General features: G+C 36.5%; 1 protein-coding gene across 1 annotated transcript; it reads right to left on the reverse strand.

The window, feature by feature from the left end:
* Positions 1-28,863: 28,863 nt before the first annotated feature.
* Positions 28,864-57,618, reverse strand: tnfsf11 (TNF superfamily member 11). The gene is made up of 4 exons (XM_039745285.1): positions 57,303-57,618; positions 52,133-52,219; positions 33,481-33,622; positions 28,864-32,639 (listed from the first exon to the last, which is right to left on the reverse strand). Exons 1-4 carry the CDS (start codon positions 57,498-57,500, stop codon positions 32,206-32,208), a joined length of 861 nt encoding a protein of 286 aa, XP_039601219.1. The 5' UTR covers positions 57,501-57,618; the 3' UTR covers positions 28,864-32,205.
* Positions 57,619-60,948: the final 3,330 nt, after the last annotated feature.

Consider the following 60,948-nt stretch of genomic DNA (forward strand, 5'->3'; position numbering starts at 1 on the left):
CTTTAGTTGTCGAGAGGTTTAGTTCTGAATGTAGAACCTGCCTTTTCCTATGTAGAGTCTCTCTTGGTAGTCTGGCATGTTCTTCATCTATTCTAGTAATTTCGCTTTTTATCTCTGCTACTTTCTTGGCTTTTAATTTATTTCTGTGGGAAAGATATGAGATAATCTGTCCTCTTAAGGCCTTAAGAGTTTCTCCAGAGTATTCCTGCAGAGATCTCGGAGGATGTATTTGTCTCTAGAAAGAATTTGATTTGTTTGGATATAAATTCTGTACAATTCTCGTCTGCTAATAGAAGCAGGTTGAAACGCCATCTGCGGGATGAGTGTATGGGGCTTAGTAATTTTAGCTCCAAGATCACAGGACAACAATTGCATCGTATTTGCAAGATTTAATCATAGGCAAGAAGTTATTGTCTATAAAGAAATAATCAATCCTTGAGCAAAGAAAAATATTAAGTTTAACTTTTGGTGATTATTTGTCCATAGTCTATTCAAAACAAAGCCACTGTTCAGCAGCAGGCTCAAAAATGTAAACATTAAAAAGTGGTGTTTTCAAGATTTGGACTGGATTCCATCCATCCAGGACTTTGGTGATGTCAAGTATCTTTAGTTTTCATTCCTTAGTACTAGGGGGTTTTGCTGAAGTATTAAATGTAACATTTAAAACACAGCATGTGTTCACTGCACTCATTAAACTTGTTTTGCTCAAACAGGCATTCATTCAATTTCTGAGATTAGGCTTTTTCATTACATTAAGGAAGAGTTTAGTATATTGAGATTATTTGTTCTTGTCCAGTGCTTTTGGTTTATTTTCTGATTTTTTTCATTAGCCTTTGGTTTACTACTACTGTGGTTTATTACTTCATTATTCTCAGCTCTTTAATTAGTGCTTTTCTTCTCATTATTTAATTACATATTTCAAGTTTGGGTATTTTCTTTCAAGGCTCCCCTTCCAGTCAAAACTGGTGAAGCAAGGACATCAGTTCTATGAGCTTATAATCAGCTTGGCCACAACTTAAGAAAAGACCCTAGTGCAGGGGTCTGCAAAGTCGGTCCTGGGAGATTGTAGTGGCTGAAGGTTTTTATTTCCACCCAGTTCTTAAAAAGAAGTGTATTCGTGTTGTGGAAGCACTTATTGCTCAAGCGGCACTTTTACCCTTCATGTTAGTTGTCTAGCATGTTAAAATTCCCAGTTTTGTTTATTTTTATTGGGTCCTTATTAGCAGTTTCATGTACATGACAAAGGAACCAGCAGTTCTCGATTTAACTTGTTTTTTTATTTACACCTATGTGTATTCATCATGAATCTGATTTAATGTAATATTTGTAAGGAAACCAAAGAGAAAAAAAGTGAAGGACTGAGAGTTACTTATCCGCTTCAGGCTACAAATCATTTGGAGGAGGTCCTTGGAAAAGAAAAAATAAAAATTACAATACTGTATATTGGTCAATCCTCTTCACTCAAGCTCACCTGTTAGACATTCAACACAAGATGCCCCGCTATTCCACATAGAGGGCACACAGCTAAGCATCAGTATGGGTACAGGCATACAAGAAACTTTCTATACTATCTCCACTAGTGACTATGGGATGGAGAATCAAGAGTGGCACTCTTGTTCATATCCTGACCTCTCTGCCTGCAATGCCCGAGTAATGCATAAAAATGATAATATGCAGTTGTACCACACACTGCAAAAGTACTAACTGCCAATACAAGAAGAAGCTTCCATGTACTGCTGCATTAAAATTCAGGACAACTAGAAACACATGCAGAAATATGAATGAACAGCTGCATCCTTCCCTTGACTGAATTAGTATTGAATTCACTGAGGTGTTTCAGTATTATGCTATTATGTACACTGAATAGTACAACTAGAATATGTGCAGACTTCAGGTGTTTGAGATATAAATTGAAATCAGACAGAAAGCTAAGAGATTGTGCAACCAAATAAGAAATCATTGCATTATGAATAAAAACACTCCTCAAGACATGTTAAAGTGCATTGAAATCAATGCATTTTCACAATGTTTTTTGGCTTATAGGACATACTGCTTAAGTTACGTAAAGAAAGCAAGAATTGTGTTAAAGCAGCCTTTTTTTGTTGCAATTGCTGCAATAAACAGACAATTTTCCATTTTCATCATACAGAGTAAGAATTTGTGTGTGAGGCACAGATGTTGAATAATTAATCACTTCTCATCAAGAACACAATTCTGAACTTGACAAATTGACAAAATGGATTCAGCATACCCAACTCCTTCCCAGAAAAACATTTGTCAACTTTGACTCACATTTGACAACTTTAAAACTATGAAGAAGATTTCACAGAAATGGAACCAGTCTATAATAGAAAATTGACACAGCAAAGATATCAGAAGCACCACCACCACCCCAGTTTCCCAAGTGTTGACAGATATTTGAGCAGTTTTTTTAAATGGCACCAGCTTCATTGGTTGTACAGGTGATGTTTATAGCAACAAATTCTTTCCCCTCATCCCAAGTGCTTCACAGGGACATTTAAATTTAAAATAAAGTAAGAAAGAAAAAAATGAGAAGAGATTGTTAGCTAGATATACTGATAACTCCTTCAAAACATACAGAGTACAGCATGATTTATTACATCAATTCTTAACCATACATTAAGATTGAAACAGACCAAACCCAAAATAAAAAAGTAAAACTTCTTAGTTGTTTGCTCAATAAACCTCTTGAAACATGCATATGCATTAATACAAAGGGAAACATGAATTGTACACTGTTCTCTGTCCATTATAATTAATGGGCTGTGTCCAAGTAGGTCTGAGCTGCTTCAAAGATTTGTACATTAAACATTTACAGTAAAAATTAACAAAATAGAAAATAAACACATTATTAACATTATTTGTTTTGTATATAACCATGTGCTTCTCTAATGATGACCTATTTCTTCTAATGTGCAAAGTAAACAAAACGGCTACTGAAGAAATACAGGGCAATTACTGTAAAAACCAGACAATTATGGTTTACAAAGACGGTTTGTATTGTATAAGATAATACGGGAACACCACCACTATATGACACCAAGATTTATTAAACATGCACTTTAACCATCAGGTTCAAAGCACCCCCATCTTGCATTCATAAGATATCACTAGGACAGGAATATAAAAAATGTGCTTATTCAGTGTCTTGGGAGAAAAGCAGAATAGCTTTCAAAATGAAATACAAAAACATCCTGCACTTGACTTCTCTCACCATCTTGATCTCAACCATTCTAACCTTACCACCTTCCATGAAGATGGAGGGACAACATCTTCAAAGCAAAGCTAATTCCACTCTCAGTGGGCCTTCTGCCTTAGCCAAATGCACTTCTACTAGTAGGTTTCCTAATTCTTAAAGACAATATAGATAGCTTACTGGATTTTCTGGACAAGAGGTTTTTTTTTTTTGTTTTTTTTTTTAAAAAACAGTGTTATTGTCTACTGCAACTGTGGATCCATAGCTCTCCTCTATCTCAGCACTTGATGAGACAAGCAGTGGGTTATTTTAGTGAATTCACCTTACATGCTCAGATTCTAACCCCAGACACCTGATTAGAAAGTTTAGTTCTTCACTAGGGTTTAAATGCAATGAAAATGCACACATCCCAGCCCTACAGTTTTCAAACTTATCATTGAATTTGTTTAATCCAGCTGTAAGAAGGTCACGATGAGCCAAGAATTTTGTTAGGTTTGTTTCATTGTAAGAAATAGGGACATCTCCCCAGGATCAATTATGTTTCGTCATTTTTTGTGTCGCCCTTTACATGCTGAAGGCATAGCCACACAGCCCAAGGGTTTGGTCACATAAAAGTTATTATAATGATTCATCACCAAAAAAAGAAGGCATACAAGCAAGTTACAATATTACAGGGCCCTGGACAAAAATACACCTCAAGGAGCCAGTGGCTCCTAAAGAAAAAATATTTGTTCCTATTTTTTTTTTTTTTTATTATTTCACACCTAAATTAAAACCATGTAAAATATTAATCTTTTTTCATTCTCTTGCCTTTCTAACCTCCATGTATGTGTGCCCAATTATTTTCCTTCTACTGTGCAGTGCATCCTTTGCTTGTGCATTTGTGCCTCATCTTGATGATTTGGGTAACAATGTCATAAGTTTCAAGCTATGTACAATCATTAAGAACAGTGTATTTTACTTAGGCTCAGAGTTTGTGTCACTGAACATTACAATGTTAGTGTCAGAGGGCCACCGAGAGCAACTTGGAGTTCCTTTCCTCTTATCTGAAGTGAGCCAGCGTTTGACACCAGGTTCAGGATCAAACTGCTCAAATGAAGGGTGTTCTGTGCTGGTCCTGACTAAATCCTCCCAAGGATATTTTGAACTTTTTATTCTGCTCTGGGCCATGTTCGTCTGAACTACTGAAATAGGCAGAACAAGCATGATCTCAGCAAGATGTTGAATACAGTGAAAACTGTCCAATAAGACTCGTTAGTAACAAACTGTTGTATTTCTGTGAACTGGCCTTTAATCAGATTTTTTTTAGCAATCTCCATTCCATTTCTACAGTCTTGACATCAACAAGACTTCGATACTGCTTAATTAAAAAGTGTTAATCTCATTTTCTCCAAAAGTGTTTAAATCATCTGGCCATAAATCATGATAGAAGATTGGGAAACGATGCATGACCTCAGACCCATGTGAGCTTCCTTGCTGTATATTATCCCTCATATTTTCAAATCTGCTTTCTTCTTCCTTGACTGTTACCTCCACTGTTTGTTCAACATGTAATTGAAAGTCACCTCTAAAGTTGGCAAGACTTGTGCCTTTGAGGTTGATATTCTGAAAAGTATTGTCTGAAAAAGTACTACTCGCCGACTTTCCCTGTATTTTAGTTTTCAGTCTGAGATCTGTGTATTATCCTGGGGCTCCACATTTTTACTATGAACAAGTACTTGGAGCACAGTGTGCTTCCTCAGTAGTCTGTCTAACATCCCATTGCTTGTGAGAACACAACCGTCAACAGCTGCTACAGCTTGAGGCAAAAATCAAAGAATTCTTCTTACATGTAACACTAATGTATGCAACATGTCATAGTGTTTCATGTTACTTGATGTGACCGGCCATATGAGTCATTACTGAAATTCGGGAAGCCACCAAAAAGTTTGCCAACCCCTTATACAGATTGATTCGATCAATGGCCGTAGGGAAATACTCTAAATGTCACTTCCATCTTCTTTTCTTTATATTGGCACTTTTGGTTCATTTCTGCCTTGGAAATATATGCACTCTCATTTCCACTTTGTAGCAGCTACCAGCTTAGTGCACATGCCATGCGAGTTGTTTTTAAATCACAAAGTAATCTACCTATTTTCTAAGATGAATAATGTAAGTAGTTAGCTTGTGCTGGTAATCAACAAGAGAAAACATGAGGATGAATAGTCATCATCTGTTCCTGCAGAAAAATCAAGAAATTAAACCAACATTGCCAGTACTGATAATGTAGATAAAGTGGAAAACAGTTCCTGGGCCCGATTTTTTGACTGCAACTCAGAAAAATAATTTCTTCCAGAGAAATGAGTGGCCTTACAAGAGAGATACAATGTTAGGTTAACACACACCTTTAAAACACCATTGCCATATCATCAAGTGAATGTGAAAGGATTTTCTCTTGATAGTCCTCCATTAAGATCATCTTTGTTAATACAGACAACAACTGCACTGATGTTCCTGAAAATTGTAGGACCTCCACTTCAAGTCCAACCCAGATAGATATGTGGATCTATGCCTGCTGCGAGGACATGACTCTGCAGTAGATACTAAGAGATCAAGCAGTGATCAAGAGAGGCAGAACGAGACTTAAAAAGACATGTAGAAAGTATGTTCCTGTAAAATGCCGTTCATGTAAAAGTTCATGTGTTAGTACCACCACCTTTTTTCTTAGGAAAAAAAAAGCACTGATTGATAATGTCTATTTTTGGTTACATTTGTGACCATTTAAGTTGCAGTCTGGAGCCCTGTGTTAGCTTTTTCAATTATTTTTGGAGAAAGGGGCTTTAACATATTCACATTCTTTTTCCCTGAAATTTTGTTAATTAACTTGTACTTTCAATTTGTATTTACTCCACTTTATGGCATATTACTTTAGTGAGATTTTACCCTTTTCATTTTTTTAGTATAAAAGTTTTTGGGGTTTTTTTGCTTACTTTGGTAAAAGTTTTTGTAGGCAGCAAACAAAACAAGTCCTTGAGGGTTGTACAACTTAACATGGAATGTTAATTATTGGCTATCTAAGCCAATGATTTCCAAACATTAGGCCCATGGCCCCAGCAAGGCTGACATTATTAAAAAAAAAGAACTATTACAATGTTTACCATTGTCTTTAAAATTGGTTAATTTTGACATTTAGGTAACTGAAATGTTCTTCAATAGTTACATAAAGTAATCACATACCATTGTTATTATACACAAGAGAAGCAGTCTTCAACCTGAGCTGTACACAAACAGCGGTAAGGTGGTATACGAGGAAACTAATAAGCAAAAAAGGGTAAAAACTGTAACTTTTGGTAACATTCATCCTTCCATTAAATAGCTGAACATAGGCTGAAGTTTGAAGCAGGACTGTGCCTAAAGTTTTCAAAACTGGAACCCGGCACTGGCTATAGTTACCCAGTAAAACACAAAGTGACTCAACCTTCAATTGAATTAGAATTTTTGTCCATCTTTATTTTCATCAGAAGTCATACGTACAGTGCAAGTTATGACAGCTTGCAGTATAAAGGTTGAGTCAGTTAGCATTCCCATACTGGCAATATTGGTTTCTTTGCTTGCATTGCAATAACTTTTCCATCCACATGATGGAGTAGGGAGCTATGTGACAAGTGAGACTTACTGTACATCACCTATTTGAGTGCACCTATAAACATATGGATTAATATACAGTATGGAGTATTATATGGAAACAACCTGCTTTGTCTGTTTATTTGCAGGTAGTGTTATAATAAAACATTAACAAAATGGTTGTCAGTTTAAGAAAAAGCACAGGAAGGAAATTTTTCGGAGTCAGGCAATATTAAAATTATATGGAAGCCCAGAGCCTATAAATATTTGGGATTCCTTACTGTACATACATGAAACTCTTACATGGACAAGATAATGGTCCAATGTCTAGGATGCATTTTACCAGACAGAAGGGACACCAATGAAAAGAGTTTGCAAGGCTCTTCCCAGCTTTCTTGAAATTGAGAATTGCTGTATTGTCTCACTGCCTCAGGAAATGGCGTGTACCTTTAGAGAGGTTGAATCTATACAGTCCGTGTGTTGTAAAACAGAAAACTACCATTTTGCTACTGGCCATCTGCTCAAGACATCAAAATATTAATCAACAAAGACACATCACAAATGCAAATTAAAGGCAAAGAACTATTTCAAATATATTTACAAGTTCGAACAAAGAAAATAGTAAAGGTTAATTTAAAAAAAATAAAATAAAACACACCACACAGGACATTCACATACCAACCTTCTGCTAAAAGGTAAACCTGCCAGCAGTCTACCTTGTCCCATTCTTTTTACTGTATGATAGGAGATACAAGGAATGAGTAGTTTATGCAAGTCGCTCAGTTGTCAATATTTGCAGTGCCCTAACAGTCAAAGCACAATAGTGTAGACTCATACTTTACTGAAAAAGTATCAATTCAAATAATTTATGCAGTGATTATACATTAGCCGGTTTAATATTTGAATGCTCTTTATAATTTTAAGATTGCACCTAGATTTTTCTTAACAGTGGTGCATTCCAAATTGTGCTAAACTGTGTGAGGGATGTATGAGTAAAATGAAAAAAAGAGCTTTTTTGGGTTGTAAGGCAAATATGCCGTTGCAATAATAAACTGCGAAAAGGACTTTTTGCTCACTTTTTTCTGTACTTATAACCTGAATCAAACAGTATATATATATAAAAAAAAACTATATAACATGGCCCTCTGTCAAAGAATGTTTTCATAAAGAGTAAAACAGTGTTAACACTTTGTGTAAATATGGGTCAACTCTTAAAACAGTTACTTTCACACTACGAGTTAATTTAACCTTCCGACAGAGGCTAAAATGCGGAACTCTGGTGATTCAGTCATGCTCACTCATTTGTCCATTTCTCTTATAATAAATTCCAAAGTGATAGAGAGATATATATATATATATATATATATATATATATATATATATATATATATATATATATATATATATATATATATATATATATATAGATATATATATAGATATATATATATATAGATATATATATATATATATATATATATATATATATATATATATATATATATATATAAATATTATATATTTTATTTTCAGCACAAACTCAACTACAACCATATGCAAACAATAAGTGGGTGAGGATTGTATTCAGCTTCAAAACTCCTCCCAAAGTACAAAAATTGTAAACAGTGGTTTGCAACATATACAGGCATTTTGTGAAAGCACATGCCACACTACTGTTGAAAAGCTTTTTAGTTAGTGAAGTTTAGGGCTACACAAAATATCTTTTTAGCATCATCTTCCCAGGATGTGCAAACACAATAGTCATAGCACAAGACGTGCAATGTTATTTATTTTTTGCAAAGTCAGATTGCAAGAACAGCTTGTACAAACAAGTGACACAAATGCAAACCATTTAGTGGATTAGATATATGAAGGCATAAAAAGCAAGCCACATACAGATACTTATATCAGGGTGTGTGGTCAAGTAAAGGAAATTAAAAGAATAAAAAAAAAAACCTTAGGTCATGCTACAACCTTTTTGCTCCTGGATAGAACTGTTCTCATTTCCCAACTTATCAACAAGACAAGTTTGTGTGATGTCACGCACATGCACATGGTAAAAGGCTAAAAGGACCAAAAGATAGTAATTCCACGCAAATTATATGCCATAATTTACTATGATTGTGGGTTTTTTTGGATACATGGAGCTAGGTAATGAGTGTCATGCAGGTTGTGCATGAACAGAGAGCCAGCCACCATTCACAAAAGTTTCTAAATAAAAAAAAAGCAGGCCCCGCTAGTTGTCGATTACAATGGACCTGAAAATGAGCAATGAACAAGAGAAAAAAAATACCAGAATGGAAGGTTTGGTTGCAAAAGGAAAGGCATTGTTAGTCATAAGGAATTATTTTGGCTACAGAAATGATGTAGACCAAAAACAGGTACTTTTTCAATAATGCCTTACAATTGTTTGATCATTTAAATCAGCGCCATAAAACCCTGTATCACGAGTACAAAGCCAGATCTGAATGCTGTCCAAAGCAAAACATTGGACACATTTGCCAGTGTTACACCATATAATAGGGGTTCCAAATAGCAGAGAGAAATCATTGATGCAATAACATTTCACCTCACAAAAGACATATTAACAATTAGCACAATTAACAAAGAGGTTTTTAAAAAGATGATCTAGTCGCTTGACAAGAGATATGTAATCATTTTTTCTCATGTTGCCATCTCTGAGCTGTATGAAAAATGCAAGATTCAAGGCACACGTTCATTCAGGGTTATCAAAAGTGGAATATTTTTTCAACAACGGATTTGTGGTCCTGCCAAACAACGGAGCCCTACATTAAGTCTGACTGTGCACTTTATTAATGAGGACTTCCAACTAAAAAGTCACTGTTTGCAAACAGCATTTTTTGTGCAGGATTATACAACGGAGAACATCGCAACAGGTTTGAGAGAAGCATTGGCTGCTTGGGGTATAACGGACAACACAGCGAACATGGTGAAAGATGCATCGCTTAATATGTGGGCCAGGCTGCAGCTCACATTTGGGAAGTTTGCTATATTTACTAAGCTGTTTTACTAAACAACTTGTTCTAAAATTAAACATAATAAAATTGTTGTATTGGGTTCATACAACCATTGTTTATGTATCTGCAGTAGTAGAAATGTAATACTGCACATATCTTAGCCATGCAAATGTGTGTGTGTGTGTGTATATATATATATATATATATATATATATATATATATATATATATTTCAAACATATGTAATATTTTTCCTCAATCCTTTTTTTTGTTCAAGATTGAGTTTGTTTAGTAGAAAGTTTATATCGGGTGATTACATTATGCACTGTTTATGTGCCTTTTATTACTTATGTTCTTAGATAATTTTAGTTTATATTGCTTGATTAGAGATCTTGCAATGAGTCAGGGATTTAATGCTAGTGAGTTTTGCACATTTTGCACATTTCTTTCCATGTTTGATCTTGTTTACTTAGAAGCATGTTTATTTTTTAAAATTATTTAATTTTACTTATTTATGCAAGCTGTCATTGTGGGTAGCAAATATTTCTACTGCCCGCAGCCTTAAAAACCTATATAAACTATCATCAACCACTTGTTCTGACCCTGGGATATCCCACAACTTAGTTTTGTTTCTCTACTTATTCAGATAGTACAATGATGGTTTTAACCCACAGATACGATTAATTAATAGTCTTAATTCAGGCTTTTCCCTTTAAGATGCTAAAATTTGCATTGGGTGTTAAGGTGCCAAGAATTGCATTGGGTGTTACGAGGATGGATAGTATTAGGAACAAGTAGATTAGAGAGTCTCAGCTCAGGTTGGACAGTTTGGAAAAAGTCAGAGAGGCAAGATTGCATTGGTTTGGACATGTGCAGAGGAGAGATGCTGGGTATATTAGGAAAAGGATGCTAAAGGATAGAGCTGACAGGCAAGAGGAAAAGAGGAAGGCCTAAGAGAAGGTTTATAGATGGACACAGTATGCTTTGGGCATGGTGCATGTTACAAACAGGTTAGCAATATTTGAGCATCCAATTTCTTCTGCCCATAAGAAAATAAAAATAAGTTGTTTTCTTTCTAGTTTTCCTCCAAGTCCAAAAAGACTTAAATATAAGTACACCAAGAGATGAAAGCACAAAATTCAAGCCCCATCCAAAAGAAACATAGTGAAACAAACTAAGGCTTTTAAAGAAAATGAAAAACCTATGAAAAAAACAAAAAATCAAAGTTGCACTGTCTAAAAAAACCTAAAGATTTCTGGCTAGAACTATACAAAATATTCTCAGTGTATCATTTGCTGTAGTTTATGCAAAAACTTTAAAGAAGGTTGCTTTGTATCAATATACTAAATAGGCACGGAGGGTTGATACTATACATCATGTGACTTTTTACGTGATGGTTAACCAGCCTAGCAAAAACCTACATAGTCACCTCCTTGAGAAAACATCACAAACTGATGATAAAGTAGCAAATAAAAGGCAGCATAAGAATAAACCAAACAATACATTTATTAATTAACTCAAACAAAAATATACAGAAGCCAAAATTAAACTTCTAGCAAGGAAACAATGAGAAATTAGGACACTGATTAGCTTTTGTGCTTAAACACTATATTTGTGGTCCAGCACACACACACAAATGTGATTTTTAAGGAAAGCCACCCGAACTTAGCATCTGGGAATTCAGGAGTAAAACCTTGAAAAAAATTTTAGGAACCTTTAACTAAAAGAGAAACCTGAACGTAAACTAAAAGAAAACACAAGGGCTACAGATAAAACATCTTGAACAGAAGAATGGAAATCACCATTACACAGTATTCAAACTGGATAAAAAATAAAAAAAACACGCAAGGCAGCTCACACTTAGAGACAAGAAATACAACCTGTTGCACAGATGAGCTAAGAATGAATCAACTGTTGCCTACTACTTAGTTGTTAATTATTGTAACACCCCTAAAATGGGAAGATTATGAATAAAATCACACTTTCAAACAGTTTCTTTCTTTAACAATGACTCTCAAATTCAGAATACATTTTAAAAAAATGATACTTTCAGGACTACAGTTTGAAGTGTTGAATCTAGTGGACACTGCCTCATAAATTTCCTTAATTTGTGAGGATTTTTGCATGTCTCACACATCTATGAAACAGCAACCTTTAAAATCTTTTATGCTAGCTCATTCTATTAATGGACAAAGTTTGGACATTTTGCGAAGTCTGAAGCTTGCCATTTGCGTTGGAAAAGAACTTTTACAGCATGACTTCCGTGTAGTACGAGGCAGCCACCAGCCACTTATTATAAGTTGGAACTTTCTACAAAGGCATCATGTTGTTGTGGACCTTGCAGAGGGTAAATTGCCACTGTGGAACTGGGAAGTTTAATTTTGTCAAAAACAGGAAGTTGTTACTTGCTGCAATGTTTCAGTACTCAATACAGTGGTAAAATTATGACTGCCAGTGTGAGCACACCCACATTACCTTCTTCTGTTCCTGACAACTACTTTGGTGTGTTGGAATCCCAGACTAATTGAGATTTTGTTGCAGCTTGCACTCAGTCAGGTACGGAATGGACTTACTATTGTACGAGTGCTTAACCCCTCGAATGAAGGCTTGGAATTACATGCAGGTCAACATATACAGGAATTCTTATCTGTGCCTGCTACAGAACCCTTACCACAGATGGCTTCCTGTTGCAATATTTTGCTTGCTCCTTAAATACAGCAGCAGGTTAACAAACTATTAGAGAAGAATTTTATTGAAGAAAGTTTCAGTCCTTGGACTACACCAGTGGTACTAGTGTGGAAAAAAGATGGGTCATGGCGTTTCTGCCTTGACTGCACACACACACACACACACACACACACACACACACAATTAAGGACTCCCATCCTTTACCCAGAGTTGATTATGCTTTATTGCCTTAGTAGGTTCAGCATGATTCTCCACCCAGGGAATACAGAAATGTTATTGGCAGGTAAAAAAGTGGAGGAATTTGACCAAGACAAAACTGCATTTACAACACGATGTGGGCTCTCTCATATGAAAGAGATGCCCATGGGAATGACCAGTGCTCCTGCAACATTTCAGAGGTTGATGGAGATGGTGCTGCATGGTCTTCCATGAGGGACCTACTTAGTGTACTTGGAGGAGGTTTTATTATTCAATCGTACCTTTGACAACCACCTGAAACACTTGGAGGAGATCCTATCTCAATTCTACAAGAGTAGACTTAGGTTAAACCCTTCCAAATGCAATTTTGCTAGAGATCAAGTTGCATTTTTGGGCCATGCTATATACCGACAGGGCATTGAGCCTGACCCAAGAAACAGAGTGTAAGAGAATGGCCTACTCCTGGTTCACAGACTGAGGTACATGCATTTCTTGGGCTCTGTTCCTTTTATAAGAAGTTTATACAAAAACTTTGCACACCACGCAGCACCTCTCCATGCTCTTACTGAAAAACATGCCGTGTTCACATGGACACCTACCTGTGAGGAAGCTTTTTGTTATTTGAAGAATACTTTGTCTAATCCTCCTGTTATTGCATTCCCAGATTTTTCAGAACCTTTTCTGTTTTACACAGGCACGTCTGGGACTGCACTTGGTGCGCTGCTGGTACAGGTCAGTAATAAGCGAGAGCCCGTTTTGGACTATGCCAGCCATGTGTTAACAAAAACTGAGAAAAAAAGTGGTCTGCATATGACAGAGAGAAAAAGGGCATTGTATGGGCTGTACGACAGTTCCATCACTACCTTTACAAACTGCCATTTATCATCAGAACGGACCAGGAACCTCCACTTGGCTTGAGGCAAATACCCAATGATAGGGATAGAACAGGCCAACATGCTCAATGGGCTCTTGAACTTGACATTTTTGACTGGTGTTTCACACTTGCGCATAGGAGGCAGGTAAAGGGCCTGAATGAGAGTAATTCCATGCCAGACCAGGGGGTGGAGGAGTGCACAGACGCTTCGTTTCACTTTTCTGCAGGCCAGTTATGGGAAATTCTGCCTGGCTCTGATAAAGTCACTGTCCATTTCTGGCCCGGATGAAGTCACTTCCAGGACCCGCGCCTTGATGATGTAATTTCCTTGGTTTGCCTTTAAAACTGCCATTTTGACCATCTATAATCAGTTTTGTTCTGGACTCCAGTCTGTACAATAATTCATCGTATTTTGCAGACCGGAAATATACAGTTGGCTGCCCCAAACCTTTTTTCTGGCTTGTGTCAAGTTTGTGACATTGGTGTAGTCAGCAGGATTATGGACTTCCTAAAGAATCAGTACCCGAACCTAACATATGTAACTGTGGGCGAGTTTCCGAATGGGGAGTGTGTCCCGTGGTTTGGAAAGACCCGGTGCAGGCTCCGCTCCCTGTACACTTAACCGGGCAAACTGAGCAAAACGGGGAGTGTGCGGAAGGCGTTCACAAGATTGGGCTGGTCCAGATAGGGGAGGCAAAATGGGCTGATTATGCTCTCTCGTAGGAGAGTGCCCTCCTCCCCACTAGGGCAGAGCCCTTAGATAAAATGGTGGTGTCCCAGACTGGCATGTAAGAAAAGTAAGACCATGGAAATTTGACCCAGAGTGACCAACCTACAAAAAGGGTTTATCCATGTGGACAAAGATAGGGTAATGGCTACAGCCAAATGGCAAAACAGTGCCCTACAAATAGTGGAGCAAGCGGCCTGCTGCCTGCTCCTAAATAGCCTACCTGACGGCTTTACCCAGCCGGTCTGGGGACAATTCAAAAATATGTAAGAGGTCATAGAGCTTGTGGAAACATAGGACAGCCTTGCAATCTGGGAGGGCATAACCATCCCTTAGTCAAACCCAAACAAGATTATGTCCCAAAAATTAGACCACCCCCCCGCTACAAACCGGAAACTGTATCAACATCCCTGGATTTACGGGCATACAATCTGCTTGAGGAAGAGGAGGAATGCAGATAAAGGGGGAAGGAAGGGTGGTGTGCTCCTACAAATCCACTGGCGATTCCACAATACAGGAGTGGTGATTATAAATGGATTTAAAACCGAGGCCTTATTTGATTCAGGCAACAGCATTTCCATTGTTGCCTGCCGATATGTGCTACGGCAACAGTGGTCTAAAATTTTAAGTATTTTGGCACTTCCCACCCATTAGTCAAAATTGGGCCTAGTTATAGACGGAGATAATATGGCTCTAGCTACCTCCATGCCGTTTAACCAGCCAGCGCAGGGAGACGATACATCCACTCAATGGGACATAGCAGTTCACGGGCCAAAACGTCATCAACCCACGCTGCAACGGAACAGGAGACCACCATTCTCCTTGAGGTCAATCCTGACCCTTTCTCCATCTTACAGTATCAGTTTAGAGAAATGTCTGCTTCTTTTAAAAGGGAACAGTGGCATGGCGATTCCCTTAAATGTGCAAAAAATGCAGTTCTTGTCATTGGCAAGGGCACTCAGACTATGCCACAGGGACCTCGCTTTGTTTTAAAGAACAACCTTTTGTATCAGGTAGTGCAGCGTGAGAGGGAGGTGCAAAAGCTGCTGCTAATCTCACTGACCTTCCAGTGGCAGTTTTGTGAATTAGCACACACCCACTTCCTAGGAGGTCATTTGGGCACAAAAAAAAAAAAAAAACACCTTAGGAGTGGATTAAACTTCTTTTATTGGCCGGGAATCAATAAGGAGGTTCAGCGCTTTTGTACTTCCTGCCCAGAGTGTTAATTGCGACAAAATTCCTAAGAGGGACTGAGCACCTCTCGTTCCCATTCCCCTGATTGATATCCCATTTGAAAGAATTGGGGTCGACTTAGTAGGGCCCCTGGAACCCTCAGCTCAAGGACACAAATATATTTGAGTACTCGTAGATTATGCTACCCAATATCCTGAACCTGTTCCATTGTGCTCTGCTGCTTCAAAAGGCATCACATTTAAACTGGTAGGGTTCTTCACACGAGTTGGCATCCCTAAGTAAGTCCTGACGGACCAAGGGACGCCTTTCACCTCAGAGACATTCAGGGAAACAGCAAAAAGTTACTTAAAATAAAGCATCTAAAGACCACAGTGTATCATTCTCAAACTGATGGTCTAGTAGAGAGATTTAATCAGACCCTCAAACAAATGCTTCACAAGGTGGTCAGTGAGGATGGAAGGAACTGGGATCAGCTCCTCCCCCTCCTTTTTGCATTTCGGGAAGTCCCAAAAGCCTCTACGGGGTTTTCACCTTTTGAATTATTGTACAGACGACAACCCTGGGACATATTGGATATTTTAAAAGAAGAGTGGGAGGAACAGGCTCTTCCCTCTACAAACATATTAGAATATATTGTGCAATTACGTGATAGATTTGAGAAAATTCATCCATTCCTTAAAAGTAACAAGGTAGACGTGCAAGCAGCACAGGCCCGATATTATGACCAAGGCACGTCTCTCCGGGAATTCCACCCAGGAGATCAAGTCATGGTCCTTGTCCCTACCTCCCATCCGAAGTTACTAGCCAATTGGCAAGGTCCATACGAAGTTAAGAAGAGGAAACAACCCAATTGCCGACCAAGTGAGCGGGTCTATCATGTAAGTCTGCTGAAGCCATGGAAGGACAGGGATCCTGATCGTTCCTCCGGTCAGGGACGGCTCACTCTTTGCTCACAAGAATAACCTTAACTTTGGTGCGGATTTAAGTCCCAGACAGTGACGGGAGCTGGAAACAGCAGTCCTGTCCGTCCCGGAAGTAGCGAGTGAAAAACTCAGGGGGACCTCTCGGATTGTGCACGATGTTGTGAAAGAACCTGGGATTATAGTTCAAGAACGCCAAAATCATCTTTCCGACACAAAAAGAGCTGAAGTAGAACTTGAGAGCATTCTGGAACTAGGAACAATAGAGGAAAGTCGTAGTCCCAGGTCCAGTCCCTTCATGTTCATCAGTAAGCCTGATGGGAGTTGGAGGTTTTGCAATGACTTCCATTGACTTAATCAAGTCTCCCAGTTTGATGCCTATCCGGTTTCCTCCCACAGTCCAAAGACATGCAGGTTAGGTGCATTGGCGATACTAAATTGTCCCTAGTGTCTGCTTGGTGTGTGGATGCGAGTGTGTGTGTGTGCCCTGGGGTGGGCTGGCACCCGGCCCAGGACTTGTTACTGCCTTGCACCGTGTTGGCTGGAATTGGCTCCAGCAGACCCCCCATGGATTAAACAAAGCCAATTATTTATGCTACTTGGTGGGTTGGGGTACCATAAAGCCACAGTGCTCCAAAGTAAATGCCATATTAAAATGGCTCTGTCCTCAAAACCAAGTGGCAGGTCCAAGCCTTTCTCTGCTTAGCAGGGTCCTATCGCCGATTTGTTTACTGATTCTCAGAAAAAGCAGCGTCCTTGACTGATTTGACGAATAAGAGGGCCCCGAACAATATCTTACAGACTGATAAGACAGATGCTGCATTTAGTGACTTGAATCAGGCCCTTATGTCAGCACCAGTTTTGAAAGCACCTAACTTTGTTACCTTTCATTCTCCAGATGGACACTTTGGACACAGGCCTGGGTGCTGTGCTGAGCCAGAGCATTGATGGTGTTGGACACCCCATCATGTTCCTGAGTCAGAAAACAGTTAGAGTGAGAGACCAGGAATGCAGAGGTGGGGTGGGAGGCCTTGGCGATCAAATGGACAGCTACACAGCAGATATACTACCTCTTGGGCTGGGAATTCACACTTGTCATGGTTCATGCACCTTTACAGTGGATGGCCATACACAAGGAGTCAAATCCATGGGTCACCAGATGGTTTCTTGACCTACAGCCTTATAAGTTCTCTCGTTCATTGTCAAGGTTCTCTTCACACCAAAACCGATGCTCTTTCTCGGGTTCACAACCTCTTGGTCATAAACGCCCGACCTGATGGGTCTGGGCCAAGGGGGGCCTTGACACACACATGCGCATGGGAGGCAGCTAAAGGGCCTGAATAAGAGTAATTCCAGACCAGGGGGTGGCAGAGTGCACAGTCTTTGTCTCACTTCTTTGTAGACCAATAACGGAAAATTCTGCCTAGCCCTGATGACGTCACTTTCCTGTTATGGCCCTAATGACGTCATTTCCAGTTTCGGGCCCATTGATGGTGTCACTTCCAGTCCAGGCCTCATTGAGGATGAGACTTCCTGTGTTTGCCTTTAAAACCGTCATTTTGACCATCTCTAAACAGTTCTGTTATGGACTCCAATCTGTACACATCAGTACAATATTTCATCCAATTTTGCAGCCAGAAAATATACGGGTGGCTGCCCCAAACCTTTGTCGAATTTGAGACACTGGGTTGAAGTACACCGAGAGGGTAACACTCAGAAGAACGCGGATGCACTTTCTCAGTGGCCGGTCACTTGTATATCAACAGATTTGGTGAATTCATGTGTCATCTGCTACTGACCCCTCTCACCATAATACAGAGAATGTCTTGCATCATTCAATTTGTGGATGTAGTTACCATCTTCCTTTGACTAATCCTGGCCCTTCAACTCTGTCACCTGGGTTACAGTCCGACTCATTTTTAAAGCTTTCTTTTACTCTCGCCACTAATGAGCACACCATTTATGGACATCAGCAAAGTGATCCTATGCTATCAGAGGTTATTAAATGTATAACTGTTGGTCATCAGCCTCCTTACTGTCAGATCAAAAAAGCTACAGCTGTACTAAAGAAACTGTAGCAAGAATTGCATTGCCTCACTATACATAACCTATAAAGAACACCGTTCTCCTTCCACAGATCCAATCTATCAAGTAGATGCACCATCATTTGTACATGAAGCTCTGGAATTTGTACACAGAAACAAATTATCTGGGCATTTCACCATTGACAAAACCTTACACAGGTTTACTGGCCTTATATGGCCTTGGACATCAAAAAATGGTGTGAGCAGTGTCCAAGTTGTGCAGCATGCGATTCACCTGTCCCTCGGCACTATGTACCCCTCCAAACAGTGACTTCTACAAAACCCTTTGAAATTGTAACAGCAGACACTTTGGAACTGCCATTCCAAGTGGCAAGAGATATGTTTTAGTACATGCAAGATTATTTAGCAAAGTTTGTAAACCTCTATGGTTTATAAGATCAACGTACTACTACAGTTGCTCAATGTTTTTTTGTGAACTTTATCACTCAGCATGGTATTCCAGAACATCTGCTCACAGATCAAGGTCAGCAGTTTGAATCAGATTCGATTCATTATCTTAGTCAAATGAATAGATGTTTAAAAAAAAAGTCAAAACCAGCCCCTACCTTCTACATTGGAAGTTGAGTAGTTCAAACAAACCCTACTGCAACATTCAGGAGAAAGGGATGAATTTCTGAACCCTGTGGCATTTGCATACAACTCCTGCACAGACTAACACTAGAGAGAGAGAGAGAGATTTTTTTTATATATATATTTCTTTCTTTATCATATTAGAGTGACTCAAATGCCTCCTGACCCTCTATTTAAACCCGGATCAGCCACCAACAAACCCTGTGGACTATGTTAACCAAATGAGAAACAAATTCCAAACAGCTTTCCGTACTGTTGCTATATTAACCAGGAACGTTTTTATGACTGCCTTGTCAGACATGAACCACACTCCCCAGGAGATCTTGTTTGTCTGCATGACCCTACTTCTACACGTCCGAAACGGTGCCCTCACCATTTGAAATTGTGCAGCGCATGGATTATTCTTGGGATGACTTGGGTGTCACTTATCACATAAGGTGTCCTTTCGAACCTACCAAGTTACAACTTGTCCTGAAGAGATACACTGCTCCACTCCCCAATATCTTACCCACAATGTCACTCATTCCAAGACCTCCTAATGGAATGTTACCTGAACTGACTGCACGATCTGGCTCACTCCCCTTTGTACCAGGCACTCAGATGGAACAAAAAAGTGAGGTTCATTTGGGTAACGAGAACTTGACTCAGCTTGGGCAAAACTCAAACACCAATCCTGTTGTTCAGCTAGAATCTGGGACAAATCAGGAAGCTCTTTGTCTTGTTGAAGATATTCCACATGTGGCATCTCCACAACGATTTTGTTGTCCTACTACCCTACCAAAGCGTTTTGTAAACGGTTATAAAATCTGAGGGAGTGAGTAATGTAAAGTTATGTTTTCACTTAAGGAGTAAATTAGAAGAATAAATGTTCATCATATTAGAATGAGGATATGCATATATCTACATTTAGTCTTGCAATGTTCATTTCCCTGTAAAGTTGTAATGTGTTAGAAAATAGCGTTTATAAAGTTAAGCATTCAAAATCTGTGAGGATATGCAAGATGAAGCAAGGTTGTTATTGTTTTGATTTGGCCCTGCCACGTTCTAGCAGCTGCAAAGAATACAGCTTTTTTTAACAGAAATCTGCCTCCATTCAGTTCTTTGTTCCTAAAAAGGATTGCATCCAACACAGAAAAGAAACCATTGCTTTTCCACTTCTAATATTTTCTTCTTTCAATAAACTACATCAACTTACTTGTCAATATTCCCATAACAGAATACTTCATTGTTTATTTTCTTTAACATGTTTTCCTATAAAATGAATACCGCAACACTTCAGAAACGTCAACGATAAATCTTTACCGTTTTTGGCGTGAAAACTGAAATAGTAGTGAGCCAGAGTAAAATGTAAAATACCTAATACAATAATGTCACAACGCGTGCTAGTGTAAAACGCCTAAAACTGCATAAGCACCAGCATGAAAATGCCTGAAACAATAAACCTCAATAGAGCTTTGCCAACGGACATCGTGTGCTAACAGCCTAGCGGCACTTCAAGCTGTCTGGTCGTACACTCAAACAGGTACAGTACTAATTTCAAACGCTCACGCAAATTGCACCTAAAACTGTTCCAAAACACTTACAACACATTTACGAAAGATTCATCTTACCTCTGACCGCATGGATAGTATTTCTTTGAAAACATAATTGAAATGGGGAGATGTTAACAAACACACCTTGCATAAAAAGTGGCTTTACAGCAAGTAAGGAACGGAGAGAGTGTTCCCCAATGGCATCTACCAGACATTACTAATCAAATAGTAGTTGGTCTTCTACAGTATCAGTGCAACTGCACCTGATAAGACTGCAGACCTGTACGTCTCGTACAAAAATGATTTCCAATGGTCAGTACTTCAGTTGCCACGCGACTCTTGTTCTGTACTGGATAATCGTGTTAAAAAGTGGATGGATGAATGTTCCAAATTTTTAATCTTATACAGTTCGTCTTTAAAAAATATATACTGTATATATTTCGTATGTTCGCATAAAAATATACGAAGCACCTATTGTGAGAGCACGTCTGTTTGTCTCCAACTCGGCACAGGATTTTGTTGAGATATAGCACACTTTTTTTCAAATTTCTCGATCCTATTAAGTTTTCATTCAGATATTTCGAACAGATCGCGCTATAGGACCTATTAAAATCTCTCATGGAAAACCACTGGCGAATTTGCGAACTCGTCGCACAGAATGTTTCTCCGTTTTCGGGTGGACTTCAACTAGGAAGTAACACGGGAAATGTGCAGCTGCCCAAAACGGATACAAATATTGGACGTGTGCAGAAATGGACAGTGGGGTCAGGAGGTGGGGGGCTTCAGTGGCTTAAGCCTGTGATCTCAGCGCGCCCAGCCCCATCTTTCGGTCCCAACAAACAATCGTGGCAGGAACAGCTGTTTTTCTTGCCAGTCGTATACCATTCGTATTCCAGTTGTACAATAAATCTGTTCATTTCCAACTTCTTTATGTATTATCGAATTATGGTGTATTAACTAATATTAATAGCTGTATAGGGAACTTCTTGCAGTTCCTTTTGCTACTGATTTTATGCTAGTTTTGGTCATTTTGCATTAGATATATTTTTCAATTGCTTATTATTGGGTATGTTTTCAAAAAATTTGTGTTAGAAAGCTGAACAACAATTAGTAACAGACCCTCCACCACTGCATACATCAATCGATGCCATTTTCACATCACTTTGATTGCAGTCTGCTGTGTATGAAAGCTATTGAGCCTCCACAAGCCAATTTGTGCGCCGTTTTTAACTCTATTGTAAAGTGCTGCTAAAAAGCACATACTGTATTTAATGCACTCTACTACCACGTGTAATTGCATTCTATTATTGCTTCTATTTTTGAATACGAGCTATTGCTAGAAAACTATTTCATGAAAAAAAAATGTAATAACTGACTTTTTCATAAGTTAATAAAAATATGAAATTCTCGATCATAGTCAGCTAACATGCCTAAAAGTTATGCCTTACGTTAATCGCCTACCTTGTTATTTACTTGGGTCAAGCACTTTGTTATCTCAGTTCTCTATAAAACACAAGGTACTCAGACATTACTACAAACAAAGTAAGTATAAAAAATATAATTTTTGGGTGAAGTATTATTTTAACCTCTCCTTTCACTTGAAGTTTCTTTTCTCCTAGCCAGGTTCGTCTTCACCTTTTGCTGAGCATCACTTTTTGGGCTGTAGATCACGGAAGGAGCACGAGCACACGTCAGGTTTGAGCTTTTTCACTGGAACCACTGGTTGATTTCTTCCAAGTTTTTCATTTTATGTGTTAAATGTTTGATCTACTACCTGATTGCTATTTTTTTTTTTTTTTTAATTTTGTGTGTGCCTCCCATCTTGCACTAACACGACTCCGTCCGAAAAAAAAGTCTATAAGTAAACAGTGCAGCAACAATACATGGCAAATCAATCTAATAATTCAATATTGTGAAAAGAATAAAGAAAAACATACAAGCCACATTGTATCTAATAAACAAGTTACAAATAATTAAAACACTTTGACTCTTAAAAATATCCAGTATATAAATACTTAAAATCCCCACAAAAAAATAAATTGAAAAATAATTAAAACCTACCACATAAAAGTGAACATTTGAGGCTCAGATTTCACTTGAACACCCAGTTAGCGATTGCTCTCCTCACACACCTAGCTTGTGATTGCCAATTTATACAGGTGAGTGAATTAGTGTCTTAAAGAGACGACACCCACCTTATTCACAAACCACATGTATTATTTAGGCCATCCATATTATCAATCCTTCACCTGGTTTGTGAGTTAGCCGACTATATTTTTTGGAATCAAGCATTTTGGATTACTGCCTTCAATAAAATATTAAATTTCTTTTCTTATGTCCAACAATGATTCATTCATTGCCTCCTTGGCTGAATCAATTGGACATGCTTTCTGGTAAGTATGACTTTGCTCTATGATCCTACAGGCTCTGTTTGCCCTCTTAATTTTGGCTCGGAGTGAGTAACCACCTCTGAAGGTTAAGGTTTAAAGCATGCATCTGACATTTTGAACCCGATCAACTAAACAAACACAATATAATTATGACCATGCTGTCAGACCATCTTAACAGTATAGGGTAGACACTGCTTGGAGACACTGACAGTTTTTACAAGTCAGAAAGCCACTATTCAGGTTCTCAGGACATATAGAAGAAGTCTTGGAGAAACTGGCTACTTTTTAAAACAAAACATCCGTAAGAGTGCTGTGTTTCTGAAATGGCCCCAAACATGTTATGCACAAGCTTGTCAAAATTAAAACAGTATGTTCTGATTAATTTACAGATATACTGCATAGATTCCAAAATGCAAACAAATAACTGAAAAATTATAAAAAAGAAATTATTTTAAAAATGATGGAAAGTTTCATCTCATTTCATCTTCTCAATCGCCTTTCTTCATGAGGGTCATGGCTGTCTACAAGTAGGCCAAGCAGGTCAACCCAGACTTCCCTGACCTCAAATCTCCACCTCTTCCTGAGGAATTGCCAGGCATTCCCAAGTCAGTTGAGATATTTAACCCCGTAGTTTGTCTTGGATCTGCTACAGGGTCTCTTCCTAGTGGGATGTGTCTGGAGCAGATTTAGGGGGCATCCTTACAACATTCTCAAACAACCTTAACTGGCTTCTCTCGATTCAGAGGAGCAGCAACTCTACTCTAAAGCTCTCCCGAATCTCTGAGCTGCTCACCTTATCACAAAGCGCCAGCCGTGCCACCCAGCAAATGAACCTCATTTCCGCGCATGCACTCGTAATCTCATTCTTTCAGTCATTACAAAAGCTCATAACCATAGGTGAGGACAGGAGTTTTGTCTTCAGGCTCAACTCCCACTTCACCACAAAGCTATACAACACCTGCAGAACATGTCACTTTTTCCATCAGTTAAAAACAAGATCCTGAGATTCTTTAACTCCTCCACTAAGGGCAGTTAACCTATCATGTTGATCCTTTCCCAGCATCTTCACACTTGGCAGTGCATGGCAAAGGTAACAGTCAGATGAGGAAAAGAGAACAACATCATCTGCATAAAGCAGCAATGCTATCCTTAGTCGATTGACAGGTTGATTTAAACAAATAATAGAAACTATAATTGAGCAAAATCAAACCTATGCAACACAGGGTGGAAAAATGCAACAGTTTAATGGTACAGATTTAAATATTCAGGTCAGGGTGAACTTTATTATACATACATTGAAATTTCAATTGGTCAAAACTAAAAAGTCAGAGACAAAATTAAACAGTAAAATGAAAAGTGTAATATCAATTCAGATCTTTCGATAAAATTAAAGCAATCTATTTGGCAAAACGTATTTCAAGTGGCTGATATTTCCTTAGGGGTCACTGGTAAAAGAACAGGATCATATGAAGTGCAGTTTGTTTCACAGGAGAGTCAAAAACAGGTGTTGAAACTATACTAAACTGTTGGAATGGGTTGGAAAGTCAAAATCTGGAAGTCTCTTAAATTAAATTGTTCACAATTATGTTGTTTAGGGTAAAAAATCTTTAATTTATGTATAAACAAAGAATTCTGTCTGATGTATGGTGTGACCTTGGGATATGCATCTGGAAATGATGTAGCATCATAGCACAGAAGGGAGAAGCTAGAGCTGTCATTAGAAAACAACCCTTGGCAAGATGTTGTCAATTTAATAATAATAAAAATACTTTTTAATCACAAAAGGACAACAAACAATATTTTATACTCAGATTCTGACAAACAGAACTGTCAACATAAACATAATTCTTTGTAAACTACTTTTTTATTATTGAACAGCCTAACTCCTGAAGGAAGTAATGGTCTCTTACACCCCGTTGTTTTTATCCTACAATATTGTATGTTAAACTACTAAAACAAAATGAGTGATTATATTTAGTGATAAGGATACATTGATACTTTTACGTTTTGATTTAAAAATGCCAATTTTAAATGAAAACGATCTTGGTCCACACTAGAGTTTTTACATTGTTTGTGAAAGTCTCTTTGCCCGTAGTAAAATGACTGACAATGCATATAGCCTAGGTATTCGCCTACATTGGCCATGCCTTCATCAGCGGAAACAGGAAGGGGAAGTGTATTCAATGCTAGACATTTATTTGCAGCTTGCATTCACACACAGAGAACAGAGATTATGAATGCAAAAAAAAACTTTTGTTTGATCTGATGATGTGATTGAGTTGTTATTGAGAGTAACACACAAGTATAAGGTAAGCAAAGTGGCTGACAATACAGACTGGGAGTCGTGTTAGTGCAAGTACAGTGATTTTACTGCACTACAGAGAGCACCATCCATCACTTTAGAATCAGAGAAGGAGGAACCAATCACAGCACGATAAGTGTCAGCATTTTGAAAACTCTTTGCTTCCCTCCATCCATGTCACAACACTGAGCTGCCATTTTTAGAAATTAACAACTTTCGGGAGCATTTTCATATGTCTACATTTCTGGATTTAAAAATGCAGAGGTAAAGGCAAGACTAATCTCTGCATGTTTAAATGAAAATGTAATAGTATAGACAAAGCCTAAGGATTTGACTAATCCTTTTTTAAGGCAAAGTCTGGATATAGCTGTTCCAAAATATTTGAGCACCATCAGTCACTGTGTATGTATTGCAGCTTAACTATATCTTGAGCATTAATGTTCCTAAAATAAAAACTTTTGTGATTACAGGACTCATGAAACTCGAAGAAAGCCTGGCAAGGAGCAGGCTTAACCCTGCAACCTGAAAAAGTCAGGCCTAGAGGGAAACTGTTGAAACACCTGCATTAAACATTATTAACCTACCTCCCAATTCTATTCCTGAAGAAACATCCAGAGTATGGGGGTGTGGGGTGGATCTTTCACTTGAAATCACCGAAAAGGAGTGTAAAGCAGCCAAGCATAGAATACATTGTAGCTCTATATGCACAACGCATTCAATCATTTGATGTAAAGTCTTCTATGGAGCACATTTATCTCAGTTAAAATTGTCCAAAATGTATCCAGGCCAAGATTCAATCTGCGAATATTACAATCAAGCTCCAGCTTCACTCTAAGTTTGACAATCAATCTAAGTTTGACTCGATTGCATGTAATGTTCTTTTCTTTGTTGTTAAAGTTGGCCTTTGATGTATGGAATGTTATCTTCCTTATATAAAATCTATAAAAAAAAGATTTACAATAGATTAAAAGGGAGCAACTCAGAAAATAAAGTTCAAGTAACAAAACCTTAAGCAAGAGCAGAAGATGCAGAAACGGAGAAATCAAACAAGAACTTAAACTAAAATCCAAGAATGCGAGTCAAACACTATTTGACCATTGTTTTTTCAAAGACTATCTCTTTTTCACTTTCTCATATACGAAGTATAGGGAAAGCATTGTAATCGTCCAAAGATTCGATGTCGAGATTTTGATGAATCTTGATGTTTTAGACCTCCTTGACTTTCTCGTATACAAAGTGTAGAGAAAGTATTGTAATCCTCCAAACATTCCATTTCAAGATTTAGATGAATCTCGACATTTTAGAGCTCCCTGAGTCCAAAAATACGATTTTTGGAATTATGTCTGTGTGTGTGAGTATATACACTTTCACTTAGGTCAACCAAATTTTTCATACAAGTATTAGGTACAAAAGATAGATTTCTATCAACTTTTGGGCTATTTCCGCACCAGAAGTGCTTCTTTACCTTTTATTTTGCTCATATTCAGCTCGTGAAAGTTACCAAAGAATTATAAAAAATTGATGACTCATTATTAAATAGGGTCAGAGTTTAAAAACCCACTACATTAATATCATCGCATATTTAAAAAATATATGAGTTGGGGATGACCTTCGTCACTTTTTTATTTACTAAAAATATAAAGTTAGACTGGGGAGAGAATACACCCTCACAGTGTGTGTGTTTTTTTGTAAGAATAATAGATTAGAACCTGATTTCATTTGTTTTCTGTGATTCACATGTACATTATTAAACTGCAAAATTAGTTTTGAATGAACCCAAATTTCTCTCAACTTTTTTTGTAAGTACACATGGCTATTGCCAAGAGTACTGATAAAATCTGTAGGCAAATCCTGGGCTGATTTTGAGGTTGACTCAGATTCAAAGACATAATTATAAGTCCTCCTTAGCACCATGTGCTTCTCAATAGGTATATATATCACTTGAGACCTAAGAAGACTGTAACATCTTGGTGAAGGTGTAGTAAGACAATCTGCTCAAAACATTTAATTGATACTAAAGTTAGAGCAAGTTTAATGAGATGATTGATTTTCTTCAGTTAATTATTCCTGGACATTGGGGGGATACATTACTGGTATTTTCTAAAAGTCAATGAATACTTCTTAATCTATTGATTTTTGAAACAGATTCTAACTGCATTTTACATCAAAAATTAAGTTGTTTTCAGCTATTGCTGAAACCATGTCAATGTGAAAAGAAAACAGAATTTGTGAAGATCTTTTTCCTGTCCACTGGCTCTAAAGTAAATGCCATTTAAAGCAAATGTATGCTTAGAATAAGCAGGGGTGGGCAAAGTCATTCCTGGAGGGCCGCAGTGGCCGCAGGTTTTTGTTCCAACCCAGTTGCTTAATTAAAAAAAAATCCTTGCCAATAATTACATTTCATGGCTTGTTAGTGCTTTAACTCTGCTATGTCAAGTCATTCTCATATCCTAGATTTTTTTTTCCATTCTAAGGATATCATCCAAATACTTTGATGGGTAATTCTCAATCCTCACTTTTTTCTCTTCTCTTTCCTTCCAAGTATTTAATTAAACCAAATAGTGCACGATAAATACTGCTGGTTTCTTTTGTCATTTGCATCTTATTGCTAATAAGGAGCAATTAAAAACCAAGAATGCAGCTGTTTAAACTTAAATAAGCAATAAGGGTTCAAAATCTTAACGAGGGAGTTAACTAAAATGAAGCAGAAGTGTTTCTAGAGCAATAAGTGTTTCTTATTAAGTAATTGGGTTGGAACAAAAACCTGCAACCACTGCGGCCCTCCAGGAATGAGTTTGCCCACCCCTGGAATAAAGCAACCAGACACACAATATTTGTGGATTAAATTATGATTTCTGTTAAATGTTTTGAAATTACTTAATGAAAATGAGAAGGAGATAACTGGAAACATTTAAAAACACAAAATAAATAATTTCAACATGTAGAATGTAAGAAGCATGGGGTACATAGAAGGAAACAATACTCAATGATAGAAGACTCTGTTCACATAGAATTTCATGCTCAGACACAATGACATTACATCTTCACTGGCAGTTTACCTAACAACATATCTTTGAGCTGTGGTAGAAGACCCATGAAAACATTCAAACTCCACACAAAAGGCAACCCAGTCAGAAAGCTAACCAGCATCAAACCACTGCACCATGTGTCGCTCCTCTTATGTGGTACAGAGGACAAAATGCTTACATATTCATGATGCTACTTTACCCATGAATAAATGAGGGGTTTTTAATCTCAGATAGTAACTTTGCATTAGGTTTAAGCCCATGGAAAATCAGGGCAGACAAAATGATTTTTTTTTTTTTTGCACTTAAAGTGCTGGTACAAATAGGTTAAGTAATTTATAATGTATAAGTTTAACACTCAATGCCCTGGTGGCTAGAACACAATGTTTGTTAAAAATGTTGTCATGTGAAGACTGAAAGAATGTGGCAGTTAACCTTTTTTACCCTGCATTTTTAACACCAATACACATCGATGACATTTTCTTTTTACATACCAATGATATGTGCATTTGTACAAATGACAAATAAGACAATAGTGATTTATTCAATTTCATTTAATTGCAAAAAATAAATAACAATTTTAAAAGGCAAAATAACATAACAGTCAACATAATGGCAGAAGCATGAAATTCAAGCAGCCAGAAAGTTTTCTTACTCTATGGAAGTCACTCAACTTCATCAGCTGCAGTATTTGTTTCTCTTAACAAGCCACACACTTAAGTTCAGCTGTTATTAATTAATTCATATTTTTATACTTTTATCAATCTTTGTAATACCTTATAATAAATAAATTACAAAACAATCTTTAATAAGCTGCAGTTATGAAAGACAATCAAACCATTTTGTAAAAATTCTAAGGAGGAAACGATGATCAGTACCAGGCCTTCGCTAAAAATACTGCGCCAGACAGTCAAAAGAATTTCAAGGTCATGCCATTCCAGTTTACAGTACAAAAACTGGAAAAGCATTTTTGTAATTTACATTGTCAATCAAATCAGTGCAAGTATAAAACGCAGTAGAAAGAGCATTGCAATTATATCCTCCATATAAATTACATTTGATTTGAACAGGGTATTTACAATTTTTAAAACATGTTTTCAGCATTTAACCATGATGACGGTAGATGATGACTGTCTGACTTTCCAATTGTGTCGATCATATAAAACATTAACTAAGAAAGCTTAGACGTTTTGGTTTCTCATAGCAGACATGACACCAGATCAGGATATTCTAAAGATAGGAGGTGAATTTAGCAGCAAGATGAACTAGCCACACATATTTTGATGTAAAGTAAACTCCACCATATATCATTTTTACTGCCTATATTTCTCAGCTTTTCAATTTCCAGCTGCATATTTAAATTTGGTAAAGGGCACACATGTATAAATACAGTCATTTCTCAGAATGGCTTTTACTCAGTTATCATAAAGAGAGATAGTTAATCCTAAATCCATTTTTAACATGGATATATTTTCCTTTATCTTTGAAAGTGCCCTTTACCAGAAATATAAATATTTTGACTATATGAATATCAATAACATAATTAATTATGCACTTGCATAACCATGTACCCAAATAAACATATGTGTATGTTAGAGTATCTCACACTTTGTACATACATTTTCTTTCATCCTTAGAAAAGCTGTAAATATTCATCTATTGAACCCACTCATTCAAGCAGAGGGCTGTGGGGAGCTCAAACCTATTCTTGCAGCACTTGGCAAGACCCAAGACTGGAAGGCACATCTGTTCATTGCAGGGCATTCAAGCACACAAGCATTACTTATTTTAAGTTGTCAGTTAACCTAACGTGTGTGTTTGAATATGGGTGTTGAACCAGAGTGCCTGAGGAAAATTCCACACAAGACATGGGAGGAAGGTGTAAACTCCACAGAGGGTTGTTGGAAGCTGTGAGACAGCACCACTAACTACTGCACCATTGTAAAAAATGCTATAAACAAATTGCATACATTTGCTTTGTTTTTAATAATTTTATATAATTATTTAAGATTACTTTAAGGCAGTTTGTATCATATTTGAAACTTAAGCAAAGACTATTAGAATCCATATTTAATTGTAATTTTACATTACGAGACAAAAATCTGCTCTTTATCAAGTTCTTATAAAAAGCAGTCTATTTATCAATAGATGGAAAATGCAGAAAATACTTGTTTTTTTAATTTTTCCTGATGCACTATATTTGGTTCTTTTTCTTTGCAAGTTACAAGATACACATTAAAAATAAGACAAAAACCATCTATTTGCATGTTAAACTTCCTGAATTGGAAAGCAGTAACCAGCTGCAAATCCACTTCAGAGGTAAATCAGTGCTTCATCTAGATATTTATCAAGTACATTATTCTATCTGTAAAAGAAAAAAAAAAAACTACCATAAAAAGGCAATACCCTTGCCATCGTTATATTTCTGTTTTTGCAAAAAAGAAAAATCTTAAGATGAGGACCAGCAATATAGAAGTAGAATATAGTTTAACACCTACACAATTAAAGAAAAAGTGTAATGAGATTAACTGGACTTTCTTACTAATTGTAACATGCCCTGTTATTTGTATGTTTAGATATAGTTAATTGTTCACTGTTCATTTTTAAGAAATGTAGAAAAAATAGTATGCTTGGTGATTTAAATGGGACTTAATTGTAAAAATATACCCAGCTATGTATTGTATTTGTCAGAAATTAGAAAACCATTTTAAGGGACATTTGGAGATTGTATGTCACTGTGCTTGCATTTTATTTTGTAAAGTGCCTTACAAAGTGCGAGGCTAAAATAAGCATTGACATGCATTCAGTATCAGTTTTATATTCAAAGAGCCTTACAAATCACATAAACACCATTTCAGAAACATTTCACACTGCATGATGAATGAATTATTATTGTACTATGGAGAGCACAGCAAAATTATGGCACCCCAAACAGTGTACATAGGACTTTTGTTATCTATAGGAGAATAGCTGATGGATAGATTATAATGTGCTGAGCAGATGCTAGAGATGAGTTGTCAGAAGAATTATGAAGTGTGATGGTGGTTGGGGGTGTATGTTGGTTCTGGAAAACTAAAAAATTAAAACTTAAGATCCACAAACAGAAAGAACTGGTAATTAAGCCAAAGAAAGAGGTAGTGATCAGGACTAAGGGAAAAATGATGGAAGAGCTCATATATTATATTAGCTTAGAAAAAGATCAAATACAAATAACAATAAATAAATAAATAAACCTAAAAAAGAAAAAGGTGGGGAAAAATAACTCTAAATTTCCAGAATGTGTGTAACTTTGAGAACAAAATGTTAGAAAGGTGGAAAAGAAGGTTAATGCTTTAACCTAGACTAGCCGAAAAGCTTTAGAAAATGGCTAGTACAGTGTCAACTCTGGAAGAAGCTGTATTGGTCAGATCACACATGTAAGCCACGTTGTTTTCTTTGGTTATTCATGTAACAAAAGAGTAATTAAAGAAGCAGTCTATTTTAAAGACTCTTCGAGGAACAATTCCTGACTTATCAATTAATAGGACTGATTCTACAAGAGCTCCTAATGTGCTAATAATGAACCCATTTTGAAGATCTGGCTTATAGACTTTTAGCTGCGTTAACAAATCTGGAAACTCCAAATGAGCCTCCATTTTTTAAAAATTCACACAATTACGATAATAAACAATAATTATTGTTTGATTTATCAAATATATAAACCTAAAATAACACATTAAAAAACACGAAACATCTTTTGTAAAAATTGCAACCAATACAATGTAATAAAAATGTAATAAAAAATCAAATACACAGCATTTTATTGTGAGCAATGATCACTTTGAAAATGTTCATTTCATCAAGGCAAAATTTCTTACACCAAATGTTCTCTTCTATATAACTTACTCTAAATCCCTAAGTTTAAATGCTCCAAAATAACTGGCCTCTGGGGCTTTATCCAGTAATGAAGCATAATTAACTTCCACAAACAGTTCATCATGTTGGTGTAAGTGGAAGAGCCCTCCTTGCTGGATGCAGAAAAAACGAAAATGTATTTCTTTATTCCAGTGCTTAACACTGCCACTTTTCATGATTAAAGTTTTCATTTGCCGTGCGTACTTGAAGTGGTGAATATTCTGTAGGAGCACTATCCCATCGTCTATTTTCTCCAATTCATCAGAAACCTGAAGGTTGTGCCTGAAGCATGTCTTTGCATACACGTAGTATAATCCCTTTTGGATGACTTTTATTTTTCCATCCACATACGTCAAGTTATGTATGTGTGCTACGCCAAACTTACTCATCCAATGCAGCCGAGTCATTGTCTCATCATCAACTAAATTAGAAGATAAAAAAGTAAGAGATAGCATTAGGTGTTACCTCAAGCACATATATATAACCAGATACAGTATGTTATTAATGCATTCATTTATCTATCTTCTTTTTTATACATCCATCCCATTTGTTTATGATAAAGTTGTAATCTCTAAACCGAATGCCATTATTACGGAAATCTTTGGGATGTAAAGGGAAATCTGAATAGTCATGTAGGCAGTGAAGAAGATCAGACTGTGAGGAAGAATTACTAATTATTACACCACCATACCTACTTCTGCAGTTTATGTACTGAAGTTGAATGAGTACAGTGTTACAGTACTGAATTTATGGATCTGTAAGAGATTAATCCTTTTCCTTCATTTTTTACATTTGTTAGAAACTTCATCCACAACTTTCTAAGGACAGAGTGCAGTTCCTAGTGTTGACTAGAAGAACAGCAGGCATTTTGGAAGGTATGTTACTACTGGCTAATATTTAGACTAGGACATACAAATAGGGTGCAACACGGAGCACAATGAAGATGATGGAGAACAGCTAATCAAATGAAATTGTCATTTGCCTACATAAGGATCTTCTTTAATGCAGCTGACCTACAACATTGGAATTTGAACATCTTGAATTTACTGTATGTATATAATATATATGTAATTTTGTATATATGTTTATGTATTAACATTATATTTTCTACTTATTTTGCACTTCTTTTTTCACACTATATTTGTAATTACCAATTAGCATACTAGAGTCACAACAGGAACTTCACTTAATTAAAATAACATGAATTCAATTAAATTCCAAATCATTACACAAAAGACTATACAGTCAAAATGCTTACTAACCTTTTGTAGAATTTTTCTCGATTAGGATTGGCAGGTGGGCAGAAGGTATCTCCACTTTGTTTTTGCATTCACATTTTGGCCTTTGTGGTGGTTTTTTGGTATAAGTTCGAGCACGTGCAATATAATTTTCAGACTTGATTTCCTAAAATAAAAAAAGACAGTATACTGATTATAATAATTACTAGCAAAATACCCGGCTTCGCAGCGGAGAAGTAGTGTGTTAAAGAAGTAATGAAAAAGAAAAGGAAACATTTAGAAAATAACGTAACATGATTATCAATGTAATTGTTTTGTCACTGATGTGACTGATGAGTGTTGCTGTCATATATATATATACACACACACATATAAACATATATATATACATATCCATACATATATACACATACATATACATACACACACATATATAAAATATATATACATATACATACATATCTACATATATAAATATACACACATATATATATATACTCTTTGGGGAGCGAGCAACTGTTGCTGGGGGTGCCAGAATCCATCAAGGAAGAAAAATGAAAAACATTATTTGTACAAAATCTTAATTTATTTATCCATTCCTAAATAATTAAATGGGCAGGCTATTTCGTATCAGTGCAATACACTGCTTGTTAAAACGGATGACTCCTGCTCTTACATGCAAGTCTGCGTGGATATTATGAACTATCATATCTGTTCAAGTTCTATTTAAATTTTAAATAGAAGGAATTTTTATTTAGTTGACAGAAATGTCTTTGGTAGGAATGTAAGTTAAATGTAGGCATCATTGCATAAATTTTTCTTCAAGATAAAAATGTAAAGAGTAAATTCGCCTTACATTCCAACCAAAGATATTTGTGTCGACTAAATAGAACTTGAAAAGATATATTTTTTTGAATGTGATCGCGCAATTCAGATCGAGTTGACGCGCAGTACATCAAGCTTGCGTGCTATTGTGGTTTCGCCTGCGTGCCTCAATAAGTCACCCTCCCCTCACTCTTACTTGTTTACCGTTCATCTAATGAATACACTGTGTATGGCTTTACCAAAACAATCATTGATCGTGAATAAAGTATCCATTATTCATAAAGCTTCAATTGGTGATCTGTCTTTCTGAGTTAACCGCATATTTTTTTATACGTCTCAAACCAAGGGGATGCAAGGGTAAAATGAATCGGGAAGCGCTGATATATATGTATGTGTGTGTATATATATGTATATATATATATATATATATATATATATATATATATATATATATTGAAATAGTTTTACTGTGAAATAATGCAAAGAGTACGTGACACGTGTTTCGCCCTAATTTTGGGGTCATCAGGCGTACATACTCAGTGCACCCCTCTCGGGAATCGAACCTCGGTCGTTGGCTCCTCCATTGCGCCACAGTGTGTGGTTTGTCTATTTGAGAGTATGTAGATCTAGCTATATATATATATATATATATATATATATATATATATATATATATATATATATATATATATATATATATATATATGTATATACCCACGCTTTGCAGCGGAGAATTAGTGTGTTAAAGAAGTTATGAAAAAGAAAAGGGAACATTTTAAAAATAACGTAACATGATTGTCAATATACAGTAATTGTTTTGTGAGTGTTATTGAGTGTTGCTGTCATCAAGGATTTGATTATCATTATTTCCTTCAATCAGGTTCGTATTTGTAGGATGTGTTGTGTTCAAGTTACATTCCGTGTTTGTCAATCGTTTTAAAGATAACAGGTTTCATTCATCGATTCGTTTCTTACTGCATCAATAAACAGCTCGTCTTCCTCTTTATCTGAGACGTGACACACTGCATGCATGGGTTTTTTTTTACACTGTCTTCCTTTAGCGGGACATTGACTTTTTCCACCGTGTGCTTTGTTTCCGCAGTAATTGCACTTATGAATATGATTGTATCTATCAGACACTTCATATTTTTTTGCTGCCTTCTCAATTGTGTAATTCGGTTTTGTTCAGCACTCTTTGGAACTGTTGCTTCTTGTCTGTGCACTGCGTCAGTTCACGTGAGCCGCTCGGTGTACATGCATCAAAGGTTCCCAGCTGTGCTGGTGCCAACTCGTGCGATTTCCACGGCTGTATTTAATGTTAGCTAAGACCCGGCACTTAAAAGTTTCTCTCTCAGTTTCGCTGAGTTTGTGCCACACACCACCTTGACCATCTCATCTTCGTCTGCATAAGCACAGTCCTTCACCCGTGAATATTTAGCGGCAGTGTTTCTATTGGATTGCAGCTGACGGAGGGCCTTATATGGGCAGGCACTAAATTACGTTGGAGGTGTAACTCCGCCTCCCACAGCCATCGAGCAGACGTCTATTGTAGTATATGGACGAAAAAATAGGTTCCAGTTATGACAATTACGCGTAGAATTGAAACCTGCCCAACTTTTGTAAGTAAGCTGTAAGGAATGAACCTGCCAAATTTCAACCTTCTACCTACACGGGAAGTTGGAGAATTAGTGATGAGTCAATCAGTGAGTGAGTGAGTGAGTGAGTGAGTCAGTGAGGGCTTTGCTTTTTATTAGTATAGATTATTTAAAGTCCCAGTCATTCATTTTACTATTTCAACCAGGATCAATAATTTAAAGCTTACAAATGTTTTAATTTCATAAAATCCACAAAGTTAATGTAACTCAAATGAGGATTATGTTGTTCCTTTTGGAATAGTCTTCATCTCCTTATGACCCTGAATTAGATAAAGCAGCATCTGGAAAAAGAAGGATGGAGGTCCTTTTCTTCTGCTAATGATCTAATGATTTAAGTTAGTGCTGAAACTTGTTGATTGGTACCATTTTGTGTATAACATCACTGTAATTAAACATTCTGACAAAAAGAGCCTTTAGTGAGGAGAAACATAGTCTGGGAAACATAGCATAAGTCACCCAGTATGTCCTGGAGTCTCTTTAGCTAAAGCTTTCAGGTGGTGTGTGTATTTGAAGGTGTAGGATGGTGGGGCCTACAACAGAAAAAAGATAAATTAAAAAAAGTTAATGGGAAACAATAGTTTGATGTATAAGTGAATTTTGACTTAAAATCTGAGGCTTTAAAAGCTTTCATCTTGTGGGTTTTCAGCAAAATAATAGCTTATGTATTTCTGCAGCATGCTATCATTGTGGCTTACTTGCAGAGCATTGGCAAGCGAGGAGTCAGGATGCTGGTGGTAAACATGCAAACAAAAAGGCTGACAATGACAAGGAGACAAACTTTTTCATGTATAGTAAAACAATACTATGCATTTAACAGTATTTAAAATGGTTTGTGCAAAAGGCACGAATTGACGTAATGAAAAAGAAACTTAACTTAGGAGACCCCCTACTATCATTGCCTTCACCACCACCACCTACATTTACCCACCACAAAAACAAAGCAAAGGTCTTTGTTGTGGCGACATTCTAGTAATTTTACAAATACTAGAAATCAGCAATATTGGCACATACATATTTTAGTAAACTAAAATAAATATTAACCAACACATAGCATTAATTTTGGAATATTTCAGCAGTTTTAAAAATTGTTATGCAATACACATTTTAGAAATAGATACTAAACACCGGTCTTGGCCTTAACAAGCAAGGCCAGAATATTCAGAATCTGAATCATGGAAGTACAGAAATAAAGTACAGTATATACAATCAGTCACAGATCACATATTCAGACAAATATTCACATACTGTACTTTGCCGATACCCAATAATAATTCAGTAGGTTTTTGTTTTTTTTTCTCATTGTTTTTGGGCAAGCACCAAAGAACATGGCTTGATCACTCAAGAACATACATTTATGCAGTTTCTGACCTTTGTTAATCTATTACCGTGTAGGGCACTGTGGGATAGTTAACATTTTCAGGCACAAGCCAGGAATCATCCCATAAAGTATATTCACAAATGATGCCACACTTGGTTTTGGATCTGTTATCTCAGTATTTTTACAAGGCTTCATTAAGCTGGACCCTCTTCAGGCAGCATTGGGCTCAATCTATAAACCAGCCTTGGATGGATTGCTAAATGACATCAAACTTAGAGTTTACCCTGGTATGCATGTTTTTGCATGATACACTTCAGGCGTCAAATAAACAGTATATAAAATATATACCAAATTGTACTTGGGAAAGCATTATTTTTATAGGATATGCATAGACCAATGGCAAAAGAATGAATTCTTGGGTTCTAAGTATGACTCATGCAAACAGCTTTGCAATTTAAAATACAAAGCTGCGTAGTAGTGAAATTTTACATGACCTCAATTCTCAAATGCTGACCTTGCACCCTTTTTTAAGACCACAACATTTCTAATTTAAAATTAGCTGCAAGTGTGGGCCGTTATTCGTAACCTACTTACATATTACCTCAAACAACATCTGAATGTGCTGTAGCACAAGCAAACTTTCGTCATGGAAGAATGGCCAGATTAAAAGAAAATCCTTATACAGCAAGTTTTGAAACAAATTAAAATTTATATATATATATATATATATATATATATATATATATATATATAAAAACAACGATGGGAATGACTGCAGTTTTACTGCCAAACTTATATGCTTTGCAGGCTTAGCTTTTCAGAAAGAGCTTTTGTTGTGACTTATAGCTTTTTTTTATTTTCATCTGAGTTTGTCATATGGATTAAAGCCAGAAGAGAAACAATTCCAGTTGTCAAATGCTTGGCATAACCTGGTGAACTAGTCTTATTTTAGTTGACATGTTAAGGGACCACCCTGTTTGGAGTTTCTCATGCTGCTGCCAAATAATATTGTCAATGTAAATGCTCTTTGGCTAGACAGCCTCCTACATTTAAAAACTTGGCTGTATGCAGGCAGCTGGAAATCATTGAACATTGCACAGTGCGAGTGAGACTCTTGCCTGATTGATTTCATTTTTTTGAGTGAAACATTCTGTCTAGTGAAAGGAAACCCTCTGAAAAGTTCACAGTGCTTCAAGAATAAAAAGCATTTGTATGACACTGAATCTGTCAATCAATCAAGAAACTAGGTCAAAGCAGTATGGCAAATGTAAATTAGTCTAAATAGCATGGGTGTAAGTCTTTTTTCTTTTTCATTGTAAGTACACTCATTATTTAATCGCTGTATCCTTTTTAGATCATCCGAGTGACTTCACTTCTTAAATCCTTTGCCTATATTATCATTATCAGATCAGAAAATAATTTATTTTTCTATCTTAGTCAGGTCCATTGCATACTTTCATACACATTTTGGCTGATAAGAAAGAGAAAAATTTAACATGACGGCATTACTCAGAGACACTGAGTTGTCTGAAAGGTTAGCCATAGTTCATGTGTTCAATTAATTCAGGACAATATTGCCAAGAGTCATCATTTTGAATACAAAAATGGTCATTCTTTTCTCTGTGTTATGATAAGTGGGTTAATATGCTTCCTCTTTAGAAGAATAAGATACCGTTTTAGGGATGCTGTGTAAGATATCATAATTGTCAGGTGCTGTAAGTGAATCAGGGTTTTTGTGATTTCAAGACTGACATATAAATAAGCAAATAGTTCCAGTAAAGTCTAGGCAAGTGTCATTTTCAAAACTCGTGGCCCATGGAAGGGTCTTCACTCAAAAACATTTTGGGTAGGGAAACTCAAGAAAAATGTATGCAGATAAAAGGTTGTTGAGGCTCCATGCGATTTTCGTGTTCTCAGACCTGTCCTACACGACCTGATGTGCTGCAGGCTAAAGGGAAGAAGATTCCAGAGACATGACATTGAAAGGACAGAAAAGCTGACAGAAGAACAGAAAAAATAAAAAGGTTGAAGCTGCAGCATTGTATACTGTATCCATTTTTGTATTACAATATTCTTGGCAATTCACTATTGGATTACATTTTTCAAACAAACTTCATATGCTGTAAGACAAAGCTGTTCATAAGTGTTCATGTGTTGCAGAAATATTCAGTTTCTACTTGTGATGTTTTAACTTCCCACTTAGTTCACATGAGCATATGGTCAGCTGGAGGAAATACTTGGTCACTGTTGATTTGTTGCTTAGCTCGTACAAAAACAATTCAAGATAAACTCTATTCTTGTGAAAATGACATACACATTTACACTTTAAGAGTGTACACTATCATTTCACTCCAAATACACTTTGATCACAAAAATTCCATTTCTTGTTAAGCTGGTTATGTCGTTTTAAATTTATGTAACTGAATGCCATTAAAGGTCAATGTTACCTCCTATCTTGACTAATTCAAGAGCTCAATGGGAGCTCCCACTTTGAAAAGCGTTCAAGCTGAAGTTTCCCACTTTCCTTTCATTATAATAATTATTTTATTACATTTAAGATGGAGAGTTGCTAAAAGAACTTTCTGCAAATTTGCTATCCTTCTTTTATTAACTACTGTAAAAATGATACCTTTTAGCTGTGGATAAGATTTTGGAATAATCTCCATTTATGCTAGTGCACCTGTACATAATCTGAAACATCACTGGAAATGGGACCTCTCAGTAAGATTTTAAAAGATAGCCTTTGATATTATACAATCTTTTAAAATATTTATCTCAGAATTATACATTGCACATGTCGATTGTATTCAGAATATATAGGTCAAAACCTTTATTGTTATTGTGAGCAATGTTGTGTTGCTTTACTGGGTCACATGTGTCGTCAATATCTCCAACTCAGTTCTTATTAAAATAAAATCTTTGCATATTTTTAAGACAGTCATGATTAACAATCCTCAAACAACTCAATTTGAAGTAACAGTTGATGAGACATTAATGCTTAATAAACTATAAGCTATTGTGTATAACTTACACTACACTGAGAGGACATAACCCTGTTTTGTTCATCTGGAAGAATACTAGCCCCATATACTATAACACAATGTGAAAGAGATGTCTCAATTTATTTAAAATTAGAAAAAAAAAATCCTTGTTCAAACGTTATTTATCATCTCTTAAGCATTTATTAGTATCCTGATTTAATTGAGCCAGTTCTAACCTTTTGGGTATATTTCATGATTTTCGGGTGATTATTTGAATTTTAATCTTTTTTCCTTTCTGAGCTTTCTAGGCAGGTCATATTAATGCCATACTTTAAATCGGTAACATTTATATAAAAACATAAGGCATAAGGCATTACCACAATATATGATATTGCAAAATCCCTAAGTAAGAAAAAGAAGTAAAAAACAGAGTTTCTTTCAAGTGGCAAAGGGTAGTCTAAATGTGACTCATTAAAACGATTTAAGACATTCATTCAAGACTTGCATTCCTCTCATCCAGTTTTCATTTGCTTGCATCAGAGGCTTATATCGGTAATATTCAGCCTAAAGCAAGAACTAAACCTGGATATGGAACCAGCACATCACATGGCATACTCAGGCACATAATATATTTGGTACCCATTCCCTTAATTTCAAATTTAATCAGTTCTATAGCAAAGTTCAAATACAGACAGGTACATCTTTCTGGCAGAATAAAAAATGCAAGGATAGGGAATGAATCAGTACTGTATACCTTTGGCCAAGTACAATACTATAGGTCCATTTCTATTATTATTGCAGCCTTTTAGTCTGGTCAGTAGTCAGGGAGCAGTGCCCAATGGGAACAAAATATTCCAAAACAAGATGTACATAGACTTTATAAAAGGAGACCAATTCAGCAACACAGGCACCGGATTTTTCATGCATCACAAGAACAAAGGGTTCTTATCAGCTCACATTATAATTTGGTCCACCAGGCTGTTCCATCATAAATTATCCTGGATGAAGAGTCCCAAAATCCGTACTGTACTATAGACTTCTAGAATATTTTATACAGTATGTCATATGGGTGACATGCAGAATTTCTTTGGACTGAGTTTCATTTTACGCTCCCCAACGCAAAGACCTTTGTAAAGTACAAGATATATGAGATGACCACATGTGGGTCAACTTCATTCACACATTTCCAGTGGTGATATGCATGTCTTCGACATGTATGACAAAACTAAAAAAAATCTAGAGAAAAGTCTATAGAGACAATGACCAGGCCTAAGAATCAAGCTACAGTCTTCTAAAACTTTGAGGCACCAGTGCCAACCACTATGTGGCCATAAAACTCTTAATGTAAGTCATGAATATCAATTTTAATTGGCTTAGATTTTTACTGATACCTATCAGTATCTTTCATTTTTAATCTTTAAAAACCAGAATACGGCCAGTATTACTTAATATCCATAATGAAACACAACTGTTAGAATGCATTGCACAATGTAAGACAGCTTGTGCAGATCTCTAAATGTAAGCAGAGAAGCTTCAACCATTTTTACCTTCTGCTCTGAACACACTTTGCTCTCTGGCAACTGACTGACATTCAAAACAAATGATTTCCAAAATAAACATTTTAATAGGGCTGAATTATTTCTCTTGCCAGCCACTAGTTTTCAAGGATTACTTAAAATACTTTAGATCATTTGAAATTGTCTATCACTATACACTTAGGTGAATAAAGCCTTCAGTGGAAAATTAATAATCAGTGCACTCAAGATTCAAAAGCACATAACAAGCAAATGCATTTTAAGTGTGATTATACTGAACTTCGTAAGACAACCAGAGATTTCTAAAATGGTTCAATAACCATTTCAAACAATTTATATTTTGTATCTTTATTCTCAGATCCTTGCTTTTAAGTGATCTTTAGTCTACTGCTGTAGTATACTTATCACATATCGTTCTATAATTGACAGAACATCTAAAAAGCAACATGGAATATCTCAAAGGCCATTTCTTTGCCTCTTCATCAATATGGTATCCAGGAGCAATGTATGACAGGACAAAGTTACAATTATATACTGTGCATAGGAACTAACTAATACATCACATTCAGTTATTTATCACAGATGGAACAGCATCGGCTTCAGTGTAGGTGAATGTTTAGTTCTTTACTCCCACCACCATCTCTCATTTTCAAGGGTAACACTTTGAAGGTATCTCTTGGTAAACCACTAGTGACCTTAAACAGATGCTTATCATTTCTTTAAAGAAAAACAATTTTCCTTTTATAAGTGGTGTTATATTTTTTATACACTTCCCTAGCTAGAATTACTCTGCCATCATATACAGTATGTCTTTATTTCAGGTGAACGGTAAAGATGAGCTATGGAAGTGAGTGTCAAGTTTCAATATTTATAAATGAGGAGCTATTTAACATGAGTAAGATAAAAAGTGTAGTCAGTTCTTATATAAGACAGCAATGAACAACAAAATTCATCTTTTGTATTAATACTTGTTGCTCTGCATGATAAATGTAAAATGAGACAATTTCTGCTGCATCTATATTTTAATCAAATCAATGTGAATTATTATTGGATTACAGATTAGAAACATTATTCACAGCATCACACCCTGTTCTGGAAGTTTTTGAAAAGGGTACATAAAGTGGCAGCAGCAACAGATGCCAGGCAGCAGCTCCCCATGAATGCCAATCACAAAACATGTGTATGTTCTCTTTTCTTTCAGTCCAAATTGGTGTGACCAACCCACTAGCTTGTCTGGAAATCTTTGCATTGTAGGTGGAAGTAGCATGTAATTCTCCTGAGAGAAATCAAATTGGTCACTTCTCAAAAGTTGAAAATGCCCAACAATAAGTGCACACTTTGGGATACTCTGTAATTAGTGGACACAAGCAGAGTAATTAGGCTTTATGTACCCTTCACATGTTTTATAATTACCTCCACATGGTAACAGTTTATCAAACTATTATGTCTCTGCTTGAGCATTGTTGAACATGATTAACAGGCTAAATAGTTCACCATATAAGAAACTAGAAATGGCTCTTTAGTATTCTTAGTTAGGGATTTTGTTAATAAAAGAAAATTCATGAAATTGAAACAAGTGTAGCTAAATATGTAAACAACCTAAAAGGGGAAATCTGTGCATGTAGGACTCTGCAAAACAAATATTAGCATACTTTAGTCAAGCATTTGATTAAGCAATTGTTTTTAATAAAGAATATCTTAGAATATACAGTAAATGCACAAATGCTCTCCAAACATCTTATTAGAGAAAAGTCAATCAGATTTTATGGATGATTTAAACATTCGTACCTGGGAAATTCTAAATGTCCATCAATTGTTCCATTATAGAATTCACATAAAGTTGTCAAGTGAGAATCCTTTACCCTAATGCATGTAATTGTGACGTCTTTGGAAATTTCAACAATTTGTTATCGCGAAAGATTCCATTATCAGTGAAACCCACTCAGATGCCTTTTTTCACTCTGTGGCATTAGGTCACAGGTTCAGTCCCCACAACTGACTCAATACGAGACTCTGTGCAAGAAGCATCAGCAGCCGGGGTTCTAGTTGTGGCTTTTGCAAGTAACTTTGGATTAACATTTTAGTTAAATACATAAATGCATTTATAATGTTAGCTTATGCTTTTATAGCCAGGTTGTCTTTACCCCCACACAAGCTAGGTACATATTGTTTTGCATGCTTAAGGTAATTTCAATCTGTTCAATTGGGATGTAAATTATACATATTTGCTGTCATTATCACAGCCTGTGTATATTCACGTTTTTGTATTAATTATATAAATAAGAAATATATCACAATGTCTAATTTCAAAAGAAAAATTAAGATAAGATCACCTTTTAAAAAACAAAATAACCAAAAGAATGTTTTCATAACTTGAAAATTAATTACATTTCTAAACACTTAACATTTCTGCAAACTTTTTTGCAATAGTTGGAAAACTAATATCCTTCAACCAATGCAAACATTTTCATTATCCATTACAATGTACTAGAAAGCAGAAAGCTGTTTTCCAACCTTAGAAAGTGTTACAAGAGAAGATGCTGTGCTGCTCTATTGGCAAAGGAAGGTTGTACAAAGTATTAAATGCAGGGGTGCCAACAGTTGTGGCACATGTAATTTTGTTAAAAATATTTCTTGCTGAGGGCTTTGTTTTTCTTTGAATTAACTTGTTTCAATTAAAAGTCAGATGTTTCTCATTTTTTCAGGGCAAGATGACGGTTCTTCAGCAAAGTTATTTTTTGTAACCTTTCTTAATCATTTTTACAAGGGGTGTTGTTTTGTGCAGTTTTCTTAAAATGAGCTTATTAATTTCATGATTATGAGTAAAGATTTGAATTGGAAAAAAAAAAAAAAAGCAGAAAGCAGTCTCGTCAGCATTGACTGCAGGTTCACACCATTGGGCCCATATCTGTTGTAGCATATACACTTGCACACTTCTATGCATGCTCAAGCCTGGCTAGCTTGGAATACAAATTTAACTGGCACATCTTGGGATATAGAAGAAAACTGGAGGCATGGAGAAAAAACATGCAGACATGGGGAGAACACATAGAAACCACAGAAATGGGAGAACCCTATTTTGAGAATAAAATGATGCTCACTTTGTGCTAGCCAAATTAAAAAAAAATAAGATTATGTTCTTCTAATCAAATTTCTACAAATAAAGTCACCAGGATGAAATTCAAAGACAATGCATTCATATATCAAGAAGCTTTTCACGTCAGATTCAATGCCTTATTTCCATGTACATTAATGTATATCTAAGCATGAGACCTTTTTTGGAAAAGATTTGACATAATAGGCATTGTCAAAGCACTGCCTGCTAAGTAGGCGAGTCATAAACCCATATTAATGATGTGTCTTTAGAAATCAAGAAATATATAACATTATTTTTTATTCATAGAAATAATAGGTATGCCTTCCTCAACAAACAAATAAAGAAAAGTCTGAGCACTATTACAGAAACAAATGTGACAATGAACCGCTCAAAAGAAAAAAATGAAAAGCACCCATTTTCTACACTCTTTCTCTCTTGGTCAGGTTCACAGGAAGCCATAGTTCATTTCATTAAAAGTTAGTAATATTTAATAATTATGTTCCGTATTTAGAATGATACAACTAAAGAGCAACTTTATCTGTAAGTTAAAAGGCTAATGGAGCAGAGTACAACATGCAAATGGAGGTGTGGTGTGGGAGTGGTCAGGGCCTCCTGTGCTTCATGCAGCCTATCACAAAAGTGTTGCCAGCCAATCAGATTAGAGAATATTGTTCAAACCCTGATGATTTGATGGTGTACCTAGAAAATGAATTGTAATGTTGAGTCCTCCATGAGTACCATATAAATTAATTGTTTCTGTAAGCAACTGAGTAAGTAAGAAGTTGTTATAAGGTAGCAGAAAAGTTTGTATAGTATTTCTGCTAACCTGTGAGACAGTTTTAATAAAATATACCAAACTTCATAATTAAGAACATTTTTATATATCATTTCTCTTTGGATGTGATATTGCATTTATGTATGTATGTATGTATGTATTAATCTTATTATTTATTAAAAGGTGTAGAATTCTCCAGTCATTCTAACTGCATTTAAAGTCTGGACTTGATATTTAATTATGTTAACTACAATGTTTAATATATTTGAGGTATGTAATGATTTAAACTGCAATGCAAGTATTAGCATGATAAATACAATGGGAATAAAATGTTTTGTCCAACAGCTTCTCATATTAACATAATGACCTTAATAACAGTACAATGAGAAAGCTTAATTATTAATCCTGTTTCATTACAAAGTAGTGGGGAGTTTAGATTTTAAAAGTGACTTATATAGTATATAGGTGCAGGACATGTTAATGCAACTATGAAACCTTTAAAGTGTTACAAATGTTTGCAAGGTAGTGAATGGTTCTTCTTGTTATCTACCACAGTATCAGTGAATTTACATTCTCATCAAAACCCCATTTTTATTTTATGTATTTTTTTGTGCAGAGTATTGAACGGTACTGAATTGACTCCTCCTACAGTTTGTGCCTTATATTCTAGTGTAAGCCTCTGTTGCTTACAGCGTTTGTGTCTTTCCTGCAATAGATAAATAAGTGTATGTTAGAATGAATTAGAAATGTAGAGAAAAGACTTGAATAAGTTTAAGTGACATGGATAATTTAAACACTACCCCTTCTCAGAGAGACCGTTATTGTGGTTGAGTAAGTGCTCTTTCATGGTAAGAGGAGTGGCATATGTCCTCCTCATAAAGGAAGAAATGCATTTAACTTAATTATCATCTCTAAACAAATGACAAATGTGCCTCTGTAGGAGATATGTGAGCTGTAATAATATAAAAGAATAGCAGTTTGAATGAAAAAGTATTTCTCTGAAATAGATAAATGGTTGCATTTACCTGTATGCCTCACAGATAGTTGAACATTCTTTAGTTTATAATCTCTTAAATACATCTTTTGCTTCTCTTGCTGTTTGCTTCTTCATATTGTAAATGAATCCTTCCACATCCATTATAGTTATGTCCCTTCATCTTTTGAATCTATAGAGCATTTCTCTATATCCCTGTTTCAACATGTGTGACTGATGCATGAGAACAACAGGACTGATGGAATTTAGGAAGCATCAGCATGAATGGAGCATTACTAACAATCATAGGCATAGCTGCTTTTACCCTAATCCACTTGTTGTTTGCATTTCCATGCATGTATTTACTGTATATAGCTATGTGCTTTTCTGTTGTGAAGAGGTCTATATAAAAATAAACCTCTGATGAAACAATTTTTTGTTGCGCTAATGCTGTACATAGACAGCATATCACTGGAAAAGTCTTAACCCATATCTGTGTTCACCTAGCACTGCTTTAAACATCAGATAACAATCAGACACTTAAACTGACCTATATTTGAAATTGAAGACTCAAGTTAGCGTTCACAAGTTTTCTGAAATGTCAAAAAGCAATGAGTCCATTAAGAATAGCTTTGCTGACCTGCTTCACGTTTTGCCAGTAGATGCTAGAACAGCCATATATAAGCACTTTTCATGTGCATCAGAATTTCCATTAATAGATTCATGTCTAAATCTGATTGAAGTCATATTGAAAACACCTTATAAAACTTTGAAATACTATCTCTGTCCAAGCCCCATCAGCCACACTAAATGTTAACTTCAAATAGAACCTTTCCCCACAACTTAACAGCAACATAGCACATTAAACAAAACAAAAAATACACATTACACAGTGTAAACATACAAAAAGGTTTAATGTGTGCAAATACAGTTTTATGATTTCACTACTGGTTTGGCATGCTGGAGATGATCCACTGGCCTCTGATTTTCACTAAGCCCGCTACAGAAATAAAAAAGCATAGGCATTGTCGTATTTCATTTCATAGTTATTTTTCTTTCCAATACATCATGACATCCTTACATTTTTTATCACTTGAGGCTGTCACATTAGGGAAATATTACTTTATTATGAAGTTGTTTTAAGAATTGGGAAGCATAGTAACACATTATCGCTAGAATCCCACAGATTCAGTATTCTGAATGTGATTCTTATAACTGGGAAGCACAGTACTGCAATACAGTATATAATTATTTTTCTTTCATCTATCCACAACCAGATGTATTGCTACATCTACTCTAATCCAATAGTTTATGTATTTCCTCAGATTTATTTATTTATTTATTTCATTGGTTTTGTGAAGAGTGCTATATAAAAATAAACCACTGTTAATGTGTGTTGTGTTAATGCGGTACATAGGCAGTATAACAATGGACACTACAAAGTCTGTTCTTTATAATGATAATATGTAAATAATGCAGCAATAGTTGCTTTTCATGTAATAGAAATCTTCAGTATATGTTTATTCATTGTAGGAACAGACTTAGGAAGGCTCCCTGGGCTTGAACCGTTTCTTGCACCCTACATAGTTGTTTTGAGGGAATCACAGACAAACTAGTATGTAATGTCAAGGTTTAGGAGTTGTCTAGGCACAAGAACAGAAAGTAATGTGATATCACGTAATGGGTGAATGGACAGACATAAAAACTACACCAAGAGCTTCAGAGATTATGATAGATAATGAGAGAGATGGAGTAAAGAGGTCAAAGCATAAAATTATCCTTGATAGCTGTCAGAGTATAGTACCCCATGTCAAATATTTATGGCAAAAAGAGTCTGATCCCTTTCAGCTATGTATTTTGACAGAGGAAAATAGTGTTCTAGTACCTAGTTTTTTATACAATATCAGGCATTTTCAGTTTTTTTTAAGAAAAAACTAAGAAAATAAATAAATACATACATACATAAATGAATGAATGAATAAATAAGTAAATGGGTTTGGATTTCACCAGTTTGCAAACTGTGGGTGCTTGTGTCAAGCTACCAATAAACTTATCTGCTATTCGGTAGAGATATTCCTAGGCACAGTTTGTATTGCTGTGTTGTCAAATGACTTTTCCTAATCATGTAATTTGTCAACAATAAAATTCTGCTCAGGTATGTATAAACAACAATTTTATTTTCAAAAGGATGTCTCACTACTGTGTGAAATTACAGATACATTTTTGTCAAAAAATTCAAACACTTGACAAGTCTGTTTTTCACTTGTGATCTGCTGTCCATAAGGCATTTAAAACAAAGGTTTTGTTCATTAGTACATTTCAACGTCAGGCTTTTAAATTATTATATGCAATAAGTGTAAAGAAAGTTAGCAGCTCATTTTAACTGAGATCAGAACACATGAGCATCCTGTAATTTGGTTTCAGTCAGTGCTTAACTTATAAATAATGAGGTGCCTCATTTCATAGTGTCTTTGCTGCGTGATCCTTGTCAGTGCTGTGCTGCTGCTTCCTCAACTTAGCCTTTTGCTGTCTTTTGTCACTTCAAATGGAAAAGGCATTAGTCTTTCTGGCACAAGACTTTAGATGCTGTCCCAAGAAGTTCCCTTCTTGAAGTAATGACTTCTCAGCCTTGTCAGACTATTGGCACACAGCCTTGGCTTGAAAGACTGGGTCTCATCTTCAGGTTCAAAAAGAGAAGAAATTTTCATCTTTTCAGCTCCTTGTGAAAAGACTGGTTGATAACATCTAGGTTTCAAAGACCAGGTTTCATAAGGTCATTTTGCAAATTTCCCTATCCCTGAGAGACTCCCGGAGAAGGTGCCCCATGAGAATCCCCAAGGAGTTCAGTGAGTGTCCAGTGAGTATCCCAGAGAGTGCTTCAGGATGATGCAGAGTGTTTTAAAGGAATGTTGGACCTTCTCTTTAAATGGGTGGGTCCTTCTCTCCATCTTAGTTTTCGTCCCTTGAATTAGGTTTATGTTCTTGCTTGAGTCCATTTCATGTCTTCTGGCTCAAGAGGTCTGCAGAGGGGACTCTGGAGAGATGTCAGTGCAACTCTGACTTACACCTTTGTTATCATATAAAGTCCAGGCAGATCCTGGTACAAGCTGGAGTTCAGTCACTTAGTTTGGAACATAAGAAGGGGAAGGTGCAGCTGAATACATACATCCCTGTTAAATCTGCATTCTTAAGAGGCCTGGTGTGCTTAGCAGAAAAGCCAATGACCATGGTGAGTAAGTGGCTGAGATGGAATCTTGTGGCTTACAGCTCAGCGCCTTAACCACGAAGTTCCACAGTTTTTACAGTACAGTATTTGTTTTGTAAAGGTCTTTAAGGGCACTGTATGAAATAATTTTCATGCATCTTGAAGATTTAAAAAAAACACTCATTAATAAATTAAAGTTACTGTTTCATGAAAAAATACTTTTATACTTTACACCATGTGATGGACTGGCACCCTGTCCAGGGTTTGTTCTTGCCTTGCGCCCAATATTAACTGCTGGGATAAGCTCCAGTAGACCCCTGTGACACTGTTCAGTACTAAACGGATTAGCAACTGAATGAGTTTATTCTACATTGTGTTCCATTTGTATAGTTGTAAAGGGAGACTAGAAAATACATTGAAATTACCAATTCCTTATTTTCATTTGCAGGGAAATTGACTCTTGGATTGGTTCCTCACATTTTTTTATTGCGGACCCTATGGACATATTCAAATTTCCTTCAGCGTGAAATTTTTCAACTGATAATGGGCATGTCTTTAATAATCCATTCACTATACTCTACCAAAGTTCTGGTTTTATCTTAAATGTATGTTTTTAAAACTTTACCGCAACAAGCTAGGATAAAAAGGGCCATCGACCATAGAGGAGAGATAATGACAAAGGGAGTGAATAAAGTGCTACACAACTACTGGGTCACACTCTGCAGTAATTTGTCACTGTTAAAATGAGCAAAAGTATTGCTCCTAAAATGTCAGTAAGGCACATATTCCTGCATCCTGGTATTCTGAATATACCTTGTCTGGAAGAGCTGAACAATTTAAACTTAGTAAGGTGAATAAACGCAAATATTTTTTTTACTCAAAAAACAACACAAATATTACTTTTTATCCTATATAAGTAATTATATGACTCATGACAGAAACAATGCTTATGTAAAATACAAAAAAAATAAATTCAGTTTATTCTTGTATTTCACTTGAGTACATGCTCAGGTCACATACTTTATGATAATGCAATATTACTAAATTATTTTTTTATTTTTTATTTTACTGATTTTAATAAAAAATAACATTCCATACAAATTAAGTTAAGTTTTACAAGACTTGGTTCAAAACAAATCAACCCCCACCCATGAAAAAGAGAGCTAGGCCAGCAGAGTAAAACTTTTAAGCTAGTAAAAATAAGTAAACAGATAAATTAATAAATAATTAAAAATAAATAGAGTAAAAAAAAGAAAAACGAGGAAAAAAAGAGGAGAATCTGCTTCCTCAATTAAAATGCTTAATCTAAAATGTTGTTGATTCGTTCCTTCCAGGTTTTGTACAGATCCTCTAAATGTGAATTAGATTTTTTCCAATTTCAAATAGTATATAACATCAGTTACCCACTGACTCAGAATAGGAGAGTTAGGATTCTTCCAGTTGAGCAAGATAAGTCTGCATGCCAATAGTGTAGTAAAGGCAACTACAGTTTGTTTGTCCTTCTCCACTATAAGCCCATCTGGAAGTACACCAAACACAGCTTTTGGTGGGTTAGGAGGGATTGTGACACCAAGGCTGTCTGAAAGGCATTTAAAAATTTTGGTCCAGAATGATGTTAATTTGGTGCAGGCCCAGAACATGTGACCCAGTGAGGCTGGAACTTGATTGCAGCGTTTGCAGGTTGGATCTTGCCCTGGAAACATTTTGGACAGTTTTAAACGAGACAGATGTACTCGATAAAAGATTTTATGTTGATTAATTGTATGCTTTGTGCATATGGAGCTCGAGTGAATTCTGTGCATTGCTACCTTCTACTACTCTTCTGAGATGTTGAATGAGAGATCCTTTTCCCACTGAACTCTTAAAACTTTGAAAGGGAGGGACTGTAAAATGGTTTTATATATTACGGAGATGCTGTCCGAGTCCTCGAAACTGAGCAATATTTTTCTGGCATAGAGGTCGGTGGGAGATGAGGATTGGGCAGGTTTTGATTTAAAAAGCGTCTAATTTGAAGGTAGTGAAAGAAATGTGTTGCTGGAAAGTTAAATTTGGAGTGTAATTGTTCGTAGGATGCAAAGACATTGTCTATGTACAGATCTTTAAGTGATTTAATCCCAAATATTTTCCAGACATTAAAAACTGCATATGTTTGAGAGAGTGAAAAAGGTGGTTCTCATACAGAGGTGCCACAGATAAAAGCTTCTCTATCTTAAAATACTTAAAATACTTCCTAATATTACTAAATTATTAATCCTTATATTTACATACATACAAATCACATATTGTATAAAATGTTTTAAAAGGCCACTTACTTCTTTCTTTGGGAATGATTCTTTTTGACAAGACATAATGCTCAGGCAGTGACTTTTGTTATCCTGAGGTGCAAGGTTGGATGCCAGCTGGAATACACAAATTAAAAAGTCAGTTACATACATAAGTTGATGTCATGTATATTTTTAACTTTAATAAATCAGACAATATCTATAAATTACATACTCCAATAGTGAGTACATCCTTACAGATAAAACACCAATGTAACTAGTGTTACTGTAAAAATCTAAATATTAAAAATACTTGATTCCTTCATTTCTAGTAATCTGTTATCTGTTAATCAGAGGTAGCACTGCTGCCTCGCAGTTAGGAGACCCGGGTTTGCATCCTGGGTCTTCCCTGCGTGAAGTTTGCATGTTCTCCCCTTGTCTGTGTGGGTTTGCTCTGGCTGCTCTGGTTTCCTCCCACAGTCCAAAGACATGCAGATTAGTTGCATTGGCGATTTTAAGTTGTCCCTAGTGTGTGCTTGGTGTGTGTGTGTGTGTGCGCCCTGTGGTGTTTTGGTGCCCTGACCGGGATTTGTTCCTGCCTTGCACCCTGTGTTGGCTGGTATTGGCTCCAGCGTGACCCTGTGTTAGGATATAGCGGGTTGCATAATGGATGGATGTTATTCTTTATTCAAATTCCCTAAATCATGCCACAGTGGTTCCATTGTAATAAACTATTCATGTAACATGCTTTAAGCTAGAGCTAGCCATGAAAATACATTGAAAATTCAAGGCCAATAAATACACAGAAGGGTTTTTTCACAATGCACACTGTATTCATCAGTTTTCTCAATTTTTTTATTACATTGAGTGGGGAGTTTAGACTTCAACTCAATTATCCATCCATCCATTATCCAACCTGCTATATCCTAACTACAGGGTCACGGGGGTCTCCTGGAGCCAATCCCAGCCAACACAGGGTGCAAGAAAGGAAACAAACCTTGGGCAGGGCACACACACACACCAAGCACACACTAGGGACAATTTAGGATCGCCAATGCACTTAACCTGCATGTCTTTGGACTGTGGGAAGAAAACCGGAGTACCCGGAGGAAACCTACACAGACACGGGGAGAACATGCAAGCTCCACGCAGGGAGGACCCGGGAAGTAAACCTGGGTCTCCTAACTGTGAGGCAGCAGCGCTACCCACTGCGCCACTGTGCCGCCCTCAAACATTATGGTAGGAACTATTTCAGCATTAAACACCAGTTCATTGCAGAACTTCTGCACACACTAGTTCAGTTCAGAGTTGCCAGATAATATAACATGCACATGTTTTATGTGGGAGAACAATAAAGCACCTGGAGAAAGCCGACACAAACAAAGGGTGAACACAAAAACTCTGCACAAGTACTGATTTGGCCAAAACTCAAACCTAAGGAGCTGTGAGGCAACATTACTAATTGTAATGTCACAGTAATGCCCTGCAGGAATTGGGTTTAGGCTGATTACTATTTTAACTAAGGGTAGTACAAATATAACCACCTAAAAATGTAATTTACTGTATAATTACACATCTCAATAAAATACTGTATGCTTTTATCATAAATTCACTACATCCACTTATTGTCTTAAGTCTGATGTGCAGTTCACGGATGATGAAGGTGATATGAAAGATATATTAGAAATCATATTCATATAATGAACTGTGTGAATAAATCTGATAATAAAAGGTCCCAAACTGGAAATAAGCACAGAATAAAATATGTTAAATAATATGCAAGAATATAACTATGCACAGTTTCAATTTTAATTTTCTTAGGATCTGGTGTGACGAAGCAGTGATATATGGCACAGCTCTTAGTTGTTACATGTTTATAAAAGAGTGTGGTAAGCACTAGTACATTCATTATTCTCAGCAAGCCACAAAATTTGAATAGTGTTTCATAAAGGCACACATAAATACATACTACACAAGCAACTGATGAATGAATTGTTTATGACAAAAGCTTAACAATTTTAGAAGAGCAGTCATTAATCCCTCTATGAACAAAGTTGGAATTTTAAATTAATATAATGACATTGGTGTTATATAGAAACCATCCATCCAACCCGCTATATCCTAACTACAGGGTCACGGGGGTCTGCTGGAGCCAATCCCAGCCAACACAGGGCGCAAGGCAGGAAACAAACCCCGGGCAGGAAGCCAGTTTCATTTGTTTTGTTTTTTTGTTTTTTTTAGAAAGCCGTTTTTGGATTGCTTTATCTGAAGTGACTAATAAATCACAAAAGTATGAGTGAGCATTGCCTAATTTACTCAGGATCTCAAAGTGGGTCCGTAGTAAGAATTAAGCATACAGCCATGCATGATGAAAGTAAAAATTACATTACAGTATGTTACTTTCTTAAATGAGCAACTTGTGTGAATATTGCCAACTTTCGATAATCCCGAACAATCAAGAGAGTTCCCATCGTGTAAACTTGCAAAAGATTCCTCATATTCACAAATAAAACAATTAATATCTATCTGTGGGTGTGTGTGTACGTTTCTGTGTCAGGTCGTAACAAACAATCCGATTGGTCAATTTCGGTGTGGTTGCTCAGTCAAACTCGATCGAGACACGAAACGCAGGGCAAGGGAGGTGGACACACACACAGTAGGATACCCATGGAAGGCGTAGGAGGAATTATATTAAATATCAAGTGTATGTAAATGTATTCTCTTATTGTAACTAGTGGTAAACAAAATATAATTAACGCGGGCATTTAAGCATACCCGGCATATCGGCGAAAAAAAATAGTTGAGGAGGTCTATAAGAATAGGCTGTTATGTGCTATAAAAATCCTTCATAAATATATTGCACTTCCATTGATGAAATAAGGAAATTCTATGCGGTAACTTTTGACAGTAGGATCTCCTCTTTACTCGGTTAGGGAAGGCAACATTCCTCTGCTGTTTGTTTCCAGCTACACATCAGCTCCATTACATTTTCTTTTCTCTTTGCCCAAATACAAATCTTATCAATTAATACACTCAAAAGATGACATCAGCAGCCTGCCCATTTTACTTATAACAAAAGAAAAGAGAAAACTATATTTTTTCTAGACGAAGACACAGTGTCCATCCACCCCAAATTCGTCGGCCCCAACGCTGTGCCAACCTGTACGCTTTTTGCCTGCCGTTTGCTTACATAGACTAATTGACGGTCACTTTATTAGTGAATTGGGGCGCACACGTGAGTACGGACTGTCAGAGCCATTCTATTCAAAAGGTTCAAATCAAGTTTAGTGTTACGTGTACAGTACTCGGGACAATGAAATTCATATTTGCAAGTCTTCACAGAAGAGCAGACAAAACAAAGAACTGAAATACAAAACTTAGAGCTTCATTTATTAAAAAGTGTAAAACCGGTGTTGTCCGCATTCACCACTGACAACTCACTTGCAAGTCTCAAAGAAACGTTTGAAGAATAATCCAGTGTAAAGGACTGGCGCCCCGTCCAGGGTTGTTGGTGCGTACCTTGTTCCAGATTCGCCGACGCGACCTTAAGCGGGATTTAACTAGTTTGAAATAGGCAAAATGTTGCTTTCGGGAATCCACATAAAAATTGCTTTCTTTTTCCGTCTTGGTAAACCTAAAAGTAACGGGCCAAAAGCATTCACGCCTTCTTGCTTGCTTGAAGAAAACAAATTCAAGGAGAATGTGCAAACGCCTTACAGATATGGGATTCGAACCTAGGACTCTGGATCATTGAGGCAGCGGAAATACATGCGTTTACTTGAATTTTCACCCAATGTCTTGAGAGTCATTATTTAGGACCACGTGAGAGTTGGTTGTGAACTGCTTTATTCAAATTCACATTATAGCAGCGATTCTTCAACTTTAATAACGCGTTTACTGTGCCCGCATAATGTCTCGTGGAGCCTATGCATTTCTAAAGTCAGGTCGGGAACATAACCTGCACATCAACGTGACAAAGGAAGCACAATGCCCGGCTTAAAAAAGTACTTTATCACCGCAGTTGAACCAATAAAACGCAAGCGGAATACCAAAACAAAGCGCAATGAAGTCATGAATGCTGACAATAGATCACAATACCTCTTAAGTTACAGGAGACTAAGCGATCGCGCGTTAGTTATAAAGCATACATGCACCAATTTATTTTAAATTTGCAAAAACACTATTGCAAGTAACATTATAGGACTCGCATATAGATTCAAAAAGTTTCTACCCACATATCTTAAGGATGCTTAACAGTCAATCATAACAACAAGTATTGTACATGCACACATGCGTATGTGTGAGTATGCATGTTGTATATTATGTGTGTGTGTGTATCTTTTGTTGGTATTATTTTATTGTCCACTGCCCCGAGGAGTCATGCAAGTAAGATTGAAATTGTATTGAGTACACATGGTAATAAACTTTATTTGGACATTTCTTAGATTAACTGTGGTTCCAATTCTATTTTATTCCTATACCATATATTATACAAAGTGTGCGTATCAAATCACAAAAGTCTACCCTAAGTTTATAAGAATGCACGGTCATATATTTAGAATGTTATACAGCATTCCATAAAAAGTGCAAAAAACGAGAATGTAAAACGTGGATCGGATAGCATTGTCAAACAAAGACACCCGCCTCAAGTTCGTGATTACGTTAAAAGTAATCTAAAGTTAAAGCCCAATGGGTCTTTTTAATATGTTATGACGGACACTTCAGATCTGTAGAGAAAGTTGCAAACGGGGAAATTCTTGTATCATCCAATTCCTCGCTTTAAACCCAGATACTGATCTTTTTCTTTCTTTCTTTTTTCTTCTGACATCTGTAGTAAGCCACTGCGCACAGCTGGCATTACAAAAGAAGTATTTCAGGAAAACCGCTAAGTGCGTCTTAAAGTTTTAAAGAGTCATTGTTTAACAAACTAGACAACTGCATGATTCGTTCAAACAGTTTCAAAAGCATGCACAAAGTGTTTCTAGTTGCAGACAGTCCATCACTAACGAGCTCGACAATGTAAACTATACATGATCTTAGATAACTGTATCTCTGCAAGGCACCGTTTACTTACTGAAGAAAAAAAAGACAAGTCGAATTTTGCTCGATGGTGTCTTTTTTTTTCATTGCATTTTTTGCCAATATGCCCATTTGATCTAAACGGTAACATGTCTATAAAAAAGAAAAGTTAACTATTAAAGAAAAAAACAATAAAACTTACCTGTTCGACCTGAGACTTGCAGTAAAAAAGTATTCCAAGATTGGATACGACTTGAAAAAGTCCCATTATGATGAGCGCGCAGAAGACGATGGGCTTGCCTCCGTCAGTTCGGTTGTGCGAGGCTTCTAAACGGAGCTGACCACTCTCCATTCGGATTGGATTTTTCTTGTATTCCTGGTTAAAACTACTTGCTGCCATGACCGCTGGGACTAGCGTATGCGAGTGTGTAAGTGTATATGTGACTGAGTGGGAAGCAGTTGTGACCTAAACTTCATATAGTGGGAGGGTAGAAGTCTCCGACACTAATATTCTTTCTGCTTTGTCAGTGCAGCCAATCAGACTGCAGTATCGTTTATCATTCAGTAAACAAGTCTTCCTGCAGGTCTAGTCCTTCTCCCACACTCTTAACTCTCGCCCCTGTCTCAGAAACAAACTGGTGGGCACACTACGCGGCTATTGTTAAGCCAAACCTGTGCTCGCGTGTTGAGATATCCTGAAATGAAGCCGGTTCACTTCACAGCTAAGTTACAACGCAAGTCCTAGAAATCGGTGAGAATATTTTTCAGTGACCAACTTGCACATCGTAAACATGTGCAAGTTATAGTTGTTCGTTGGGCTTCGCGGTGGTTTCAAACATGAACTTAATTTTAAATGAAATGAGTATAATGTAAATGAATGAATTAATGAAAATTTAAGAGTTAGCAAATACAGGCGGTTAAAAAAAGCAAATGACATTTCAAAGGGCAAAGAAGCTGTTGTTTTCATCTATAAGGGTAGCTAAAACTGGAATGCCCGGTGTTCAACAATGCAGTGATTAATGTTACATTGCATAAGAAGGAAAGAAAGCAACAGAGGTGTGTCAAGGTGATAGTACCGTTTACCGTTTCTTCGACGGTAAAGCTGTGTATCTAAACGTTTTGCAGCAAACTTTATTCTTGTGAGCCCTATTTTAAAGTTCTCCTCGTGAGCGAGTTGCCACCACAAATAATGCAGATTGGTGGGCTGACTTCTGAGAGCTTTCAGGTTCAACGCTGTGGTTGCGGCGGCTAAGGCGCGCGAGTTGTCTGGGCGTACAGGAGCTGTCCAGCGTCCTTCTCCGGTGCAGGTGAATACGGCGCGATTCGAGTACAACCCAAAGGTAATAGTGTAGCTGTTAACATGAATCGTGCGCCTTCTTTCCTGCGTCGTACTTTGCAAGTACCTGACTTGAGCAGTAATACCGTAAAGCCTCAGTGTCATACTTGAGTGTTACGCGTTTGTGTCTAAACAGCTTTTGCACATGGTGTTAAGAAAACAAACCTCCTAAACCTTTACTTACTTTTTGCTCTACGTTGATGAAATCAACTATTTTAATTGTTCTTTATCTGCAAAATTAGAGTAGATTTTCCACTTGGGTGCCGAGGAGATCTAACAATTCAGCCCACTTTACCCCACTTAATAACAGGGGCGAATAATAAAAAAGTATGCTCACCTTAAAACGGCATTTATCAATTTGTCCATTCATGTTTTGAGTTTGCCCTTTAATATACATTTCATTTGCTGGGCATTTAAAACTTGAATGATGTATTTAGCAAAAAGCTGCAGTGGTCTTGGAAGAGGAAGACAGAAGGTCGCCAACTCTATGTAGTGACTATTTTATATTACAAACCAGTAAGGGTGCACTATACGATAACGTGCAGTGAATACACCTGACTTGAGCATTCTTTCATAGTTTTCATCCTATTTTTCTGTACGTTTAGCATTTGTTTGCTCAGAGGTTTATGCGCTTGCTGCTTCCTGAGCAGCCCTTCTTTTGTCCACCCTAGCAGCCCGCTTCTTCTCTTCTTTCGTCGGCACCGTTTTGCGTTAAAACTGATTAAGTCAGTGTTTGTGTTGCAATTACTTAGTATATTTTCCTTAATTTTTCACTTAAGCTGACACTTAAGTCTTCAATCTGCCTCAAGAATGATTTAAAATAAGGTAGGGGAAGTGATGGTGAAGGTGGTTGGGATGAGAACAGCCAGCTGCCAAGAGTTGATTCTGCAATAAAAAGAGGAATAACCTTGGAGGTGAATCCTCACCCTGAAAGCGTATAGTAGACATCATGTAGTATATGTGTGCCAACTTTCAGGTCAATTGGTCAAACGGTTTGCAAGCTACATGTGATTTAAAATCCTGGACAGACAAACACACAGCTACTGTATTGTATTATATATAAAGATTGCTGTCTAAAATCATCTATTAATTTACAAAGATGGCCCCTATAGATTATAATAATAGTCATAAAGGTTTTCAAGCATGCATTAATACAGCTAATTTAAAAATAACCTGAAAATACTCCACTTACTGTAGAACGTAAACAACAAACATTTCTTTGAAGACCATCTGAAAAACAGTGAGATCCAAAGTGGATGTTTCATGCCGAGTCTCCTAATTTAATGATAGTTTGATCAAATATTTCACACGTCATCAAAAAATGCAGACATTCAGTGTCCATCTTTGATCTCCACATTATGACTTTGTATTTTGTTTGGTGACTTATTTAGAATTACAAAGTGCTGTCTAAAATCATTTAATTTACCAAAACGTCCCCTGCCATCTGCAGTCAGTGCCAGGATGCTAGCACCCACAAGAACAAGGCATGAACCAAAATGAACTCTCTGTGCTTCTGCTGAGATAAGGGTGTTTTTAAGAAAGTAGATTCACACACAAAATGTTCTGTCCTGAATGCAAACTTGCTATGTGCAAATATTTTCTGCTCCAAAAGAGACTTTTACTTTGTGGTGACAATCAGAAAAAATATGCAGTGCAATTTAGTAGATAAATTCTTTCACTTCTGGTCACCCAGACCAATAAAATAACATGCTTCATATACTATTTGGCAGTGTTAAATGAACCTTTAAAGTGTATCTGTTGAAAAACTGTTCCAAAGATAATTTTTAGAATACCCTTAAAACATTTGAGGTCAGTTAGCAACTCTGGCCATTTTACTGTGTTGATTTCAAGTTTTTTAGTTATTTGTAAAACTGTTCCACACCGACTTTGTTACACTTTGTTCCCTTGTCTGTAGGTTGAGTAACACACACTTTCGTTTTGGTTATGACTTTGTGAGTGTGAACCAAATTCAATGAAACATAACTACAAGGGCTAGCCCTAACCTAGTGCAGAGTTTAGCCACATTTGAAAATGTGAAGTATTCTAAAAAGCATATTTCTTTGAATATGAACAGATATACATTTTTTTATTTTTGTAAAACCTTTCATAAGTGTTATTCATATACATTGATGGCTTTGGTGAATAGCATTTGAATGTGCACACTCTGACAATCCTAAGATCTTGATGGACAAGCTGTGTAATCCTTCATTGCATTATTGATAATAATCCATCCTAGCAAGCTCAGTAGGCACCTAATGGTCCAATGGTTCACTCCCCTGGGGGGCTGATTCAGTGGAATAATAACCAAACAGTCTAGTATCTAACTCCTTTTTATTAGTTTATAATATTATTTTTATGTTAGCGTTGAGGTTTAGTGCAAACAAACTCCACTCTGGTGGCACTCCAGTTTGGTCCCAAGTGGATGAAAATGATCTGTTTTCACCTTCATTCCAAATTCCATGTGAAGAACATCCATCCATTTTCCAATCCGCTGAATTCGAACACAGGGTCA

This window comes from Polypterus senegalus, chromosome 2 (assembly GCF_016835505.1).
Source record: "Polypterus senegalus isolate Bchr_013 chromosome 2, ASM1683550v1, whole genome shotgun sequence".
In the NCBI taxonomy this organism is placed as follows: domain Eukaryota; kingdom Metazoa; phylum Chordata; class Cladistia; order Polypteriformes; family Polypteridae; genus Polypterus; species Polypterus senegalus.

What these genes read in the sequence shown, in the direction of transcription:
- tnfsf11 (XM_039745285.1), bottom strand. Translation starts at nt 57,500, where the DNA reads ATGGCAGCAAGTAGTTTTAACCAGGAATACAAGAAAAATCCAATCCGA. An exon ending in AATCATTCCCAAAGAAAGAA is followed by an intron (nt 33,623 to 52,132) that starts GTAAGTGGCCTT and finishes TTTTTATTTTAG; the next exon opens with GAAATCAAGTCTGAAAATTA. An exon ending in CGAGAAAAATTCTACAAAAG is followed by an intron (nt 32,640 to 33,480) that starts GTTAGTAAGCAT and finishes CTTCTAATTTAG; the next exon opens with TTGATGATGAGACAATGACT.